The 72089-nt window shown below is 43.9% G+C and overlaps 1 protein-coding gene across 3 annotated transcripts; it reads right to left on the bottom strand.

Moving 5' to 3' along the window:
• Positions 1-29407: 29407 nt before the first annotated feature.
• On the bottom strand, positions 29408-71628 carry HNRNPLL (heterogeneous nuclear ribonucleoprotein L like). 3 transcript variants are annotated; one of them, XM_004582739.3, is made up of 13 exons: positions 70924-71628; positions 63869-63987; positions 59684-59921; positions 54381-54461; positions 52958-53059; positions 52798-52870; positions 48170-48241; positions 43710-43927; positions 37906-38027; positions 36342-36543; positions 35284-35341; positions 34861-34959; positions 29408-31024 (listed from the first exon to the last, which is right to left on the bottom strand). In XM_004582739.3, the coding sequence occupies exons 1-13, from the start codon at positions 71134-71136 to the stop codon at positions 30969-30971; spliced, it is 1653 nt and encodes a 550-aa protein (XP_004582796.1). In that variant the 5' UTR covers positions 71137-71628; the 3' UTR covers positions 29408-30968. The 3 variants fall into 3 exon arrangements, with proteins under 3 accessions (XP_004582796.1, XP_058524038.1, XP_058524039.1); XM_058668055.1 differs by having other exon boundaries at positions 52958-53054; positions 54376-54461; positions 70924-71627; XM_058668056.1 differs by lacking the exon at positions 48170-48241 and having other exon boundaries at positions 52958-53054; positions 54376-54461.
• Between the last annotated feature and the right edge of the window lie 461 nt (positions 71629-72089).

Below are 72089 nucleotides of genomic sequence, written 5' to 3'. Positions count from 1 at the left end.
CTGGTCCAAATGCTTGGGCCCCTGTCACCCACATGAGAGACCCAGGTGGAGTTCTGGGCTCCTGGTTTCACCCCACTGCAGACCTAGTCATTGTGGGGAGTGACTTAGAAGAAAGAAGATCTCTCTCTCTCTCTTTCTCTCTCTCACTCTACCTTTCAAATAAATAGCATAGATCTTTAAAGGCTCGGTGCAGTAGTAAAGTCCTTGCCTTGCATGTGCCAAGATTCCATCTAGGTGCCGGTTCTAATCCCAGCAGCCCTGCTTCCCATCCAGCTCCCTGTTTGTGGCGTTTTAAAGCAGTCGAGGACAGCCCAAAGCCTTGGGACCCTGCACCTGTATGGGAGACCTGGGGGAAGCTCCTGGCTTCGGATCAGTCAACTTCAGCTGTTGCATTTGAGGAATGAACCAGTGGACGAAAGATCTTTCTGTATCTCCTTCTCACTATAAAATCTGCCATTCCAATAAAAATAAACACATCTTAATAAATAAATAAATAATTTAAAAATAAAAGGTAAAAAACATAACCAAATTTCCCTTTCTTTTAAAGCATAGAGGAACGAAACTTAGTGACTGTTCTCTTCGGTCATGAATATTTCAACAGCGAATGATCTCCACCCGGCTTTCATCTCATCCCTCTCATTCTCCTCTCCACCCTCTGTCCACCAAATTGGTCCCCAACCTGAGGGGAGGGGGCTGAGAGAGAGGTTGCATTTGAGTGACAGATGGGAGGCTATTGACCAGAAAGTGAGGATCCAATCCCAGAGGAGTGAGAAGCAGCCTGACTTACACCACCATGTGATCTAAGTAGGCCAAGGCAATGCCAAGGGGGAGGGGCGTGGAGTGGTTCCTCTAGAGGGGTCAAACCTGATGCTGTAATCTCAGTGTGAGGAAGGGATGGCAGGGGTGAACTCAGGGGGTCTCCAAGGCTACTAGAGCCGATGAGAGAGTTAAGTCAGAGTAAAACTAAAGGGTGTGTGCAAAGGCCCTGACAAAAAGCGCCTGCTCCTATCAGAAACGAACAGCGAAACAGTAATTCCATTTCTGTGAGGAAATGTATGCATTATTGGGGAAGAGGAAGAAAATGATTCAAGAAGAAACACTAACCTTTTTTTTTTTTCTTGAGAAAGCAGAGAGACAGAGAAACAGAGAGAGCGCCTATCTCTGGGCTCCCCCAGCATCAATGTCAGGGCTGGAAGCTGGGGACCAGAGACTCAACCCAGGTCTCCCACGTGACTGCCAGGAACCCACCTGCCTGTGAGAGACTACATTAGCAGGAAGCTTGAATCAGGAGTCTGAAGGAAGTATTGAACCCAGGCACCCCAATATGGGATGTGAGTATCTTAACTCTAGGCCAAAAGATTGCAACACTGATTTTTTTTTTTCAAGATATATTTTTGGGGGAAGGGCAGCATGGTAGCCTAGCAGCTAAAGTCCTTGCCTTGAACACGCCTGGATCCTTTATGAGCTCTGGTTCTAATCCCGGCAGCCTGCTTCCCATCCAGCTCTCTGTTTGAGGCCTGGGAAAGCAGTCGAGGACGGACCAAAACCTTGGAACCCTGCACCCATGTGGAAGACCCAGAAGAAGCTCCTGGCTCCTGGCTTCAGACTGGCTCAGCTCTGGCCATTGCAGCCATTTAGGGAGTGAACTGGTGATGAAAGTTCTCTCTGTCTCTTAATCTGTCTATCTCTTCTTGCCTTCTCTCTCTCTCCTGTTATAACTTCATCTTTCAAGTAAAAAAAATAAGTTTTGTTTTAAAATTATTAAAAAGTCAGGTATATATACATAGAGAGAAGGAGAAACAGAGAGGAAGATCTTCTATTCAGTGATTCACTCCCCAAGCAGCTGCAATAGCTAGAGCTGAGCCAATTCGAAGCCAGGAGTCAGGAGCTTCTTCTGGGTCTCCCACATGAGTGAATGGTCCCAAGGACTTGGGCCACTTTCCCAGGCCACAAGCAGAGAGCCAGCTGGGAAGCGGAGCAGCTAGAACTTGAACTGACACCTATATGGGACGCTGGTACGCAGATAGAAGATTAGCTTGGGCCTGGCAGCGTGGCCTAGCGGCTAAAGTCCTCGCCTTGAACGCCCCAGAATCCCATATGGGCGCCGGTTCTAGTCCCGGCTGCTCCACTTCCCATCCAGCTCCCTGCTTGTGGCCTGGGAAAGCAGTCGAGGACGGCCCAATGCATTGGGACACTGCACCCGCATGGGAGACCTGGAAGAGGTTCCTGGTTCCCGGCATTGGACTGGCGCGCATCGGCCATTGCGGCTCACCTGGGGAGTGAATCATTGGACGGAAGACCTTCCTCTCTGTCTCTCCTCCTCTGTGTATATCTGACTTTGTAATAAAAATAAATCTTTAAAAAAAAAAAGATTAGCTTGCTATGGCAGTTTTGGCCCCACAACATTTACTTCTAAAGTTAGCTTTATCAGACATTAGACTCAGAGTCGGGAGTGGGAGTGTAGGAAGGAACGGGAAACTAGAAATACTTGGAAGTGTGACACAAGAAGAGCCTCTGAAACATTATCCCACATTCTTAAGTGGTCTGTACTCTAAGGTCATGTGATAGGGTTGCAGGGAATTAGACATGAAAGAAAAATTTTCATGTGGACAATTTCAATGTGCAAAGCAAGACTTATTTAAGAGGAGAGAGGGGTCTCCTGCCATAGTGACAGGAGATACTGTGAGTTGACCAGATCTATCCCTGAAATGAGTCGGAGGCAGACTCTTAGAAGCTCAGGAGTCTATTCGCCGGCAGACACCAGCCAGTGGACTGTCCCATTCCACCATATGTGCAAGAGGGATGCAGTCCCAACCAGCTGCGTTCAGGGGTTCTTAAACAATGATCATCCAGTCAACGAAGAGACTACTGACACATGATGCAAATCATTCAATAAACCAAGCTTACATCAGTGAACAATACAAGCAATCCAACCAACTGTCATGGTGTGGAACACAGACACCCAGTTTAATCATCACGCACTTTCAACTATCTATCAGTAAGAGCTGCATCCCGCCGGCTAGTGAACAACATAACCAGGCAAACAGGTCCTCCCAAATCCATTTACAGGAACCAATTTGGGGCAATCAGCTTACTGGCTGAGCTGTAAAGGAAAACTCTCATCCTGGAATGAGATACCATCTGATGATAAGCAATCTCACTCCTCTTTCCGGAACTTTCCAAGAACCCAAGGTTATGGCAAGGTCAGGTTATAGAATGTCCTAGAAATGTTTCAGAAGACCTAGCCTCACTGTCACCATTTTCTATTGTCTGGACTCTTACATTCCCCACTGCTTTTTAGTTACCCAGGAGAAGCAGGGCAAATGGTCTGGCCAGGACAGTAAGCAACAACATTAACCACAGAGACCAGAAGAATAGATTTTTCTTAACCAGGTCCTGGTCTGGCATCAGTTTCTGGATGGCTCTTTGTCCACTTGGTTTCTAGGTGAATTTCTTCTTCAGTTGGCTGCTGTGGATCCAAGGTCACTTCCAATGCCACTTCTTGGATACCTGGACAGCTGTGGGTATCTTCATGGTGATGGTGAAGGATAACTCTCACCAGGTCTCCAGGCTGGGTTGCTGATGTCACAGGAGCCAAACCAAATCTCCTAGCTCAAACAGCAACTGTCCATTGTTTCCAGGTTGTTCATTGTTCCCTCACACCCAGGGGTGGGTGTGATTAAGAACCTGTTGGAGGGCCTGGAGAGACTGAAGATTCCACCTAGCAGCCCATTGTTATTCTCATGGTAAAGCCAGAAGCCTAGAGAAACTCCTATTTCCAAAGGAGGCAAAAATAGAGGAAGAACAAGATTTTCTATTCTAAACAGCAACTTGAGCAGCAGGGACCAGAGACCTTAACTGCCTACCAGCACATCTGACTCCTCACGATAGAGGAGAAAGTCAAGGATCGGAAGATGAGCCAGAGGAAATATGTTGACCCTCCCAATTGGATTCCCTCCAACATTCCCTCCACTGCCAGCAATTCAAAATCACTCCTGTGGAAAAGCCATGGCCAGAACCAGCACACTGACAGTGACCAACACACTGACTGACAGTGACCAGCACACTGATTGACAGTAACCAGCACACTGACAGTAACCAGCACACTGCCTGACAGTAACCAGCACGCTGACAGTAACCAGCACACACTGACAGTAACCAGCACACTGCCTGACAGTAACCAGCACGCTGACTGACAGTAACCAGCACACTGACAGTAACCAGCATAGTTGTTGGCTGCATCCTGCAATGACCTTTAACCATTATAACTAAGCAAAATGACAAAATAGTTCATAAATAAATACATTTCTGCTTGGCAAATGTATCACTAAAGCCACTCCCAATCCCATGATCCACATGACACCACGACACTTCCAAGACTTGGTAAAGAGGCCATGAAATGGGTGATTGTGCCCGGTGTGATGACTCAGTGACCAAAATCCTCACCTTGCAAGTGCTGGGATCCCATGTGGATGCCAGTTCATGTCCAGGCTGCTCTATTTCCCATCCAGCTCTCTGCTTGTAACCTGGGAAAGCAGTCAAGGATGGCCCAAATCTTTGAGACCTGGAGAAAGCTCCTGGCTCCCGGCTCCTGGCTCCTGGCTCCTGGCTCCAGATCAGCTCAGCTCTAGCCATTACCACAATTTCAGGAATGAACCAGCGAATGCAATATCTTTCTGTATCTCCTGATCTACCTTTCCAATAAAAACAAATAAGTCTTGAAATGAACAGTCACCAAATTCCTGGGAACCCTTTTCCTTTCCTGGAAAACTGCACCCTCTATGCCTTCAGACGACCTGGAGATTGTGTGCACTCCCTCTTAAGTAGGTACTTCTGCTTTTCTGATAAATCTAATTTGCTGGTTAATCCTTATCTGTATCTTGTCCTCACATCAGAGATGAGAACTGGGACCCTTGGTCCCCTAACAACTGTTCTTCCTATAGCTGCACTGTCAGAGTGGCTTCATGGGAACTCACGTGGGGACAAGCTGAGACCCCCAGGGCAGAGCCATCCCTCCCTGACCACAGCTGGCTTCGCATGAGGGTCACCTAAAAGAGAATGGGCAAAAGAGAGTGTCTACAGACCCCAATACCAGGGTGTGTGGCTGCCCTGAGACTAGTGTTCAGTGTCTTGTGCATTTGCTTCTTTCTGTCTAAATCCCCATCTTTGTCCAAATGAAGAGGTTCTCAAAGCTGGGTCCTTCAGCCAGCAGCAGCAGCAGCATCACCTGGGTCACGGAATCAGTCATGTTTGTACTAGGGATAGACACAGCAGGGCCAGAGCAGAGCTGGATCCACTCAGTGTGTCTTCTTTTTCAGGGAACTGTGTGCAGGTAAACAAAGTGGTGGGCCATGAGGCCACCACCTCCTGTGGCTTCCACCAGCTCAGGCAATGTGACCAGGAGGTGTCCTCAGGCTGTGGACCAGCTGCTCCTTGCCTTTAGAAGCAAGAGTTCCAGGCCTCAGGATCCCATATGGGCGCTGGTAAGTGTCCCATCCAGCTCTCTGCTTGTGGCCTGGGAAAGCAGTCGAAGGTGGCCCAATGCCTTGGCACCCGGCACCCATGTGGGAGACCCAGAAGAAGCTCCTGACTCCTGACTTCAGATCAGCTCAGCTCCAGTCATCGTGGCCACATGGAGAGTGAACCAGCAGACAGAAGATCTTTCCCTCTCCTTCTCTCTATAAAATCTGACTTCATAATAAATCTTAAAATGATGATAAAATAAAATTTTAAAAAGAAGAAGAAGGAAAGAAAGAAAAGAAACAGGAGTTCACAGGGCTGCCTGGCCAAGCTAGCACAGGGAAATAGGTTCATATGCTTCCTCTCATTTTCAGAAATTCTGCTCCCCGCCCCCTCCCCCTTTTCCCCCCACATTTATCCACACTTTGGTTTCAACCCCTCTCAGAATTTCCCAGCCTTGGAATCCCAATTGTACCATTTCTGCCCATTCCTTGCTTCCCTCGCATTCTGATCGCCTCTCTCTTATCTGGGTTCCCTGCCTGTCAAGACATTCCAGGATGGAGGATTAGGCTATTCCTTCCTGCAGGTAGCCTGGCTGAGCTTGTCAAGCAAGGCAGGTATCCACCATGGAGGCCACATGATCCTGCAGGGCAGGAGAGGGGTGAGGATCTGTCTGGCACTTTGGTGTGAAGCCCGGAGGCAGCCAAGCATGCCCGAGAAGGGTGCATTACGTAAGCAGAGCACGTGGGTGCACTCGCTACCATTCACCTGTTGCTAGTTAGTAATCCCTGGCAAGAGCTGAGTGAGCCAGGAGACAATCCACCTCTTAGCTAAGCGCCCCCCTAGCTGCTGTCAGAGTGCATACAAACCACTGGGGTCCAGAAGGGTTTGAGCCAATAGTAAACATCCCCTAAGCTACCAGGAGGGGAGGTGCTGGGGGTACTGAATGATCAAGGATATCTCACCCTGAAATGGTAAAATTATGCTCAGCTTCCAACAACAGGAGCAGAGTCAGGAGCACCGTCTCCTCCCAGCAGGGACAACAACACTCAGAATCTGAGTAGGAGAGTCACAGGAGAGGGCAGGTAGGACCAGGTCAGCACCAGTGGACAGAGGAGGACAAGGGGTCTTGTCCCCAGGCTTGCTCTTGAGACCTGAGGGGTGCTGGCCATGGCTGCGGCAGGTGCATGCAGCCCAGCTGTCTGCAGGAAAAGTAGGGCTCTTGTACAGGGAGGAAGAGCTGTCGCTGTAGCCTGGGAACTTTTTCAAGCCTCCTTCCACAGTCCTCTGTGTCTGAGAGGGTACTACTAAGGGAGAGGGAGAATCCAGGAGTGGAGCAGAGCTGAAATCTGCTCATTTGTCCCCCAGAGGAAGCTTTTCTTATTTTTTATTTCACCTTGTTTTTTTTTTTTTTTTTTTTTTTTTTTTACTTTCATCTCATTTGAAAGGAAGAGAGAGTGAGACAAAGAGAGGAAGAAAGATCTTTCATCAGCTGGCTTAATCCCCAAGTATTCACATATAATAGCCCGGGGTTGGGTCAGGCTGAGGCCAGGAGTCCAGAGTTTCCCATCCAGGTCTTCCACGTGGGTGGTAGGGACCCAAGTCCCTAAACCATCACCTGCTATCTCCTAGGGTGTGCTTCAGCAGGCAACTGACATCAGAAGCAAGAGTGCCCAGGATTTCAGCCAGGGACCCTGATAACAGGACACAGGCAACCAGGTAGCTGCTTCACCATTATACCAAACTCCCAAACCAAGGAGAAAATTTTGTAAGAGCCCTGGAGGGGCAAAGAGAATGCCAAAGGGGAAAAGTTGACAGAACGGGGCAGAACACGCTCCAGGGCCACATTCTGCAGCTCCACCTCCAGTGAGATCTTCCCCAGCATAGCAGGAACGAGGTCAGCTCTCTTTTCTTCTGAGCAGTGCCATCCAGGGCCCTACATCTGAACTGTGATTTCAATGACTGTGTATAACCTCAGGCCCAAACACCTAGTGGCCTCTTCAGAAGACAAGTGCTTACTGGACACTCCATCTTGCAGCCCACGGACCCATGAAACCATGTGTGTCTTAATCAGAAACTCTCACTCTCACCCATCCTCCCCATGTCCTCTCCAATGGGCCCTAAATTAGAGAATTATTAGATTATTTCCCAAACCATTCTTACAACTATTACTATTAGTTTGTATTAGTTTGATGTTGTTGTAGCAGGTCAACACAAACTTAGTGGCTTAAAACAACACAAGTCAAAGCCAGCATTCGGCACAGTTGTTAAGACACCACTTTGGGGCTGGTGTCATGACGCAGTGGGCTGTGGCTACTTACAGTGCTGGCATCCCTTCTGGCACCAGTTTGAATTCTGGCTGCTCCACTTCCAATCCAGCTTCCTGTAAATGCATCTAGGAAAACAACAGAAGATGGCCCTAGTCCTTGAACCCTGATGCCCTCATGCAAGACCCAGAGGAAACCCAGCCATGGGGTCATTTGGGAAGGGAACCAGCAATACAACGATATCTCTCGTCTCTCTCCCTGCATCCCTCTCTTTCCTTTCTTTCTATATCTGTGCCTTTCAAATTAAAAAAAAAAAAAAAGACATCACCTTGCCTGCCCATATGGGAATGCCTGATTTAAGTCATGGCTCCTTTGCTCACATCTAGCTTCTTGCTAATGTGCACCCTGGGAATCAACGTGCAGTCACTCAAGGCCTTAGGTCCCTGTCACCCACATGGAAGACCAAGATTGGGTTCAAGGATCCCACTTTTTGACTGGCTGCATCTTAATTGCTGCAGGCATTTGGAAAGTGAATTATCAGATGAAAAAAAAACTCTCTTTCTCTGTCTCAAATAAAAATAAATCTTAAAAACACAGCAAGTGTATTATCTTTCAATTATAAAGGTCAGAGGTCTAAAGCCAAGGTGTCCCTGGGTTGTGCAGCTTCTGACGGCTCTGGGGGGAATCCATTTCCTAGCCTCGTTGCTCCTCCAGAGGTCACCTACTCTCCGCAGCCTGGGGATGCTTCCTCCACCTTGGAGACCAGCAACATTTTCAACCCTGTTTAGGATCCTGCCATTCCCCTTGCATGTGTTAAGATTACTTTGACTAGCTCGAGCCAACTTAGAAAAGCTGGGATAAAGTTACGCACATCTGCAAAGTCCCAGGAGGGGGTAGGAAATGAGCCCTTTATTCTTTACATTATACCCCTTTCCCAACCCAACACCAGGCTGCCATCATTTCTCGTGTGCATTGCCAGTTGTTTGGAGAAATCACAAAGCATTTGATGAAGGGGAAGAAGAGAAAAGAGGATGCAGAGGAGGAATCAAACAGAAAGAGAGGGAGCCTCGTCTCACCGGCCCATGGGAGGAGAGAATGCCTTCCCAGTCCCTTCCTTCCTCATCCTGACCCCAGTCTTTCCTCCTGCAGGGCAGTCTTGGTCTTGCTCTTGTCTTTTGTCCTTGCTCTTGGCCTCCAAGCCTGTGTCCTTGGAGTTCTCTATTTCCTTATAGGGAGGGCACACACACACACTCACACACAAACACACACACACACACCACCCATCCTAAGCCCTCCACAGAGTACCTGGCTAAATCCTGCGACTCCAGCTGTCAGCTGAAATGCCACCAGGGAGTCCAGGGTTGGGGCTGCAGAGGTCTCTGGTGGGCACCCTGGCACCCTGCTCTGACCCGTCTCAGTCTTTGTGTAGCTGCCGGTTCTATCAGCTGACTTCTCTAAGCTTTGAGCATCTTAGGAATAAGACACAAATCTTCCATTATGTGCCCCAAGTGCATTGTAAGGCTCAAGAAATACTTTACGAATAGGATTTTAAAGAAAAATAGCTATCCTTTGTACTGAAAATCTGACCAGGTTTGCTTTTTGTTCAGCCATAGCTCCCAGCTTGCTTGCTGTTTTTCCTGCTTTCCTTCCTCCCTCCCTTTGTCCCTTCCTTCCTTCTTGCATGGCTGCCTGCCTTTCTCTATATATTTCCTTATTGTCACTGCTAGCTAGACTGCAGGCTGTGGTGATGAAGTTAGTGGACACCTTCCCATGGAAGAGAAAGGAAGGAAACAGTCCAGCACTTGTCGGTTGTTCCCAGGTCAAGAAGGCAACTGGGGACAAGACCCTGGCGGGGAGCCTGACAGAGAAGACATTTCACAAAGCCAGCATCCAGAAAAGATATTTCCTCTCTCAGGTCGCACAAGGAGGCTGCACCCTGCTGTCTGCAATGTCATCACTGGCCATAGCCACATTCCTGAGATGCAGGAAGAATTCCAGGAAAACACACACGCCCATAAGAACATCAATCATCCTAACACTAGTGGGAGGAGGTAGAGCCAGAGTAGCAGGTGCCCAGACCCAGGGCACACTGCAAAGGCCTTCATCCTTTGCATTCAATCTCCTGCCTGCCTCCAACCCCTTCCAAGTCCACTTTGAAATGCCAGTCCTGCTCAAAGCAGACGCTTCACCTTCAACAGTCGTCGGCGCCAGTGATACAAGATTGTTAACAAAGCAATCTTTTTCTTCTGTTTGTACTAGATGAAAGGTGTATAAAATGATAATGTGTCTCCTCCAAGAGTTAACACGACCAAAACACATTATGTACAAGGCACTCACCAACCTAGTTCTTCTATCTTTAACTTTTAACTAGTTCTTTCTTCTTTAACTTTTAGAAAATAAATATTATAGGACTTCTCATAGCTAAAAGTAAGTCTTTAGGTTCCTTTTCATGAGGAAATTTTTGCTTTGGTTTATTTATTTTCATGCCTATACCCTATCCTATGTCTATTTCACAATTTATTCATTCGTTGTTCTCTTGGCACACTTGTAAGCTGCTTTGTTTGTTTTGTTTTTTTCTTCCAAACAATTCTGTGATATGTAGTCTTGTGTATACCCTCTTGCACACCCTGGAGAATCTGTCACATGGAGTTGGCAGGCATGTACTTTCACATCTAGCCTAGATGTCCAATTACGGAGCCGCTCTCTAAAAACAGCTGCCTTGATGACAACTCCCACCAACAGCAGCATCTCTTCCCCAATGCCTTGCCAGTGTTTCTACCTATCTTTTTTTAGGTAAAACAGGTATCTCGTGATGGTTTTATTTACATTTTTTAACTGGTAGTAAGACTGTACTCTTTTTGTTATCTTTTGCATAACTTAGTTGGTTTTCTGTGGTTGGTCTTCATGTGTTTATTAAATACCAGTTCTTTGTTATTGAGAGGCTGTGTTCATTCAGCACCTCCAAGAAACAGACTCTGGAAACAGAATGCAAGACAATTGTTGGGGGCGAAGGGAACGCTGGTGAAGGATGGTGGGGAAGGGAGCAGGAGCCTTCAGCCCCCAGTGCAGGTCTGATGCCCATAAAAAGGGCAAGAGAGGAGATGGGGATTGCAAAGGAAGAGCCTGTTTCTGCAAAGCAGCTCACCAGGAGCCCTAGGAGAAAGGAAATGCATATTGCACAGCTGTGCCCAGCTCTGGGACTCCCTCGGGAGGGCCAATCATCAGCTGGCGTCTGACCAGGATGTGTGGCCTCAGCATGAGCAGTGCGTCCCAAAGACGGGGACAGCTGCAGAGTATCTGCCAATCACACCCCTCGCAGGTGCCTCAGCGTCCAGAGGAAACAGCAGGCGCCCTCCATGGTGGCCACACTGCGGAGAGCTTTTCCTGGTTCTGGTTTCTCCTTTCCAACATCCAATGAACCAAAGCTCTGTTCTTTTTTTTAATTTGAAATATTATTGCCTATACTGTGATCTTAGAAGTTTTCTTTGCTTTTTCCTTACAGGCTTGAAAGATCCACTTTTCCAGTTCTTCACCAAGAATTAAATATTGTTGCCCTATATGAGTTACCAAATATTCAGTGCCATTAATCAGATGATTCATTCTCTAGTAATTGCCCTGTGACCTTTGTTATGTGTAGCCTGATAAGATAGAGGCTCTGTTCCACAGGTCCAGCTGTCACTCTCTGGGCCAATACCACTCTGGCTTAACTTAATAGGTCTTACACACCAAGTTGCTCATCTTGTATTCTTCAGAATGTGTTCAGTGTTTTTAGCCTTTTTTCACAACAATGTTAGGATCATGTTGTCTGACACCATCAAAAAAAAGGAAAGAACTCAAGATTTCATTCGAACCACATTGTATAGTAGGGTACAGCCAGGTGAGAGCACCCCCCAGCAGTGGACAGTTTGACTCCATTCTGGGTCCTAGACTAAGTTTCAAGCACGGTTAACTGCAGCTATCGGCTTCTGTAAACATATTTGCTAGCTCACTGGCTTAAAGTGCGGTCTAAGTTCTGAGTTAAAGTTGATTGGATACGCAAGACATGCCACTTAAGTTGATAGGATGATTTATATTGCAAGCCAACCAGAATGTGCTCTGCTGATTGGATAGTTTGAAGAAAAAAAAAAAATCCCTGGCTATTGCACACCAATGGGAGCTTAAAAACCCTTGACTTCAACCATACAGTGTGGTGGTTCCTGGTGTGAAACGGAAGCCATCACTGCCAAGCTTGGCTCATGAAGGCTCCTCCACATACCCTATTACATTTGTGTCGGGCATGATCTCTCTTGCTGTCTGTATCAACTGAATTTATAGGTTTATCTGGAAAGAATGAAAATTCTCATATCATGAACATTTTATGTATTAAAAATTAGCTGAATAAGTAAATTGTTATTTTCTTCATGAAGTTCATATGTACATTTCATTGGAGTTATTTCTGGTTCCTTAGAGCCTTTGTTTCTCTCATAAATGCTAACTTTAATTTTTTTGTTTGTTTTCTAGGGCTGACACCATAGTGTAGTGGGTTAAGCCTCCACCTGCAGCACCAGTATCCCATACGGGCACTGGTTGGAGTCCCAGATACTCTACTTCCAATCCAGCTCCCTGCTAATGTGCCTTTAAAAAGCAGCACAGGATGGTCAAGTGCTTGGGCCCCTGCACCCACATGGGAGACCTGGAATAAACTTCTGGCTCCTGGCGCCTGGTGTCTGGTGTCTGGCACCTGGCTTTGGACTGGTCCAACTCCACACATTGCAGCCATTTGGTGAGTGAACCAGCAAATGGAAGATCTCTCTGTGCGTCTCCTGCTCTCTCTGTGTAACTGCCTTCTGAATATAAATAAATGAATCTTTTTTTTTTTAAATGTTGTCCTCTAAGTGTTATTGGTACCGAAAAATGCAATTCATTTGCATAATGGTCTATCTAGTAATTCATTGCACTCTCCTGTGAGTCTGAGCTTCCTACATTGTTAGGAAATCATCCTATTTCTATACCCAAGGACAATCCACCCTCAAACGCTTGTCCTTGGCTACCCAAGCAATCCAAGCAGGGGGATATGTTGAACTTTCCTGGTTAAACTGCTGGCAGCAGTTCCTAAACCTCCTGCTATCCAAGGGACATATACGACAGCAACGCCCTCTTCTGGAGGCCTGGAGCAAGACAGACCTCTCCTGGGAGGAATGGGGAAGATAGCGCCTGTGCTTGCTTAGACGGGGGCTGAGTGGCCTTGCTTGAGGTCAGCTTTACTGTTACCACACAGAAGGGTCCTGAGGGAAACTGCTCAGAACCAGCTGGGTTAGACAGGGGCCGACCTGCTTAGAGCACGGCATCGCTTCATTGGCCACATCCTCCCTGTCCTTCCACTCCCATTTGGAAAGGCCTTGGGGATCTCAGAAAGCAGGCCAGCGGGAGGAGGCAGCACAGTATCAAGAAAGGGAAGTAGGATGCATTTCCTTGGGGTCATGGCCCACTCATCAGAATTCAATTGCAGGTTACGGCTCTGGGATCCCTTAGACCACTGGTTTACTTATGACATCCACGTTTGTCCAGCAGCATCAGTAACAAGGAGGGTCCTACCGCTGGTCATTCACTTACTAATACATATTACTCAAGACCTAGTGCTTTTTAAGTCTGAGAGAACACGAAATGTTTTTGTGAATATTTTTTTAGGGTCAATTATGAATGAACCAGGCAAAAAAGCAACCCATGGAAACCTCTGGAAACAAACAAACAAACAAAAAAAGTCCATGAAGATGGAGGAAAGATTGCCAAGGAACAGGGACAAAGCAGGAGATGAAGATGAGATTGCACAGCCAATGAAGAACGAATGACGCTGCCTCTTCGGGCCATGGGAGGGAGCCCGGTGTGGTGGGTAAACGTGCAGGCCCTTGAGGCTGCTCAGTCTAAGCACCAGTTCTGTCCCTTCCAAGCAGGCAGTTGATTTATCCCTTCTGAACCTCCCTGTCCCTGTGGTATGGCCAGGCTACCAATGGCAGACCCTCCCTGAAGAGCTGTGGTGAGGCTGAAGGGGCTGACCCAGGCTTCACCAGCTAGTGCGGCACAGAGAGCAAGATGCACTCAGTAACACCACTGTGAGTCTCCACACTTGGCTTTGGACAGACATCACACCGGTGTTTTACCACTTCTCAGGACCCTTGCAGACCCATCCGAGGATGCCTAGTCCTGGTTCTGCCCTACTTTAAAACCACGGGCCAGGTATCCATAGGATACGTTTCTGCAATGTTTCTCATCTCACTAATGAACGAGGAGAGGAAGATGAGGCCATGAACCAGTCCCTGAGACAGGGGCCCAAGCTTCATGGGCACAGTGGACGACTGTGTCCCCTGACACAGTGAGACTCAGTCCCAGGGGCACCTTCCACTTGCAGTGGAGTCAGGAGGCCCCCGCCCAGGATTCCCTCCACATCTCCTGATTTTCCACCTCAACTCACTACTTCAGCAAAACCAGGCAAGTTGGTTGTCAAGGAGATAAGCTTGATCAGAAGTTCATTTTCTCTTGGAGACCTCTTACAAAAAAGAGGGCCAGCACTCATAGCTGGCCAATCGACAGGAATCCAGCTCTACACCAGTGGCTGGCTGGCTCACTCTCGTTCTCTCTCTCTTTCTCTCTCTCTTTCTCTCTCAAGCAAATGAAAAGTAAACTATGACTTATCAGAAGTCGTACATTATCATAGAAACATCCGATTGCAGAGCCAGTACCATGGCATAGTAGGTTAGGCCTCCAAAAGCAGCACAGGCATCCAGTTGGAGTCCAAGCTGCTCATCTTTCAGTTCAGCTTCCTGCTTAATGCACCTGGGAAAGCAGCAGAAGACGGCCCGGGTCCTGCACTCACATGGGAGACACACAAGAAGCTCTCAGCTTCCAGTTTCAGACCAGTCCAGCTCTGGCCACTGTGGCCATTGGCAGAATGAACCAGCAGGTGGACGATTGTTCTCTCTGGAATTCTGTCTTTCAAATAAAAATAAACAAATATGTTAAGAAAGAAAGAAAAATCAGATTGAAAGATACTTTTCCTCCGTGACTCTTAACAAGAATTAAAAGAAAGTATTATATATGACTAAGCAGACCTCAGATGATCTTTGTTTTGTCATTCTTGATTATGGTTACTGGTCCCAATCCCTGGTACACAGAGGTTTATTGTTTTTAAGCATGAAGATCACCTTCTACATTTTTTAAAGATTCATTTATTTTTATTGGAAAGTTAGATATACAGAGAGGAGAGACAGAGAGGAAGATCTTCTGTCTGTTGATTTACTTCCCAAGTGGCGATTATGGCCAGAGCTGAGCCGACCCGAAGCCAGGAGCCTAGAGCCTCCTCTGGGTCTCCCACAATGGTGCAGAGTCCCAAGGCTTTGGGCCGTCCTCAACTGTCTTCCCAGGCCACAAGCAGGGAGCTGGATGAGAAGCGGGGCCACTGGGGTTAGAACCAGCTCCCATATGGGATCCTGGCACAAGCAAGGCAAGGACTTTAGCTGCTAGGATATCATGCCAGGCCCAACAATCTCCTTTTTTATGAACCATTTGCAACATCAAAATCACTAAGTGTGGCACAGTGTGATGTCAGCTGCATCCCATGTGACTGTTAGTTCAAGTCCCACCTGACCACTTCCAATCCTACTCCCTGCTAATGCACCTGGGAAAGTAGTGAAGCCTCCACAAGCACACAGGCTCCTGCCATCCACGTGGGACACCCACATGAAGCCCCTGATTCCTGGCACCAGCCTGGCCCAGCCCTGGCCAGTGCAGTCATTCGGGGAATTGAACTTACGGCTGCAAAACCTCTCTCTCTCTCTCTCTCTCTCTCTCTCTCTCTCTCTGTAACTTTGCCTTTCAAATAAATCAAAATAAATATTTATGAAGGGGGTCAGAATCAGCTCTGGTCAGTGTGTCCAGAGCTCTATGGGAACCCAGCAGAGAGAAGCTGAAGTACCTTCTAGTTTTCTCTCACTCAGTTTGAAAACATCATGAAATGCACTTGTTCTCACCCAGCTACAGAGACAGAGAAACACAAATAACTCGAGGTAAGACCTCAGCTTTCTAGAGGGTGACTGTCCAAGGACAAAAATGCGAGGGAAATCTGAAAGAAGGCTATGCGGAGTGCCAGCACCTGCTTTTGTGTGCCACCATCTTGGTTATCAGACCGATGACAGGACGCAAGCGAGAGGAGGACGGGTGAGGGGAGAACAGCTCCTGACGCCTCCACAGGGGACGCAACAGACGCCAATGACTCGGCATCTGACCAACCCTGGCGCCCCACTGCTCCCAGGAGCCTCATCTCTCCCTCAAGCACTGTCCCAGTTGCCGGGTTGCATCACTAATTTGGGGCAGACACGGTGCAGGTCCGCAGAGGGAGAAGGTAGCTCAGCCCGAGACAGAAATGCACTGTCTCACTAGGTGGAGGAAGAGGAAGGTTTGTGCCCAGGAGATCTATCGAGCGGACGCCCCTCCCTGGCAGGTGTGTGTCCTCGGCCCAACCTGTCGGTCAGGAAGCTCGCTACAATTGTGTTCTGCGGACCGGCTGTGGTCTGGGAGCAGGTCTTCGGCATCAGCCGAGAATGGAATCCAGAACAAAGTCAAACGCAATCCTTGACAGTCTTTGCCCGTGAACTTGAAGCCCTGGAGGTGGGCTCCCAGGGGCCTGGCTCTGTGTGACTGGATCCTCAGAGAATCTCCCTGGCCCTTGCAACTGACGAGGGTGTCACCTCCTACCAGGAGCTCAGGGCTGAGCTCCCCATCACAGCCAGCCTTGTCAGCAGCTCGGGCACATGCCCTTTGACCTGCCTTGCCTATCTTGTCCTTCAGGCACACTCAGGGCCTGGCATTGGCCTCTAACTCACAACACTGTCCATGGCTGGATACACCTCAGCCTTTTCCACGTCGGTCTAAAGCCAATTTGTTCTTCAAGAATTAACTGGAAGGGTCTGGCACGGTAGTATAGCAACTAAAGTCCTTGCCTTGCAATCACCAGGATCCCATATGGGCTCCGGTTCTAATCCTGACGACCCCACTTCTCATCCAGCTCCCTGCTTGTGGCCTGGGAAGGCAGTCAAGGACGGCCCAAAGCCTTGGGACTCTGCACCATCGTGGGAGACCCAGAAGAGGCTCTAGGCTCCTGGCTTTGGATCGGCTCTTGGGGAGTAAATCAGCAGACAGATGATCTTCTGTCTCTCCTCCTCTCTGTATATCTGACTTTCCAACAAAATTTTTTAAAAATAAATCTTAAGAAAAAGAATTAACTAGAAAGCACTTCCTCCCTGCTGCCATGTGGGTTGCCAGATCTGGAGAGAACCCCTCCCCGTGACGTCATTGCCCTCGTCTGGTCCATCCACTAAGCTCCTCTAAGCTCTCTCCGTGACCTCCGTGCCCCTCAATTCATGTTTTGTGAGATAGGCAGACACTGGTTCACTGTCCAAATGTCCACATTGCCCAGGCCTAAGCCAGGCCAATGCTGGAAGCCAGTGACTTAATCCAAGTCTCCCACTTAGGTGTCGGGAACTCAATTCCTTGAGCCATCACTGTTGCTTTCTGGAGATTAGCAGGAAGGTGGAGTCAGGAATCGAACCCAAGTTCCCTGACGTGGGACCCAGGAGTTGTTACTGGTGTCATAACCACTGAGCCAAATGCCTGCTCCTTGATTTGACCTTGCAGTTATATCTGTCCGGGTGCTTAAGCTGCTTTAGAGTTGTTGTATTGTTGTTGATGTTTTCTCTAGCACACAGCACACCTTGGCAGGCATAGCCAATACCTGCGTGTTGATGGATGACTCCCTGTGTGTGAATTACGGAGACACTCCTTCATGGTAATGTCTCTTCAGAAACAAATGCCCCAACCTCCTCAGGGCCTACACGCCCACACAGAAAGGAAGGGACAGAAAATACTACAAAACATGGCCTAGCCCCACCATCCACAATCAATGTCAAAGTTAGACTTTCATAACAACTTCATTGAGATGTACTACAGTCAGCTATATGGAAAAGGAAAAAAAGCCATCAGTTCTCATTCCAAACACTAGAAAAATTCAAGTGGATCAAATATCTAAATGTAAAAATCAAATCATATAAATCACATGGAAAAAAATGAGTCAAATGCATAATAACCCACGAAAGGCAAAAATCTTTCCTAAGTATAACTCATCAAACCCACAACTCGTCAAAGATGAATAGATTTGGCTCCACTGCAAAATAAAAGCACTTAAGCAATCTCGAAAGGCAAGCCAGCCACTCACTCAGAAGTGAGAACAGAAGGCAGGATGGTGGGCAACCGAGTCGGCAAGTGCTGGGCAGCTGGAACCAGTGTCCGTGGAGACTACCTTAGATCACGGATTCCTTGTGGGGACTAGTGGAGTGTGGAGGTTTTCTGTTACAAAACTCTGCATCCACAAGATAGGGGAAGAAGGAGAGGCTAAGGAAACTCAGCTGACTGCAGATACGGGGATGGAAGAACGGGTGGACGAGTTTGACCTTGTTCCCGCTTCTATGGCAGGTGCATGAGGAAGGTCAAGGTAGGCAGCGATGGTGTGGGCACATCCATAGCAGAAGTAGACCATCCAGAAGCAGAGGGTTGCCCTGGCTGCACCTGCAAACAGATGTATGCATCTACATAAGGTTGTCCTGCATCCTCATAGACAGGGATCAAGCCTGGCAGGCAATTCTATCAATGCATGTTGGTGGGGCTGGCCCCAAAATGTAGTAGACTAGGCTTCGGCCTGCAGTGCCAGCCTCCCATATGGATCAATAACCTGACAGATATTTATGAACAGACACTTCCTGGGAAAAGAGAAGAAAATGAAAATGTTTTCACCATTACAGTAAGAGAACTGCACATTTAAAAACACACTGCCAAGATGCCACTTCCTATCTTTAGGGCAAAAGCTCAAAAGATTGACAATAGCTATGTTGGTGAGGATCTTGGAAAGCAGTCAGTCCCCTTCGTTGCTGACAGGAATGCAAAGGGACCCAATCTCTAGGAAGGAGGCCTTTGTCATGTCTAACAAACCATATGTGCCTGTTTCCTTTGACCCAGAAACCACACTTCTGGGCAGCCATCCCAAGGAAAACCCAAATTGTGAAACTGACTTATGCTCAAAGTTATTCCTTGCATCACCAGCTATAACAAGGACTGGAAACAACTCCAATATGCATCAGTAGGGGCCCGGGGGAGGACATGATGGAGAACTCACATGGGGAACTGTCACACATCTGTAAGAAGAAAGCAGGGTCCATCGTTGATGTGCAGTGGAGTAAGCCACCAACAACAGTGCTGGTACCTCATACTGGAACATTTGGTTCAAGTCCTGGCCGCTCTGTTGGTTCAAGTCCTGGCTGCTCTGCCCCCACACAGCTTCCCACACAGCTCCCTAATGCACCAGTGAAAGCAGCAGAAGATGGCTTAGGTGTTTGGGCCCCTGCCACCACGTGGGAGACCTGTAGAGATTTCCTGGCTCCTGGCTTCAATGGGGCCCAGGCCTGACTGTGTTACAACCATCTGGAGAATGAACCAGCATATGGAAGATCTATTTCTCTCACTTTCTCTCTCCGACTCTGCCTTTCAAATAAGCAAAATGAATCACTAAACATAAATAAGAAAAAGAAATAAAAGGGGAGAGTTGGCATTGGTGTCCTGGTTGACACACCTGCAGCCTAGAATACCAGAGTGCCTGGGTTTGAGCTGAGGCTCTGTTCTCAGGCCCAGCCTCCTGCTGATACACACACTGGGAGTCGGGGGGTGGGGGGGTGACTCAAGGTGTTGGAGTGCTGTCAGGCATGTGGGAGACCTGGGTTTAAGTTCTGCTTCCTGGCTTCCACCTAAGACTAGCCATGGCCACAGTGGGCATTTGGGGGGTGAGCTGGAGAGTAACAGCTCTCTCTCTCTCAAAGAAATGAAGTACACATTAAAAAAAATAAAAGAATGACTACCTAGTGAGAAACACAAGGCAAGAAGAGTTAGTATGGTACACTACCTTGTTTTATTACAAAGGGAAGAGGAACATGACCCTATACTCATGTAAACAATGGAAAGCTGAAACAAAGACTAGTAAACAAAATTATTCCCAAGGGAAAGAAGAGGATGATCACGGAATGGGGATGGGAATAGACAAGGAAGTGAAAGTTCTCTGCTTTTTTCTGTGACTTTCACCCATGTACATGTTTTAGGATTGGAAAAAACGGAGCCATTTTTAGAAAAGGCAACCCTCTTTGATCAAAAACAGACTGAGGCAAATGAAGCTGACAGCACATCAAGGTAATCTCATCACCAGAAAGAAGAATCATTTCGAGTGACTTTCGAATCTAATATTTTGACGGCACATCCCAGAGGGGGGCAGAGCCTGGGGATCAAGAGAAGCACAAAGAAACCTTAAACCGTATTTGTCACTTCTCACAGTGACTCTATAGGACACATGACCCAGTTTCTTCAACAGATAAAATGTACAAAAGGAAATGGAAGCCAGCCTTTCCTGGAAAGGAACCAACAGAAGCAATGTACAGCCAAATACAACTGTGGCAAGAGGGCTGTGAGGCCATCAGAGAAACTCCAGTTCCAGATGAAACTAGGCAGCTGTTAGGAATGTAGGGATGGTCCGAATGGTTCATTTATGGTCATGGCTCACATGCATTGTGATTACATTTGATTGACCAGCATGGTCATATGTTGTTTGTATCATTCTCCTTCAGTTGCAGGTGAGTCTTGCTCCTACCATGTGGGCAATGACGTAGTTTAAAATTTATTGAGTTTTCAAATGTGCTCTTAAGAGAAGTTCTTGCGCATCTGGCAACAGAAGCTCAACGGTGATTAGGAGAACCCTAGGAGACTTTTCCAAGGCCCCGGGACACTAAGTGTACAGGAAACGCCTAAGCCCACAGCGAGTTTTTCAGAAGGTACAAGAGAGGAACTGGAGCCTTAAGGGGAATGACCTTCCGACAACCGCTCTGTTGATCCTGTCGCTGATGCGAGCGACCTTCTGGGCAGGTTCAGTCCAGCCACCGGGGAGGGGGGAAGGCTGTAGAGCAAGGCCCTGAGCTTGAGTTCCAGCTCTCCTACTTCTTTTCTATTATTTTATTATTATTCTCTCAAAGATTTATTTTATTTACTTGGAAGAGTTACAGAGAGAGCAGGGGAGACAGAGGGGGATCTTCCTTTCACTGGTGCACTTCCCAGATGGCCACGATAGCTGGGCTGGGTCAAGACAAAACCAGAAGCCAGGAACTTCATCCACATCTCCCACATGGGTGCAGGACCCCAAGTGCTTGGGCCCTCCTCTGCTGCTTTCCCAGGCCTATCAGCAGGGAGCTGGAAGAGAAATTGGTCAGCCAGGACTTCAACCAGAACTGACATTGCAAGCTGATAGCTTTACCCACTGCACCACAAGGCCGGCCCCAGATCTCCCACTTTCTACTTGGTCTCCCCATGACTCATTTCCAGATCTTCACAGGGAAGGCTGGTGGCTGGACGGAGCGATTATGTTAAAGACAAGGCGTGCCTAGCACGGGGGAAGCCAGGCTATTAAAAACACTCAAACTTTTTAGCTTTAACTGTTAGAATCAATGCATCTCCCATATGCATTGCTTCTTTCATTTCTGCAGAATGAAGTCTAGACACATCCTCCAACAGACCTTCTAGCACTACTTTAAGGAGTGAACATGTTAGAAGCAAATGGATGGTAGCCTCCCCCTCGGTCACGAGGCGCCCTCTTCTGGTAGACTCCGGAGGTGACTCCAGATCTGATAAAGCAGAAAATGAGCGACCTCATGACACTTCCTCCAGGAAGATTTCCGTCTTCCTTTGGTCCAGGTTAGGTGCCCTTCAGTGCTTTTTTTTCCCCTACTGGGGGTAACCACCACCCGAGGACGCCTCCTCCTTCATACTAACCCGGAATTGGCACTGGCTAAGGGTGGGGCTTTGCCTCACTCTCCTCTGTAACCACAGCCCAGTTTGTCACCCTACAGTATCTGATAACAGACCTGGGTTGCCCAGTAGACAAGTACTGCACCTTGGGGACCTTGTGCCCGAGTAGGAAGGGGCAGATCGAGAACGGGGACAGAGGGGTGAAGGGAGCCACAGTCAGTTATCCAGTTTGCATTTCCACTTGGGGTCTTCCCTGCTCTGCCCCTCACCTTGTCACACACAACTTGCCTCATGCTGAGGCCAAGATACGAGGCGGGATGGCCACATCCCGTATGGGAGTTCCTGGGTTCAAGTCCCATATCCACTCCTTTTTAAAAAGTGACACAATCAAGAATGAAAAGGTGACATATGAAATTGGAGATACTGATAAATCATACACACAATAAAGGGTTATTATCCAACCATAAGCGGCTTCTATAGGTTACCAACAGCAACAAGAGAACTCAATGAAAAACAGCCAAGATTTCAACAGTTTCTCCAAGGAGGCCATATAACAGGCCTGGCAGCCCATGAATGGGCAGTCAGGGTCACTAAACAGGAAAGACACGCAAAGCAAATACCCCAGACACACACACACACACACACACACCCCTCCCTGGGGAGACACCACATATGTTCACTGGGGTTGGCTGCTGGTGGAAAAGGAGGGAAGAAGAAAGGCAGGCAGACAAAATGAAACAGAGAGGGCACAGCACGGTAGCCTCGTGGCTAAATTCTCCCCTTGCATGCACCCAGCATTCCATACGGGCGCCAGTTCGTATCCTGGCTGCTCCATTTCCCTTCCAGCTTCCTGCTTGTGGCCTTGGGAAGCAGCAGAGGACAGCCCAAGGCCTTGGTACCCTGCACCCACGTGTGGGAGACTCAAAAGAAGCTCCTGGCTCCTGGCTTTGGATCATCTCAGCTCCGGCCATTGCAGCCACTTGGGGAATGAACCAGCAGATGGAAGATCTTCCTCTCTGTCCCTCCTTCTCTCTGTAAATCTAACTTTCTAATATGAATAGATAAATAATAAATCTAAACAAAAAGAATCAGAAAATAGGTTTTAGTATGAACGTGGAGAAATAAGAAAATCCTGGGCTTTCTTGGTAGGAATGTGAAGTGGTACTAAAGAAAACAGTAGAGAGAACCCTTGAACAAATTAGGAATTCTACCGACAGGTACACAACCAGGAGCGTGGAAGGCGGGAACACAAGGGACACTTTGAGCACTCACACTCCTTGCAATTCACTGCAGCCCGGGATAGCATTTCCAGAGCCCATCAGCAAGGCAGCAGGCTGGCAGGCCGTGGCATGCATCTGCCAGGGTACACCAAGCAGTCTTGAAGAAGGAAGTGCTTTGGCAAGAACTGCCATAGCACGGATGAACCCTGAAGACTTCATGTTGAGTGACATAAACCAGGCATTAAAAGATAAATGCTGTGGACTTCTGCTGACACACAGTATTTTCATCTACTCAAATTTTCGAGACAGGAAGTTCCATGCTGGCTGCTGAGGGAGGGGACCCAGGAGAGAGCAGTGGTTAGAAATTACTCAGCAAATTTTTAAGCTGGAAAATTTTGAGTCTTAGTTGCCAGTAGTATATACTGCTGAACTGTATACTTAGATGGGATAGGCACAGTCACATAGCAAGCTAAGCCTCCACCTGTGACCAAGACATCCCATATGGGCACCAATTCAAGTCCCAGCTAAGGGCCTGAGAAAGCAGCAGAAGATGGTTCAAGTCCTTGGGCCCCTACACTCACATGGGAGACCCAGAAGAAACTCCTGGCTCTTGGCTTTGGATCAGCTCAGATCTAGCCAGCCATCTGGGGAATAAAACAGCAGATGAAAGATCTCTTTCACTTTACCCTTCTGTACCTCTTTCAAATAATAAGTAAATAAATTTGTTTCTTTTTCTTAATATTGATTTTTATTGGAAAGGCCCTATTTTGGGGGTCCACTTGCAATATCGCCACCCAAACAGCCTTATGGTTGTGGACCTAATTAACAATGCCAAAAATTGTTGATCTCGCTGTACACAGCTGTGATTGGCAACCGGAAATATTCCCCCAGCTAAAGACACTGCAATGGAAAGCACTGATCTAGAATAATTACTGTGCGCGCATCTGATCCTCAGGCCACATCCTGTGCTTCATTTCCGTGAGTTCATTCATTCTTGAAGAGCACTTGGTTTACGCTAGAACCAACCCTGTATCCTCCTAGACAAGGGCTTTCATTAAGTGGCAAGCACAGCTGTCACAGTTTATGGAGTGCCAACACAGAGGATTACTGTCTCGAGCTGTGGGACAAGCGATCTTTGTGTTGTGAGTTTGATGTGTGGTTTGGGTTTTTTATGAAAGTATTTCCAAGGACACAGACATCAGGCACTATGGTATGTTTCACTAGCTTCAGATGATTGCAACCCCGCCCCCATCTCACGTGCTCTCCTTGTAACGTGATTTTGATATTCCTTAGGAGGAGATGGGGTGCCCTTCAAGAGGGGATGGTTACAACATGGAGGAAATGATTTTACAAATGAGCTTACCATCGTTTGCTCATTTATTCCCTTGCTGATGGACGTTTTGTTGTCTCCAGCTTTGGACTGCTATGAATAAAGTTGCTGTGAATGTTGGCATTTGGCTCATTGTGTAGACATGCCTTGTCTTTTCTCTAAGACTGAGTGATTTGACCAGATAGTCTGCATATGGTTTAATTTTTAGGAAATTGTCAAATTGGCTGTGCCAAGTGGTTGTACCATTCTATTTTCCAACCAAAAGTAAAAGGGCACTTTACACACTTGGTAATACAGAAGCGCCATGGTATACAGGTAAAGCACCCCATATGGGTGCCAGTTCAGGTCCCAGCTGCTCCACTTTCTTTTTTTTTTTTTTTTTTTTTTTAATTTATTTTATTTTAATTACAAAGTCAGATATACTGAGAGGAAGAGAGATAGAGAGGAAGTGGAGCTGCCGGGATTAGAACCAGCGGCCATATGGGATCAAGGCGAGGACCTTAGCCACTAGGCCACGCTGCCAAGCCCACTTTCAATCCGGCTCCTTGCTAGAGGCCTGGGAAAGCAACAGAAGATGATTCAAGTGCTTCAGCCCTTGCACCTACATGGGAAACCTGGGAGACGATTCTGGCTCCTGGTTTGGGACTGACCCAGCTCCAAGCATTGCAGCCATTTAGGGAGTGAACCACCAGATGCAAGATCTCTCTCTCTCTCTCTCTCTCCCCCCCTTTCTTTCTAATTCTGCCTTTCAAATAAATAAATGAACTTAAAAAAACCTGCATAAAATGGAATTAAAAGTTAAAATTTTTTTCCAGATCCAGAGCAGTATTCTAGTGGCTAAAGTCCTCGCCTTGCATCTGCCAGGATCCCAAATGGTTGCTGGTTCATATCCTGGCTGCCCCACTTCCAGTTTCCTGCCAGTGGCCTGGGAAATCAGTCAAGGACAGCCCAAGGTCTTGGGACCCTGCACCCATATGGAAGACTCAGAAGCTCCTGGCTCCTGGCTGTGGATCAGCTCAGTTTGGGCCATTGTGGCCACTTGGTGATTTGAACCAGTGAATGGAAGATCTGTCTCTCCTTTCTGTAATTCTGATTTCCAACAAAAATAGATCTTTTTTTAAAAAAATAATTTTTCCTGCGAAGATTTTTGAGCACCTGCATAGTTTTGAGTAATACTCATTTTCTGCGAATTTCTTGAGACCCTGAGATGTGTGAACTTTTTCAGACATTGCAAAACCTATGCCAAGGCGTAACAAGCTAATCCTATGTCTGTGATTCTGGTAACTCACATGACTGCAGGTTCAAGTCCCAGCTGCCCCACTTCTCCTATTCCCTAGCAACTGCCTAGCAAAGCAACAAAAGATGGCCGAAGTTCTTGGGTCCCTGCATTCGTGTGGATCCAGTTGCCTAGCCTGTATTATTCTTCCTTTTCTAAAGATGTGGAGGAGGGGGTGCCAGACCCTTGAGCCCCAGGGGTGGGGGTCCAGCAGGATCATCTGGCCTGGGTCATTAGACCTACCTGTGTGGTGGGTGCTGGGTCCATGAGCCCTGGGGATTGGCAGTCCAGAGGTACCCAGGTCTAGTGTCCCGAGGTGCCAATGACACCAAGTGAAGCCCACTGGCTGCCAAGCAGCACATTTGTGGGGGCTTAGTGTGTAGGCTTGCAGGTGGTCTGGGGCATGGTACAGGTGCAGGTGTGTGGTGACCTGACCGTAGAGTGCATGTGTCAGAACTGGGCCTCCTCAGTGGAAAAGAAAGAGCAGTGGATGGCATGCCCTGAGGCACATGGAGAATATGAGACAGCCCACTGAGACCTGCAGAGGACACACCGTACCATAAAGAGGAAAGAGGGCAGAAGAGATTTGAATGACTACCCCAACCAAACAATGACAGCAAATATCTGGGTAAATGGAGCTCTAAGGTCAACTATGTCAGCCAACGTACATTGGAAGGATTTCCTCATCCTTGGATCACCAAGAATGACAGCATTTCAGAACTACCGAAGCCACTTAAGCAGAACCCTCGGAGCATGTGCCACGTTAGGCACCCTAGGCTGATATCAGGTGGCCCATCGCTGGTTACTGGGATGGTTGGAAGGCTGGGTGTGGCTTCTCCCCTTACCTTCCCCATTCCCCCACATACAGGAAGAAGAAAAAGAACATTAGGAAACAATGATCTCACCCACTTTCTCCTAACCCTCAATCCTTCCAACCCTGATCAACTATGTAAACATCATCAAAGATAAAAATTTAAAGAAAAAAAAATAGAGCCATCAAGAAACAAACCAGTGCACATAAGGGCCAGGCTTGCGGCGTTACGTTGGGCTAGGCTGCAGCACCCATCAATTTGCATGTGAGATGGGGCTGGGGGCAGAACTGACCAGCCAACTGCATTCACCAGTGTACACATAGGCTGATACAGGGGTGAAGGACTAAGCCCATCTCCCACTAGCTGGCACACAGTCAAGTTTGGGGTTACCCAGGTGAGGTTTCTTGGGGAACAGTATACCCAGATTCACACAGCTGGCTGACAGGATAGCCAGATCATCTAGGTCAGCAAAGGTCAAGTGCCACATCAGAGGATGAAAAGCAGAACATGTTGGATAACCCTCCTGGCCAAGCTTTGGCAGCAAATATTCAGGTGTGTGAATGCAGCTAAAGCGGACTTCATTAAATAAAAGACCTTGGGAAGTTTCTCAACCTTGGAGCAATGAAACAGACAATGGCTTAGAACCGTCAAAATCACTAGTCACATCCTTGGAACAACATTCTTCCCCGTATCAGGATCTCATGACATCATATGACTGTCCCCCATCCTGGATGCTAATGTTTAGCAGCAAGGAGCACCCTCCTCCCCTCCTCCCCCACTCCACAGATACAGGAAAAAAAATCGGAAACATTTAATCCACCCACCTTCCTCCGGACCTCAACTCTTCCCCACCATAATCAGTGGCCCACATAGGCATATATTACTCTCAACTTTGTAAAATAGAATATAGAAAACGCTGCTAAAGGAGATCTAAATAGCTAAATCTCATTTAGGCTCCCTTTAGTTCCAGCCTGTATACAATTTTCTATCTTGCCAGTCTTCAAGTTAATAAAAGAGCCACAGCAGTCTTAGGGCTAACCTTACATGAGACCATACCCCTCAGGGAAAACATCTTTTCGTCCACTCTTCACCAAGTCCTGGGTCTGTCTCACTCCCTGTAATCAACCCAAGTCATCCGTTCAACACCATCCCATATTAACTTGTTAAAAGCAATATTTAAACCCAATCATTTATTATACTTAAGTGAAACTCCAGCAGTATCTACCCACACACAGCACTGAGACAAAACACAATCAAGTAACATAAAGGAGAAATGAAGTTTATAACAAAATGTTGAGACAAGTGAATGGCTAAGAATGCCTAACAACAAGAATCAGAGATGAATGTGATAGCTACTAATGACAACTGATCCTCATGTGCTGTAATGCTAAAACCACTGCAATGACAGACATTTTCAAAACAGTTAACAAGACTTACACACATTCTAACCAATCTTCTTTATCAGGTAGTTGCACTGTTAGAAAATTCAGTGTATTGTATGTTAGTATGATACAAAACATCTTGTGTAAATAATTAGCTTCTAGGATCAGATTACTATAACAGGTTCTTTGTATGAATATCTGATCGGTTAATGGGAAATCATGTAAGACATGCCAAGGAATGATTTTTCCTGGTCCCTGTTCATTAATGTTTTGCAGTGTTCTCTCAATACGGAGGGAAAAAAAAACAACACAATACAACATCCCCACAAATGATCAAAATGCTTCCCACCTTACTAGTGTCCCACCTTACTAGTGTCTTCATTTGTAAGTTAAAATTAAGGCCCATTACAATTTTTAAAGTTCAAAGCATGTTAAGACTATAATTTCAAGAGATAATTTATAAAATATATTAGATTTCAATCAATACTTGAGTCCATGTGGTAGAAATGCTAGGTTTCAGTGGGAAAAACAATGACATCATGCATTAAAAATCCACTAGAGTTAAAATCCCAAAGAACTTCTTTGGCTTAAATAGGATTCATCATTTATATTTTAATTATCATCAGAAATCAGGTTTTTTTAAAAAAAAATCCTGAATAAAACAAGATAAGGGATAGAACCTATGAGTTCTCCATTTTTGTCTCATCTAGCATCACATTTGTTTTTAAAAGTAACTGCATAAACAAAATAGCAAGAGCAGCACTGTGAATAAAACAGCTCATTACTCTTCACACGGACTCTCGCTGGACCAAATCTCTTGAGCCAAATGGCTGTGGCAAGTTAGGAAGGTTACTGCAGTTAACCTTCGAAAACTAGGACCTTTGTCATTTGAGCCTAGTTCCAGGCGTTTTAGGTATGTCATTATGAATGAATGTTCTATATTCAAAATGTATGTAGTCAGAGAAGCGTCCCTGATAGCTACTAAAAAGCAGTTACCTAGCAACCTATCAGTCCCTGCAGACAGCACTGAAAGAAAACACGTGACATAAATGACCCCAGTGAGTCATTTTTTCCACCTCTTCTCTCAGTTTTGTTCTGGAAAATCGACTACTACAATCATCAAATCAATAGGATCTTGCAGTCTCATTGTCAGCTGCAGCTGCAAATATTTTTTCTTTGATGGGGTAGGACCCCCGGCAGGAGAGTGGAATTTTAAAAGGCAGCTTGTATTTCTAAATCCATTTGGCAGGTTTATTATCAAGTATTTATTGGCATTTGGAAGCAGAGATGGGATTTCAAGATTAAACAGCTATATTCAAACCTAGTACTGTTTTCTCCTTCAGTGCTCTAAATTCTGTTCTTTTGTGTTTTCCTAAAGGCAGAAAGAATGGACGAGTGGATGCCACATTGCTAGAGAAAGGAGAGTTGAGTAGACTCCTTTAACAGAAGTGAGGCCCAAGATAACCATCAAAAATATTGGCGACAAAAGTAGTAGATGGTTTAGATATCAGTGCATCTATCAGCAAGGCCCAACTTAGTTCATAGCTTGCTCCTGAAGAATTCACTTGTTATTCTGAAGTCAATACCACTTAATACAAACCTATGTAGGTTCTGCCAATATTCACTGCCTTATTTCCTAAACTCTTACCCCTCCACTCTTCCCCCAAAAAATCTATAAAACTGGCCACCTGTATTCATTTTCAGCGCAGGGAAAGGAGAGGAGACAGCTTTTACATAAATCACAAGGTACCTTTTACAATTAAGACATTTCATTTTGCAACAAAAGCAGAAAAGTATGTCTAGAGGAAAAACAGCTTTGTTTATTTAAAGTTAGGTAAACGTAGGTATTAAATTGGCAATGAATGAGGAACATACATAGCCCGGTATCATACATTTACAGTTTACACACAAATTACCCTTGGTATAACCTATTGGGTTCCATGATAAGGATCTATAATATTTCCAGAATGTATTTAAAATTTTCTAGATCTTTTTAGGGCTAAAGGGACACTGATCCACTGCCAACAAAATTCAAGGGGAAATAAATGCTAATGAATGTTTAGCTTCCATCTAAATTTTCTATTCAACGACTCTTAAATTACTCGTAACTCTGGCCTAATTTTAAAAAGCATTAAGGATTTATTTGGAATCGCTGTTTGTTCAAAAGTCCCAAAATCACAAAACTGCTATGGCCAATTGCAGAACTTCAGTTGTTCTAGATAAATGACACATATTCTCCCTTATTAAAGAAGAAAACAAAGTATACATGTCATAATTATTTTTTTTAAACCTGCAATCTTGATAACAACTGTGCCAATTTTTTCAGACTACATTTACTCCTTAAATCATATTTCCTTATATATGGGATATATTAAAAAAAAAAGTGGGAAAACAAATGTTTAATAATTGGTATTGAGACAAATAGTTATCTGCTTAGATTAAAAACAAAATTAGATCCTTAAATCTTATACCATATAGAAAAATACATATATTACTCATGGATCCAAGAGTAAAAAATAAAAATGCAAATACCCAAAATTCTACACACAATTTTAGGGGGTCCATAGACTCTAAAGCCCATCCATGGACCCCTGATTGTTATATAGAAGAGAAATTATTCATTGTAACCTCTATTAAAATCTCAATGTCAAATACTAGATGTTTTTGAGATTAAATCACATGCAACAAATGAAGATGAACGCATTAACTCATTGTTGTAACTTTATAAAATCTTCAAACTGGAACTAGGAACAGAAGCATATCAATACAAATGGACAATGACTTGAAAAAATACACCAATTTAAATAAGTCTGAGTGCATACTGTACAAGTGTATCCACATGTCTGTTAGCCTTTCAGAAATATAAAATCAGCTAAATCTGTAGTACTTAAAGTTCAACATGTGCAATGTTATTCTCAAACTTGATTAAAATAATAAATACAACTTAGGTTTAATATGAGTAACTGCAAGATACTTAAACATCTAAACATATAATAGGAATTCTATAATATTAAAATGCAATACTTTCACCTGCATTAGTTTCATACACAATGGAAAAATACTTGCAGATACTTAGCATTAAGAATGCAAATATATTTTTACTGTGAAAAATTATAGTAATAAGGTTAGAAATCATATATTTGCATAATCTACAGTGAGGCTGTAGTCTACATTATATTATATCTTAAAATGAAAACAATATTTAAGTTTACAACAAATTTACTCAAGGCAAAATATGTTTATTACAGAACAGGATCTTAAAGTAAGCAAGGCAACATGAGATCAACCATTTTAGATTACTTTAATGAAATGTAGTTTTAAAAGTGTAATAAAGTTGAACCTAAATTCTAACATGCTCTTCTTATAAATGGGATGATGTAGAAAAGCAAAGCTTCAATGTGTAGGGATTGGAACCATCTGAAAAAAAAAAAAATTTGGGGGGGAAGTTAATAGCTCAGCAAATTTTTTAAAAATAAGATTTATTTTATTTAGCTGAAAGAGTTACAGGGGGTGGGAGGGCACCAAGAAGGAAAATCTTGTATCTGCTGGTTCACTCCACAAATAGCTGGACAGACAGGGCTGAGCCAGGTTGAAGCCTGGAGCTTCACTGGGTCTCCTATGTGGGTACAAGGGTGCAAGCACTCGGGCCATCCTCTGCTGCTTTCCCATAGGGCGCTTGTCTGAGCACCAGCTGCTCCAGTTCCAATCCAACTCACTTCTAAAGTACCTGGGAAAGCACTGTAGGTTGGTGATTAACCTGCTGTGCACACTACAGTGCTTGCCCCGGCAAATGTTCAATATCACCCTTCATTAGAGGAATAAATTATCTCTCCTTTTGAAAGTATTAGAAGCACACATACAAGTTTAAGTTGAAGATCAGGGCACCTATGTGGCAGCATAGCAAGACAAAGCCTCTGCCTTCGGTGCCAGCATCCCATACAGGCAACAGTTCACGTCCTGGCTGCTCCACTTCTGATCCAGCCTGGGAAAGCAGCAGAGGATGGCTCAAGTCCTTGGAACCCTGCACCCATGTGGGAGACCTGGAGGAGGCTCCTGGTTTCTGGCTTCTGATCAGCTCAGCTCTGGCCACTGCAGCCATTTAGCGAGTAAACCAACCGATAGAAGTTCTCTCCTTCCTCTGTAGTTCTGCATTTCCAATAAAAATAAATAAAAACCCTTTTTAAAAAATTAAAAACCACAATTCAGATGTAAAATTTTACTTATTTTTCATTCATTATATTAGGAAGGCAGACAGTAGGTAATCTGCCACCTGCTAGCTTATACCCCAAAGGCCTACAACAGCTGGGCTGAAGCCCAGGGTCTATAACTCAGGGTCTCCCATGTGGATGTCAGAAGCCCAACTACTCAAGCCATCATCTGCTGCCCTTCACGGCGCCCATTAGCAGGAAGCTGAGGAAGCAGCACTCCAACGTAGAACAGGGTCACACAGGCCTCTGGTTCACTCCTAAGAGACATCCTCAGTGCTGCACGGAAGGCCAGCTGTAGAGAGCATGACTTCTGTCCATGTCTACTAGAAGGTAAGCTCCATAGGGTAGGCCCTTTTGTGTCCACTGCTCCATTCCTACTGTTTTAGATAGTCCTACCTGGTAAATAGCATTTTTGGTGAATTAATCATTACAGATCAACTACACTAGGATTAAGTTTATGTCCAGCAGCAAGGCTCACTGTGCAGAAAATACTGCCAATACTTACTCTCCCCAGAAGCAAAATCAATAAAAGGGACAAAACCAGGATGTACATGATCCCCATAGTGTTGTGGAGATCTGGTGTTAAATTTCTGACCATCAACAGAGCACTATGTGCTGCCATTACTAACAACTGGATGGCAGGTTTCCTATAATCCACAAATGTTTCTGCTTTTTTTTTAGATCAAGCAGAAATAACTACTCTGCAATTGCTTATAAAATAAACATTGATATCTTAATGTACCAAAATTTTAGTATTAAAAGGCTATGGCTCAGGTGAGTATCTGGCAAAGGACATCATTTGCTGCCTGGAATGTCTGCATCAAATTAACAGAAGATCTGGAGTCAAATGCTAGCTGCACTTCTGATTCCAACTTGCTCCTAACATACTCTCTGGGACACAGCAGGTGATGGCTCCAGAAGTGGTCCCCTACCACCCCTGCGGGAGACATGGACTGAGTTACCCAGACTGACCTGCCTCAGGCTGACCCATCTCAAGCTGTTGCAATGAATCAGAACACAGAAGATCTTTCTTTCACATAAAATTAAACTTATCTTTGAATTAGAAAAAAAAAAAGCTATAGCTCCTTAAGGGAACAAAAGAAAAATTCAAAGAGGACAAAACACATACATTACCAAGTATCTGCAGAAGATAAAAAGGGAATTGTCTCTGTCTCCAAGGAGTTTATAATCAACATAGTACCTTGAATACAACTTCACATACTTTAAAATCTAGAATCTTTTAAAAATTCTACCAAAAATAATGCCTGGGGGCTTGCACTGTGGCGTAGTGAATAAGTACAGTGCTGGCATCCCATGTTAAGTGCCACTTTGTGTGACTTTTTTAAATTAAATATTTATTTATTTTTATGGGAAAGGAAGATTTACAGAGGGGAGACACAAAGATATTCACTCTCCAAGTGGCCACAATGGCCAGAACTGAGTCAATCTGAAACCAGGAACTTCTTCCAGATCTCTCACACAAAATCAAGGTCCCAAGGCTTTAGGCCATCCTCCACTGCCTTCCTAGGGCAAAAGCAGGAAGCTAGATGGGAAGTGGGGCAGCTGGGACATGAACCAGTGCCTATATGGGATTCTGGTGCATACAAGGGATTTAACCACTAGGCCATTGCACAGGCCCCCCCTTTTTTTTTTTTAATATTTACTTTTATTGGAAAGGAAGATCAGATTTACAGAGAGAAAGAGAAACAGAAAGATCTTCTATCCTCTGGTTTACTCCCCAATGGTCACAATGGCCCGACCTGAGCCAATCTGAAGCCAGCAACTTCTTCCAGATCTCTCACACAACTGCAAGGTCCCAAGACTGGTCCATCCTGTACTGCTTTCTCAGGCCACAAGCAGAGAGCTGGATGGGAAGTGGAGCAGTCAGGCCCCAACTGGCATCCATATGGGATCCCAGCAGGTGCAAGGTGAGGATTTAGCCACTGAGCATTGCCCCAGGTCTAGCTGCTTCATTTCTGATCAAGTTTCCTGCTGATAACCTGGGAAAACAGCAGAATATGGCCCAAGTGCCTGGACACCTGTGCTTATGTGTGGGACTCAGAGAAAGCCTCTGGCTCCTGGCTTCAAAACTGGCCCACCTCCAGCCATTATAGCCATTTAGGACAGTAAACCGTCAGATGAAAGATCTCTCTATCTGTATAACTAAACCTTTCAAATAAGTAAAATAAAACCTTAAAAAAAAATAATAAAGTCTAGGGGTGGGCATTGTGGTACAATGGGTTAAGCTGCTGCTTGCAGCATCAGCATTCCACATGGGCGCTGGTTCAAGTCTCAGCTGCTCCATTTCCAATCCAACCCCTTCTAATTAATCTGGGAAAACCAGTGCAAGACGGCTCAAGTGTCTGGGCTTCTGCACCTAGCTGGGAGACTCTGAGGAAACGCTTGACTTCAGTCTGGCTCAGCCCCGCCGCTGCAGGGGTAGCCATTTGCAGTTAGTGGATGGAAAACCTTTGCCTGATTAGCTTTTTATACTTAACTCTTTCAACTAAATAAATAATCTTTAAAAATAAATAAACCCTGGCCCACCATTTAAAATTTGCTTTTATGACTAAATATAAAATGCAGAAATACATTTTTTTTAATTTGTGAAGGAAATTTCACACACAAAAATATGCCTTAGTTTAATAAAGAACCCAGCTTCAGTAACTATCAACATACGACATCACCATCCCTCTGCCTACCCTCCAAGTACATTTGGGTGCAGGAGAAGGTGCTGTTAATATTTTAAAACCAATCCCAGAAATACTATTCTACCCAAGAATCCTTCAAAGTATATTTTTTTGTTTTCTTAATCATCATATCAAACAAATTTTACTGTTTTAGGTGGCTTAATTTTACACTGACTTGTTACACAGCAACAGGTAATTTATGCAGATTCTGTGGGTTGAAGGTTATATGCCTTTTTCTTTGTCCTGCTCAGCATTTAAAGAGAAAACACTAATCAGGATTATTTTTAAATTATTATCAATATTTCTTGAGATACTCCCCACTGAATTATTGACACAAATAGAGTACTTTTCTTACTTGGGACTCTGATCTGGTAGTGGTTAAGTGCTGTAAGAGCTTCTACTGCATCGGTTTTGCATTCCCATTCTAATAGTCCAGAAAGTGTCTTGGCAGAAGCTAAAAAAAAAAAAAAGAAAAATTCATACAGAGATACTACAAGCTTATAATCAATATAATCACTTGACTGGACTATAAGATGCTGGACTCTATGCTTGGCATATGCTTGCTAAGAGGGAATCTCAACTGAACTTGAACTATGGTTACGCAACCAGGTGGAGGAACCCACCATGGGGGGAGGGTGTGGGGAAGTGGGGGGAGAATCCCAGTATCTATGAAATTACAACACAATGTAATTAATGAATAAATTTAATAAAAAATAAAAAATAAATAATCAATATAATCAGAAAGTTTCAAAGCGAGGAAGAAATGATGTTCACTTACGTTTTGCATCAAATACTTTATATTTGATAAATGTAAGAACTTCATGGTCATTACACAACTGTCAAGAAAAAGTAAAACTTCATTAAATATATAACCAAAATAATACCCCTTTCCTGTACAAAGCAAGTTTTACCACCATACTTATGCTCTTATAAAGTATGCCTTCAGATTATTATCAAGCTGTATGACAAAAAAAACAACAAAACAGTGAAATTCTATAAGCTATGTAAATAACTGCAAATAGGGAACAGAGTCCCAAAGCAACAACTCTTTTCTGAAGCATATTACAGTTAGAAAAAAGGCAACAACACTCTGACTTAAGACTGAAGGTCAGGGTAAAATAACTTCTTTATTTGCTTTTATTGGAAAGGTGATTTGCAGAAAGAGAGACAGAGAGAAAAATCTTCCATCCGCTGGTTCACTCCCCAAGTGGCCTGGAGCCTCTTCCAGGTCTCCCACACAGGTGCAGGGTCCCAAGGCTTTGGGCCGTCCTCCACTGCTTTCCCAGGCCACAACCAGGGAGCAGGATGAGAACTGGAGCAGCTGGGACATGAACCAGCGCCCACATGGGACTCTGGTGCATGCAATGTGAGGATTTATCCACTAAGCCAACACACTGGGCCCAGTAAAATCACTTTTTTAAAATTTTACTTATCTATCTATCTATCTGCCAGAGTTATGAGAGAAGAAACCAAGAGAGAGATCTTTTATGTGTGGTTCACTCTCAAACAGCTGCAATGGCCGAGGCTGGGCTCTGTCCTCCAGATCGCCCACATGGGTTTAGCCATCTATCGCTGCTTTCCCAGGCACATTAGCGGGGAAATAGATCAGAGGTGTGCCTGGCATCCATATGGGACATCAGCATCACATCAGCATCAGCTTTACCTGTTACACTACAACACTGGCCCTTAAAATAATTTTATTAAAGACCAGGCCAAAATACCTTCCCACAAGTAAAATAACTCATTCAATGTAGTAGTAGGAATAGCTCATTCTAATTCTAACTCTTAAAAGGATTAAGCGCAAACCAACAACAAAATTTGTATTTGAGTACCTACCTTTGTGAAGGTCTCTTCTGTGACACACAATGGAACATTATAATAATGCAACACACATGAGGGTGGCTGAATTATATTCTTAGATGCTTGGCCAGCACTCGTAAAGCGATTATTTTTGCTCATTGCAAAATCTTTGTAGCTACTTGTACCATCCTCCAGCTCAAATATTTGACTTGGAACAACTGAATGTTGTTTAGACACACTGAAGATTGGAAAGAAGAAACAAACAACATACATTAGACAAAATGCAGCAGGATAGTTAATCTCAAAGTGCTAACATTTTTTCTTGCATGAAACTTAAAAGAAGGCATGCCTAACTATTCAAGTATAGGATGGTAAACTGGGCAGGACCACAGCTCCAAAAATCTGAGGATGCTATTCACTTATGTGAAATGGCACAAAATTGCATATAAACAATACATATCCTCCCATCTCTAGATTACTCACACTATCTAATACAGGGCAAATGCTATGTAAGTAGTTGTTACACTGTATTGTTTAAGTGAAAAAGGTCCGTACATGTTCAGTCAAAATACAATATTTTTCCCATGTATTTTTGAACCAAAAGATGAATCCAAAGATGTAGAATCTGCAGATACAGTAATCCAACAATATTTAGTTGAAGTTGCAACCATTCAGAGTTAAGGATCAGTTAGAAGAAAAATCCATTTAATATATTCGCATATTGGAAAACATAAAAACATGCCCATTTTGCCATGATGTTTTATGATTACTAAATTAAAACTAGGCATAGAACGAAGTTAATTGTTGCTGATGGTAGGTTGGAGCTTTTAATTGATCGGGATGATACTCTGCTGGTTCTGCCCTCAGACCAGACAGGGTCTCCCTAAGAAGCCAAGGAACTTGACTGGACTATAAGATGCTGGACTCTATGTTTAGTATATGCTTGCAAAGAGGGAATCTCAACTAAACTTGAACTGTGGTTATGCAACAAGGTGGAGGAATCCACCATGGGGGGAGGGCGTGGGGAGGGGTGGGGAGAATCCCAGTACCTATGAAACTGTGTCAAGTAATACAATGTAATTAATGAATAAATTAAAAAAAAAGCTAGGCATAGGTAAGCAAAATGTGATTTATATAACCCTATAAATCACAATTGTCTAAAAATCACAATATTTTAGTAGCTAGTAGTTTTAGATGGGTCCTTAAAGTTAAAATTAGTATCTGTAACAAAAGGGACAAAGATGTTATATTTCAAAATATCAGAAGCCAGCGCTAGAACTGCACAGAATGCTCATCTTCTACCCTCTGGCGCCAGCATCACATATGGGAACTAGTTTGTGTCTCAGCTTCTCCACTTCCAATTCAGCTCTCTGCTTATAGCCTGGGAAAGAGTGGAGGATGGCCCAAGTCCTCGGGACCCTGCACCCACATTGGAGACCCTGAAAAGGCTCCTGGTTCCCCACACTTCAGATCAGCCTTAGCTGTTGAGCCCATTTGGGGAGTGAAGCAGTGGATGAAGACCTCCCCTCTATAAAATCTGCCTTTCAAACAAACCAAAAAAAAAAAAAAAAAATCTAAAACGTTTCAGATAAATAATTACCAAACATTAAGCCTCTTTCCAAATAATTTCACATTATTAAGATGAGTGACGGCTCTTTCCACAGCATATTCATCACCCATTTCTACCAGTGCTGTACCAGGAATGGTCTTCATAAATTTTACCTATAAACAAACACAAAGTCCCAAAAAGATGAGCATTCAATTACCTTTCAAAATAACAGAATTTTTAAAAGACATTATGATTCATTCTGCCAAAATACAAAAAATATAAACAGGAAGACTATCACCCTATTGTGTATACCCAAGGGAAACACGGGCTTATCCTGCCGTTGCTACTGGCTGCATAATTGGGGACATTTAGTTAACTTCTCAATGACAACACCTGGCATGATTCATCAATTCAAAATATTCGGCAAATGTTACTGACTTTTCAATACGTTTTGTAAGCACAATGTGTGTAGTGGGGATTTTATGTTGAGCTTAACTGATGTATCTTCTTGACCCTGGAACGGTTGGGTTGGATTCCCAGCTCTTCAGCTCTAATTCCTGACTTCCTGTTAACGTAGATCCCAGGAGGCAGCAGCAACGGCTCAAGAGATTGGATTCATGCTGTTATGTTGAAGACGTGGCTCCAGCTCTGTCCAGTCACAGCTCTGGGTGTTTGAACAGCAGACCAGTGGATGCGAACTCTTTCTGCCTCTCTCTCCATATAATATTTTTTTTAAAAGAAATTCAAAGTGGTCTTAAATAGCATGACCAGTAGAAAGCAACTGTGTAACAAAGGAGCAGTTTGAAAAATAAGCAACTTGGACTTGGTGAAATGGCTTAGTGGCTAAATCCTCACTTTACATGTACTGATATCCCATAATGGGCACTGGTTCGTGTCCCAGCTGCTCCACTTCCCATCCAGCTCCCTCCCTGTAGCCTGGGAAAGCAGTGGAGGATGGCCCAAAGCTTTGGGACCCTGCACCTGAGCCGGAGACACAGAATAGGCTCCTGGCTCTTAGCTTTGGATCAACTCATCTCTGGTCATTGGGGTTACTTGGGGAGTGAACCAGTGGATGGAAGATCTTTCTCTGTCTCTCCTTCTCTGTGAATCTTCCTTTCCAATAAAAATCAATAAATCTTCGGGGGAAAAAAAGCAACTCAAGAGGGGGTTGGTTTGTGGTGCAGCACCCCAATCCTCTGCTTGCAGTGCCAGCACCATAAGGGCACCAGTTCTTGTTCCAGCTGCTCCACTTCCAATCCAGTTTTCTGCTTATGATCTGGGAAAGCAATGGAGAATGGCCCAAAACCTTGGATTCCTACACCTACATGGGAGGCTTGAAGAAGTTCCTGGTGCTCAGCTCCAGCCATTGTGGCCATTTGAGCATTGAACCAGTGGATGAAAAATCTCTCTCTTTCTTTCTCTCTATAACTGCCTTTCAAACAAAACTAAATCTCAAAAAAAAAAAAAAAAAAAAAAGCAACTCCCTATGAGCTCTTCAGCAGAGGCCACACTCACCCTCTCATAAGAATTCAAGCAGACGTAAGTCATTCATAAGTATAAGTCATTGAGCACAGTGCCTACCCCAGGAAAGTCCCTAAGGATGAAAACCCACTATCCATGGCCCCATGAACACACTCCTTCTTATTGGTCAACCTCATACTGAGAATTGCTTCATACAGCATGGTCAACACAGATTCACTTCTATCACTTTGACTAACAATTTCATTTCTGTTCTCAATTTATTTGAGAAGAGAGGAGAGGGAGACAGATACAGGACACAAAGACAGACACACAAACAGAAAATTAGGCGGAGAAACTCCCATCCCCCATCCCCCACCTACATGCCCTCAGGACTACACCAGGCCCAAGGCAGGAACTGGGAGATCAATCCAGGTTTTCCACAAACGCAGGCAGGGACCCACCGACTCGGGTAAACCCATGCCACCCTCTAGGGTCTGCACTGCAGGAAGTGGTAGTGGAAGCTGCAGCCAGGAACTGAACCCAGGTACTCCAGCAGAAGACTTGGAGAATCATATAACCGGTGTTTTAACAGCTACGCCAAATGCCTCTTCTCAAATACTAGCTTTTAAAAAGATTTATCATTTATTTTTATTTGAAAAGCAGATTTACAGGGAAGGAGTGAAGGAGAGCGAGATCTGCCATTCACTGGTTCACTCCCCAAATGTTCTCAACAGCCAGAGCTATGCTATGCCAAAGCCAGGAGCCTGGATCTTATTCCCATGCGGGTACCAGGGCTCAAGGACCTGAACCATCCTCCACTGCCCTCCCAGGCAGATTAGCAAGGAGCTGGATCAGAAGTGAGGCAACCAGGACTTGAACTGGCACCCATATGAGATGCCAACACTGCAGACTGAGGCTTAATCTACCACACCAAGGCACCAATCCCTCAAATATTCATTTTAATGGGCTATTCTAGCTGCTTTACACTACATCTGTACTCAAACAAAACCCAGCCAAAGCAGGATTTTTCTGCCTTATTTGAAATCAACTGTCTTCTTGTGAACCATATTCTTCTCTGTTTAATCCAGTATCATTCTACATATCTAACACTGACTACATATGTGTTAAATATTTGTTCTTATACTAGTAATTCTCCTCCAAAAAGTTAGACAAAATGTATACATACATTTTTAAAGATGATTATGATGGTATGAGTTTACATATCATAGCTTCAAGACTTCTGGTGCTTGTGTTTGGCAGAAGTTAGCATGCTGCCTGAGACGCCCATGTCCCATGTTCTGTATCAGAATGCCTGAATTCAGTCCTAGCTCTCTTTTTAATTCCAGCTTCCTATTAATGCACACTCTGGGAGACAGTGATGGATAGGTACTTGGTGCCTTTCACTCACTTGAATCCCTGACTCCTGGCTTTGCCCTGCCCGGGCTGCCATAGGCTTCTGGGGAGTGAACAAGCTGATGGAAGAGCCTCCTGTGTTTTCTCTGTCTGCCTTTCTAAAAGTTAAGTTCAGATTAAGCCTCCTCCTGCGATGCTGTCATCCCATCTGAGCAGTTTGAATCTTGGCTACTCCACTTTTAATCTAGCTCACTGATAATATGCCTGGGAAAGCAGTAGAAGGTGGTTCAAGTACTTGGGCCCCTGCCACCCATATGTGAGGCACAGATGGTGTTCTAGGCTCCTAGCTTCCGCCTGGCCCAAACCTAATTATTGTATTTATCTGAAGAGTCAACCAATAGATAGAAGACCTCTGTCTCTCACTATTTGTGGCTCTGCCTTTTACATAAGTAAATAAATCTTTAAAAATAAGCATAAATGTTTAAAAACTTTGGTTATGAAAGAGACCAGAATTAGAGTATACAGGAAATAAAAGTTTACTAGAAAAAGTTATTGGTTTTATCATTTGAGATAATTAGCTAATAAAACGAAAAACCAACATCCACTAAAGAAGTTGACTAAACTACCTGAGTTTGATGGTCTACATGTGAAAAGCGAATAGAAAAGTAAAACTATCATGAAAGTTCAAACATTCACTAAGGCCCACACAGTCATCAGACACAGAGCTGCTACTCTTAGACCAGCGTTTAACACCAACGGCTGTGTGAAAAGTTACTTTTCCCAATGCTGCTAAATCCCACCTTTCCCATTATAGAGGAAGCCATCCACATATTCATGGCCAGTTTTGTAAACAGAAATCATCTTATCCCCCAGACCAAACGTGGAGCTTGCCTGTCTGCTTGCCTGCTTTCTGTCTTTTGTGGGGAGGGGCAGGGTGGAGATGGGGATGGTATATGACTAAATAATTGAAGAAGATCTTGTTTCAGAATTTGAAAGAGTTGTTCCTTCAGATCAAGATGATTTAAGAATTCACAAACTAAGATTATCAACTCCTCATGCCACACCAGCTTCCCACACCTTGTGACTCAAATTAGTACTTTCTTATCCTTGCGAAAAGAACACTAAAAATCACTTAAAAAAGAAAAGATAACATTACTAACTAGCTAGTGTATCAAACAGTTAGTAATTTAAGATTACCATTCATTTGCCTTGTTAAATTGTTCATGATTGTTTAGCACCAGCTTTGTGTCAGGCACTATTCTAAGTATATATGAAATACCAATGAACAAAAGTCACACGTTTTGGGGAAGCCAGAGTTATCTGATGAAAATAAAGTTAAAATTTTTATAGACTTTCAAACTACATAATTCTTTTAATAGATTTATTTATTTTTATCGCAAAGTCAGATATACAGAGAGGAGGAAAGACAGAGAGGAAGATCTTCCATCCGATGGTTTACTCCCCAAGCCAGGAGCGCAACAGCCAGTGCTGTGCCGATCCCAAGCCAGGAGCCGGTAACCTCCTTCAGGTCTCCTGCACAGGTGCAGGGTCCCAAGGCTTTGGGCCATCCTCGACTGCTTTCCCAGGCCACAAGCAGGGAGCTGGATGGGAAGTGGAGCTGCCAGGATTAGAACCGGTGCCCATATGGGATCCTGGCGCATTCAAGGAGAGGACTTCAGCCAGTAGGCCACTGCACCAGGCCCCAAAATACATAGATTTTAAATGTTTTACTACTTTTTGAGTTTAAAAAGAGGAGTGGGTGTTTAGATTCCAGTTAAGGGTCCCATCTCCCACATCAGAGGGCCTGAGTTTAATTCCGTGCTCCAGTTACCAATTCCAGTTTTCTGCCAATGTAGGCTTAAACACAGCAGGTGATATCAAGGATCTGGGTCCTGCCACCCAGGAAATTCTGTATCGAGTCCCTGGCTTTGGCTTGACCCAGTCCAAGTCACTGTAAGCACATTTGGGGAGAAAATCTGCAATCTGGAGCTCTGATTCTCTCCCAAATAACTTTAAGAAAAATAGGGCTGAGCATTAAGCCAGGCCAAGTTGCCACCTGCATCACTATCTCCTAATGAATGCAGGATCAAGTCCCTGCTGCCCCACTTCCAACCCAATTCCCTTGCTAATACAGCTGGGAAAACAGAATTGGTTGGGTCAAGGGCTCCTACCATTCACATGCGAGACTTGGGTCTTCTGGCATGCGTCAACCTAAGCTATTGTGGTTACTGGGAAGTGAACCAGTAAATGAAAGATCTCTTTCACCTTGCCTTTCAAATAAATACATACATCTTTAAAATAAATTAAAATACTACTAGAAACATGTTAAAAATAAAGAAACAAATCATAAATTGAATCACCATCAGTCAAGGACCATCTGGTAACACTACTGATCATGAGTTCAGGGCCCAGCACAGTAGCCTAGCAGCTAAAGTCCTCACCTTGCACACGCCAGGATTCCATATGGGCACAGGTTCTGGTCCCAGCGGCCCTGCTTCCATTCCAGCTCCCTGCCTGTGGCCTGGGAAAGCAATCGAGACGGCCCAGATCCTTGGGACCCTGCACCTGCGTGGAGACCCGAAGGAGGCTCGAGGCTCCTGGCTCCTGGCTTTGGACTGGCTCAGCTCCGCCCGTTGAGGTCACTTGGGGAGTGAACCAGCAGATGGAAGATCTTCCTCTCTGTCTCTCCTTCTCTTTGTATATCTGACTTTCCAATGAAAAAAATAACTCTTAAAAAAAAAAGGAAATTAAGAGTTCAAATTTTTTTAAAAAACGCTTAAGATTAGATTTTATGTTCATAATATTCTACACAGTGAGCTACATACTAAATTACTATTTTGGATTTCTTTATATAAAAAGTATTTTTAGTACCAATGACTAATAAATAATTTCTGGAGCTTGCATATCTGATGGTTTTTAAACTTAAGTGGTCACTACTGAAAACTTGGATGTCCGTGATATAAAAAGACAAATATCTGCAATCTGTTCAAAACCACTACTCGATACCCCAACAGAAGGAATGAGTATAAAATGAAACTTACCTTTTCAATATTTCCATATAGGCAGAAAAGGTTGAAGACTCTTGAACAATTCATTTTCAGTTGATGTAAACCACTAACCATTACAACTGAACCAGAGGGATTTCCTCCATGCATGTAAGAGGAAGAAGCCTGCGGTAACGGATAGGCAACAAGCTCAGGTGTGTCTCGAGAGCCCATTCTGTAACGACTTGGTAAAGGCAATAATGGACCATGGGACCCTACAAAAATGATCAAAACAAACTAATAAATACAGTGCCTTCTGTAAATCCTTCAGTAGACATAGTTCACTACACAGAAATTAACCAATATTGGCAAGTTTGACATACTTTTAAAAAAAACCCTCAAAGTGCATGAATATAAATTTATTTGTATGAAAAATAATAAAAAGAAAACGTAATTGACCAGTACTTGCATAAACCAGGTTGTAAATTCATATTTTAAAAGACTATATTAACCAAAAAAATTAGATTAGGCTATGCAGGGAATTCAAGGTAATCGCCGTATATAGACCTCAACTTTTTAGAAAAGAGAAAAAAACCCTGCTGTGAATATCTTTTAGACGAGTAGTATACTCCTCTAAAAGGAAATCTAGGAAGTCATCTCTGCATAGCTGTAGCAAGAACTCCTGCACTTTCAGGTTGCTATTTCTTCCTTCAATTCTACTAATTTTATCTACACACACATATCTTACTATTCTGCAATTCACACTCGCTAAAACATCATCAACAATCCAGAAGGAAAGAATGCTCCTAACACCATTCGCTCTCTCTCTCTCCCTCTCTTTCTTTCTCTCTCTCCGCCTCTCTCATACACACACACACACACACACACACACACACACACACACACACAGAGCTACACATCTCTTATACTGAAAATCCTCACTGGAGCCAGCACAATGGCATAACAGGTTAATCCTCTGCCTGCTGGCATCTGACATGAGCACCAGTTCATGTCTGGGCTGCTTGACTTCCCATTCCAGCTCTCTGCTTATGGCCTGTGAAGACAGCAGAGGATAGGGCAAGTCTCTGGGCCTCTGCAGTAAAACATGGAAAACCTGGAAGGAGCTTCTAGCTCCCATCTTCAGAACAGCCCAGCTGTGGCCATTGAAGGCATCTGGGGAGTGAACCAGCAGATGGAAGATCTCTCTGTCTCTACTTCTCTAACTCTGACTTTCAAGTAAATTAAATCAATCTTAAAAAAAAAAAAAAAAAGAAAAAGGACACCCTCACTAAGAATCAACTTGCTAACTTGTAAGCCATTTCAAAAAACTTTATCTAGTTTTCCCATCCACAACAGATTATAAGTGATGTGAAAAATAAACCTGGAGTACGCAATGTGAATCAGAGCATGTGGGCCTGGTGCAATGGCTCAGTGACTAAATCCTCGCCTTGCAAGTGTTGGGATTCCATATGGGCACCAGTTTCAGCCGTTCCACTTTCCTTCCAGCTCCCTGCTTGTGGCCTAGGAAAGCTATGGAGGATGGCCCAAAGCCTTGGGACCCTGCAGCCACATGGGAGACCCAAAACAAGCTCCTGATTCCTAGCTTCAGATCAGTTCAGCTCCAGCCATTGCAGCTACTTGGGGAGTGAGCCAGCAGATGAAGATCTTTCTCTCTGCTTATCTTTCTCTCTATAAATCTGCCTTTCCAATAAAAATAAGTTAGTCTAAAAAAAATAAGAGCTTGTGTATAAAGTGTGATACTAAAAGTGGGCATAAAGCATATTCACAGCAGTAAGAGAGGCAGAACTCAGGAGCAGCACTGAGACAGGGACGTGTGGCTTAGAAAACATAATCCCTTCAAACCTTAGGTGCTCCTGCACTACTGAATGCAGAGGCCAAGTCTGAGGCACAAACAAATTTCCTTTAGATGTGCAAAATAGCAATTCAAAAGCCCAGGTTCTTTCCTCATATCTCAAGAAGAGCAGTATAAGTAACACCACTAACTTCATTTTTAGGTAGGACTAAGGGATATCTGTCATCATCTGAGCTACTAAAAACTACAAAATTTTAGTATTTAGGCTATTAGAGCTTATGAAAGACGCCAATTTTCAGTATTACCAATATAGCTGTAATTCTTAAAAACACCAACTTTAACACGGAGCATACCCTTAGCAACATACCATACTCAAATGATGCCTTAAGTTGGCCATGGTTTTCAATTTTGTTACTGACAAGTGACAGTTCATCAAAACAAGCAATGTAGCTCATGTTTAATGAGCTGTTATTCTGTTCTCTAATTTAGTTACATATACTTCAAGATTCAATTATTAGTCATTCTTATCCTATTGCAAAAGTTTATATGAGGAGGGTTTGAAAAAAGTTATGAAAAAATAATTATGGGAAAAAGGTGATAGAAAAAGATTTCCATTTTTCCTACATTTTCCAAGCCCATCATACTTATGACACTGCATCCCCCACCGCTGTTTGCTTATACAGTAATGATACTTCTTTACCATCACTAGATTATATTCTCACCACAGGAAGTAGAAGGACATGCAGTAGAAAGACACCCATCTGTTTTTATTCACTCGTTCTCCCTTTTCTCCTACACCCCCTCTGCCTGCTTCCTAGGCAGACCATACAAAACCACCACCACCACCTCAGAGTGAAATGTCTTAATGGACACACCTCAGGATGGATGCCTCAACACAACCCCACCACACCAATCCCCCTCAACAGAACTCTCCAGAATCTCCGGATCTCTAATTACAATTGTTACTCCAAAGAATTTTGCACTTTTCTTTATGTAAGCTTACATTTAAAATTCATGTACATGTATAATCAGGGCAGAAAACTGTCAAGGAATTTAATAATATATTTTTATAAAATAAAAAGCTCAAATAGGGCATGAAATGTATGTCTGTGTAATTTGAGTAAAATATATTTTATATAAAAGAAAGAAAACTTAAAAACCTAAACTAGCATAAGTTCCTTATCCTTCAACAATTTCCATTTTTTTTCTAGCGCTTTTGGCAAAAACATTTAACCACTTTTCAGTCCTCAGTTAATTGCCATGACATACTTAACTATATTACCAACTTAGTAAACTTTTTGTCACTCTCCATTATGCTAAGCAAACAGGCTTCCAATGTTTCTTTATACAGGATCAGAATTACCTACAGTTAGTGTTAATATTTATTCTATTACAAGAAAAATGACCAAGGCTCACACTCAGTAAAAATGAGTGTAGTAAAATTTCCCTCTCCTCTACAATACAGTACCTTGAATATATATAATCATGTACACACACACAAATTCTAGAATTAAAAAAAATGGGCCCTGACACTGGTATAGAATGAAAAGCTGCTGCCTGAAGTACCAACATCCTACAAAGGAACTGGTGTGAATCCCAGCTGCTCCACTTCCCACCTAGCTCCCTGGAAAAGCAGCTGCAAAAGCAGCAGATAGTCCAAGTTCTTGGGCCTCTGTATGCATGTGGGAAACCTAGACGAAGCTCCTGGCTCCTCACCTTGACCTGGTCCAATCTGACATTTTAGTCATTTGGGGAGTGAGCCAGAGAATGGATATCTCTCTCACTCTCTCTGCCTCGGTAACTCTACATTTCAAATAAATAAATCTAAAAAGAAAAGGCAATAGGGAATAAGCTAAAAAAGCTAAGAATGATCATTAAATTAAACCAGGAAATTTTAAAATGTTTAAGAAAACAGGCAACACTAGGGGCTTTCAATAATAAATCCCAAGAGTAAACTATAGCAGTTTCTATTTTATACTGCTTCTGATAATCCTACACTTCAACCTTAAACCACAGAATAGACAGAGATCAATACCAAAAACAAACAACCACAACAACCAAAAAAACCTAAAAAACTACATAACAACAATGTATAGCCAGCCAGTTCACAAACATCTACCTATAAGAAAAACAGTTTGATGCCTATATTCATTCTGCGGAAGATTATTATTCTAGATCTCATAATCTGAATTTCTCAGCACAGAAAACAGAAGTCTTTCGAATACAAACAAATTTAGCAAAAATCAAAATGCCAACTCCAGCACTAAAAACAAATCTAACCAGATGCATTTTCCTTTTTGGCAGTTTCCCAATGTTTCTGCCTTCCTTACTGAAAATTCCTCTTTGCTTCTAATTACTGGAAATAATACACATTTACCTAACAAAAACATGTATACGATTCTCTTCAAAACCAGGGCCCATTACAAATCAAAACCAAACCAAAACAAAATATAACGGGAAAAAAATTTTCAATCCCCAACCAAGATTCAATTTATCTCAAATGATAAATCTTGATATATCAATACCCTAAGAAATCAAGGGATAGTGCAGAACTCCCAAGGGGTACATTATAAAAAACTGATCCCATGTAAACCAAGTCAGGTAAGCAGAAAAATACAGACACAAGAAATGTGCCATTCATCATCAGAATTGCAACTTCAAGTAATTTGTCTATTCTACTTTCCTTCTGCCTTGACAAACTTACCATAGCCATCATGTCTAAACGAAGAAGGGTGTTCTCCCAAAATGGCTTGTCTCTGGCGACCCTTTCCTCTATCTGACACAAAAGTAGAAACATGATTTTAACAATTTTGACTCAAGTACTTAGTAGAGTTCTCTCATGGGAAACACCCATTCAAATACAATTCATAAAAGAAGTACGATTCCTGTTAACTTTAGACATCCATTCATATCCAATTTAAATACAAACACCGAAGTTTAAGAAAAAAATTCTACCTAACAAATTCCATTTTTCTTGAAAATTATCTTTTTGGCAAATGCCAAACACAATCACACTTTCAAATTTAAGGGGAGAATGGATACTTTTCAGAAAATCAATGTACACAATGCTAGAGTTTGACACTGTACAGAAGTTTTTACCCATACATGTCTTTAAAACGAGCTTTAAGTACAGTACTTTTGAAAGACAGTACCTGAATCATACTATTAGCTTCAACAGCAACACATTTTCAAAGTGGGCTTCTTTCAAGAAGTTTCAGCATAAGCCAACAACAACCTGTATTACATGGTTTCACAATCAGTAAACACAGAGTATTTTATAGGTATACACACATATTTACAAACACCTACTGACTTGAAAGCTGAAATGTTGCACATCACTGGCTCATATTGTATCATGGATGGTCATTGTCTATAGACCTTAACAGCAGGCACAACTATGAGCAACCCCCCAAAGTTTAAATATGCCAAAACAAAGCTAACCAAGGGGGCTACATTATTGGATGAGAATACTACAACACTCTAAAGGATAATTGTTATCCAAGCTACATTTTCAGCGAAGGCATGCCAATTTGCTCAAATCTAATTTGAGGAATCAATACAAAAATTATTTGTAGCTTCTAAGATAATACTTCCTATGTTTGATTAGTAACTTTTAAAAACTCATTGAACAAACTTTTAGAAAGTCTGTGCCCAATAAGATCTTTTTATACATATCTTGAGACTCTGGTCATTCTAATCTTTCCAAAATTCAGAAGCAGGCTTTCCATCCTACACTTAAACAAGTGAGATTTATGGGAGATGAGAAATACTCCAATTTCACTTCACTCTAAAGAAGCCCAGTCCAAGTTATCACAGCATTGAAAGGGATTGGGGAAGTCACAAGGTAAGAAAATCATCATCATCATCATCTCTTTACATCATCCCCACTAAGTAGAACCATCTAGCTTCTGCTTTCCCATATCAGCAACAACAAGGTACTTATTACTGCCTCATGAATTTTTAAATGTTCTAAGCCACAAGAAAGCCAATTTTTATATTATATAAAAACTGATCCTATATCCACATTCTACCTTACTTGGGGGCCTTGCAGATTTAGTTTTTGTCTGAAAACTCTTCAAAAGGCTTAAAATATTGCTATGACCATCCCTCCATGTCATCAGTCACTTCAACCTAAACATTCACAAGTGCTTCTTTTAACTGCATGGCTTCCTGCATTTCTTATCATCAAAAATCTCATTCCTCATAAATCAATCTAGTCCGCTAACCCATTCTATTTTCTTCCTCTCCTTAAGCATGTGTCAGACACTAAATACAGGCTTTATTCCATGGACGAGTCTTAATCCAAATCACCATAATGCCTTCACGGCTGTTATACTAATACAGTGACGGTGTACTATAAGAAAACACAACTGGGCTGGGAATCAGAAGATTACAACTTAAATAATTTGCTATAATGTCACAGAAACTTAAAATTCTCACTCAGAAAAGGGAGGAGTTACAAAAGATGATTCACAAAGTATCTTTCAGCCAAACACCCTTGCTATTGATTCCCAATATATGAAATACTATCTAATTAATATAAGGTCACACAAAACAGAAGTGAGTAGAAGTCAAACACTGAATATATTGGCCTCTAAATACTAACTGGCAAGTTTTCACGGAGTCAACTGAAATCTAATGGAAGCTGTGTACCTTCTCCCCTAAAATATCCTCATATATAAAAGTTTTGCTTAATACTGGTGGGTAAGGGCAGGAGTTTCTAGAGTCCAGTCAAAGGATTCTTTACACTAAAATACAATTAGAACTGGGGGGAGAGAGAGAGGGAACTTAAAAGCTAGTTACATCTTTAAGAGAGTTTTTTGGGAGGACGGTAGAAAAAGTTGGTATAAAAGTCTTTACTTGGGGACAGTAGCATAATAGTTTCAATGATCTATCAACTTGCGTGCAAGCTAAAAAAAAAGTTCGTAGATTGCTGTAGTCTCAACAAAAACATAAATTGCTATGATCTCCCCAACCACCTACCTACAAAGAAGTAGAAAATCAGAATTCTTTTTCCTTTAACAGCCTAGACAATTAAAATTCTGACTTCCTTTACCTGTATTTCACTATGCAAATATTTTCCTTACACATTTATAAACTTTTCTGACTAGAATTATACGGAAAGCCTCTGCTGATTACATAAACACCATCCTTTTAAAGGAATAATAAATACACTATTGAAATAGAAAGCAAATATGCCTATGTGTTAAGGGACATTAAGGGACTAGCATTGTGGAGTTATCAGGTAAAGCCACTGCCTGCAATGCCAGCATCCCCTGTGGATGGAAGTACCACTACTGATCCAGCTCCCAACTAACGGCCTGGGAGAAGTAGTAGAAGATGTCCCAAGTATCTGGGTCCTTGCCACCCACATGGGAGACCAAGAAGAAGCTCCTGGCTTCAGCTTCGTTCAGTGGCCACCTAGGGAGTGAACCAGCAAATGGAACATACTTCTCTCTTTCTCCCCTATCTGTGAACCAGCAGATGGAAGATACTTCTTTCTCCTCTATCTGTAACTTTTCAAAATAAAATATATCTTGAAATTTAAGAAAAGCGCAACCCAAACACCCTATTTAAAATGAGTGAAAACCATCACAACAAACCCATAAAACAATTCAATGTTCAGTCACTGACCAGAAACTGACCGAAGTGAGAGATTTCTCATCAACCACTTGTCCTGTTGTTTGAGTGCTAAGGCTTTGTTTTCCAGTACCGAATTCAACTGCACCAAGCTAGGCCAAGCATACTTCTGCTAAGCAGTGAAAAAGGTAGGGGTCCAGCCAAAGCTGCATTACAACTACCTGCAATCTCATGCACAAGGGAAGATGTCTCCCTGGGAATCAAGCGGTAAAGGAGCCAATCATCCCAAAACACTCCGCATCTCAACATGCAAAGGAGCATCCTAGTGTCTTTTCTGTTTTCTTTTGTTAGGGTACATGCACTTTAGGGTTCACATTGCCCAAGATACTCTGGATGGCATGAAAATTTCTTCTAGTTGGCTTTTACACATACTCATCTTGAGTTTTACCAACCCTTGGTTCATATACTGATATTGTAGTTGAGATGTAGCCAATACTGCAGCCCCCTTGTTTTTACAAGACCACATTTGAATTTGTGTATTCCAGAATTGCCACAGTTACTTGCACAAATTTATCAAATCTATGCTCATGAAATCTAGCACTTAGAGACTAAGTGAAAATGCATCCCAAAGGAAATGCTCTTATCTTCAGATTTATCAAGTTTAAATATTTGTTACCTTAAACAGACATGGTAGTTTCACCCACATTTGAAATGTCAAAATTTCTATTTACACAAATTGACATAAATGATCATCTTAAGTTGGTACAAAAGTGACAACTTATCCCAGCCACTTTACAAAAATCAAACCACACAGAAAAACACCTTTTACATATAGATCACCTTTTCGTTATGCTGAAATTTCTATTCAAGATCCACAATTGAGCAAAAACAAAAAAGTATACTTGAGTGCAAGCCAAGTATGCACCTTTCTAATCCTTTTATCTTTAATATCTGTGTGGATTGGTTGAGCGTGATCAATTCCCCAAAACTATATAGATAAATTGGTCCTGGTTATTTGCCAACTAACAGTTTAAATCTAAGCTGTAAACAGTTACAGTAATGGGTATTAAAATTCACAACATTGTAGTCTAGTTTCCCTTAGTTTAGTCTTAAATTCTACAACTGAACCCTTGAGGGAAATTAAATCAATATATACATACAACTTGAGTAAATGGGCACAGTCTATCATGGTTTTCATCCCATGGAAGTCTGAAGTACTGTTAAGTGTCCTTCTTTAGAACTTGGGGTGATGGTGCATGCAGTATGCAGTCAAGGTGAATTGCAAGTCTGAGTTTTTCAGAGGGCTTTTGCTGCTGCCGATGTTGTGCATGATGAAGTGTAGAGTCAGCCTGCTGGAGTCCTCTATCCTTCTTAATGCCTTGTCCAGCTTGGGGGAAAAGTCCTTCCATAGAGAAGCAGTGTGCAAGTTTGCAGTTTGTAAGGTATATTCTGAACCAGTTTCCTCTCCTCCAAAGAGAGAGAGCTGCTTGGAGAAATGCAAGTCCTTGAACTGCGGGCGTGCCTGTATGTGTGGGCTCCTGGTTGAACTAAATATAAATAGCTCAGTACATACCAGTAGGGGGCACTATATCAAGGTTATTTTCCAGCATAACAACCTTTCACAACAAAAAACATTCACCAACAAGGTTTTCATTTGAGTTAACTAGCTCATCTCAGGAAAAAAGGAATCTAACCACAAATAAAAATTTGTCAGCAGACATAAGAATATTCTAGAAAGCATTAAATACCTACCTCGTCTTCCCAAATATGGTTTAGTGTAGTCCCAACTGTCATTGTCATTTCTAATAACATTTAGACGAGTTGGCTGTTAAGATTGAAAATAAAAGTGAGTTCAAATCGCATATGCAAAACATAAATTTTTTTCTTTAGTAAATGTTGAAAAAATATTTACCCTTGCATATTCAATTTTTAGTGTGCAACATCCAGCATATATATCTGCCCCATTGAGTGCTGCTTTAGCTTTCTGGGCACAAAGCACTGATTCAAACATAAGCTCTATTAAGGAAATTTGGTGTAAGATAGCTGACAATCACTATACCAAAGAACAGCATTGAAAATAATCAAAAACTTTTCAGGAAATGTTTTATCAGATAAAATTTCCAAGTGAATTTCAGTAACATTTATTGTCACAATCAAGGTAGCAAAGAAAATAATACAACTGAAATACTGGAAGAAGGGTACACAGTCCCACTTCCTGAGCCATGGACAACTACCAAACTTGAAACAGGAAATGTTTCATCTGAAAGTAGGAAAAACACAACAAACTAAGATAATATAGATGATGTGAGTTTAATACATTGCTGAAAACGCAGGGTTCTTAAATTACTCAACTATTTTGCTGATTCCTTAAAAGTTATTTAATTCCATATATATCTTTTTAAGTGTCAAGTCCCAAGAGCATACAAAGTGAAACGAACCCACTCTTGGGGTCAGTGCCATGGCATAGTGCTAATATTCTGCCTGTAGCACCAACATCCCATAGAGGTGTTGGTTCAAGTCCCAGCAGATCCACTTTCCATCAACCTCTCTGCTAATGGCCCAGGAAAGCAGCAGAGAACGGCTCAAACCCTTGGGTCCTTACACCCACATGGGAGACCCCAAGGAAGCTCTCAGCTCCTGACTTCAAATCAGCTCAGCTCCAGCCATCGTGGCCATTTAGGGAGTGAGCCAGCAGTTGAAAAGATCTTGCTCTCTGACAACGCTTTTCAAATAAAAATAAATCTTCAAGGAAAAAAAAAAAAAACGTGTCACAAGTGAGAAAAATTTGCTGTATATCCCCTTCTCTGTGCACACCCTTGCACACACAGGCTACAGCTTTTTCTTTATTATTTTTTAAATGAGTTTGGACATTACGTATTATATATCCTGTTTTTCAACTTCTTTCATGGTATAACAGATTCAACATACAGTAGTTCTTACATAAGAAACTATATTAGGTTCAATAAAGGTTAAGATAAAAAGGATTTAAACCAAATTTTTGGTATTTCCAAATTATTTCTAACAGTACTCAGAAAAGTTCATTTAGGATAAAAGTCAAACAGTTTGCATATTTTTTACATATTATCAAACTGTTGTTTTATACACTAAGAAGCACTAGATTGATTTACTATACTAAGTTAGTCTTAGCCAAATACTAAAATGCTATGAGTACTTTTATTTTTTTAAATCCTAACTAAATAGATATTTGTGGGAAAAAACTATGAACGCTACTTGCCTAAAAACGTTTAAGCATAAAAAAAAAAAAACAAGACTTATATAAATTACCCAGCATTCATATACATCAATAGAATATTTTAAAATGAAGGATATTCAACCATTGCTTGTATCCCATTTCTCTTGAATATAACAATGCGTTGCACTTTTCCAACAGGGTTGCAAACAGTGTACAACACATCCTAGGAAAGAAAAAAGCAAGATTTCTTCACAATTTTCATTTAGAAAAACATTAAACCTACGCTGCATTTTGATTTACCTAAAACCAGCAACTGTCACATTATCCTTTGTAATAATTACTAATTTTTAATGTTATGCTAAATTTAATTAATCTATTTCTTCATGGACACAATATAGCCACACTAGAGAACTTGCAGTGAAACATTTCAAACGCACTGCTACCTATTTACCTCCAACTCCGTCTTAACAGGTGACTAAAATCTCTGACCCACAGTCATCTGAAGTATAGTAGCAAGTATTAAAGGGGAATATTAGAACAATCCTAGTATTCCTTTTCCAAGAGACAATAGCAAGGGGGACCAGGGCAGTGGCGTAACAAGCTAAGCCTCCATCTACGGCACCAGCATCCCATGTGGGCACCGATTTGAATCCCAGTTGCTCCACTTCCAATCCACTCCACCCACTTGGGAGACTCAGAAGCTCCTAGCTTCGGACTGACCCAACTCCTGCCATCACGGCCATTTGGTAAATGAACCAGTAGATGGAAGATCTTTCTGTCTCTCCTCTATAATCCTGTCTTTCTAATAAAAATAAATCTAACAAAAAGAGAGAGAGAGAAACAACACTTAATGATCAGCATTCAACCTATTAGACGTCACCAAACTAGAAGGCTGAGTGAACAAAAAACTATTTTTTGTTTTTTAAGGTATGTGGGTCAAATGCCAGCAAACCAGTAGAAGGGGTCTAAGGACCCGCACCCAAGCATGTGAGATACCCGGGCAGGTGGGCAAGGCTGCAGGGTGGCACAACACACCGCCAGAGGACTGGGCTTGGGGATCTGCATGCTTGTGGGAATGCAGGGCTGTGGATTGCTCACTGAAGGGGATCTGAGGATGTGTGGGAGGGAGGACGGCTAAGGGAGAATGTGACAGGTGAGAAAGGACTTCCTGGGAACTTTCAATGACCAGGCTACTGCACTTGCAGGTAAATGATTGGGCTGAGACTGGGTGGTTTAGAGGACAGAAAACGGAGGACTTTTCAGGGTAAAACCAATACACCCACCCACATAAGATTCTTGAGCTGGGCTTGTTGGAATCAACCAACATCTACCAATATACACAAAAGCTAAGGCTGGAGCAACCTGCCTCGCAGGGCTTGACCACAGAACCCAGCAGTGAGTATGGACCACAACAAGTCGGGAGCAGATTCTGTGGGGAGTTTGTGGGCTCATCCCTGTGGGACTGCCACACCAGCTGGTTTGCTCAAGGGCTGAGAGTGGTGACAGACTAAGCTAGGCATGACCACAGAAATCACCATTTATTGTTATAAAAGTTGAAAAAGGCTAGACTGGTCCAGGGTACATCACCCACAGGAGCACCCAAGAATTGGGTGTGAGGCTGGCCAGGCTGCAACATTCATCACCACACACAAAGGCCAACACTGCGGGGGGGGGGGGGGAGCAGACTGTGCTGGGTAAGGGTCTAACACCCACTGACACATCTGAGATCTGGGTCTGGCAATAGGCCTGGTAGGCCATAGCTCCTGCTGGTAAGCATCTGAATGGGTGGTCAGGCTGCTGCTTCACTAGTCAGTGGGTATGTGGATTGGCTCTAGGGTAAGGAGGGCTAAGCAAGGCTGGGCCAAACCACAGCACACTGGCATGCACAGGAGCCAAGATGGGGTGTGGACTATGCTGGACTAGGCTAGGCTATCACACCTACTGGTTTCCATGAAAGTCAGGGATGGCAGCAAGCTGTGCAGGGCTAAGCTACAGCACACACCAGTGGAAGTTGGGATTGGGGGCGGGCCAGGCCAGGTCAGGCTACAGCATCTGATAGCAAAGGCCAAGATGGGGGATGGGCTATGCCCGGCTGGGTTGGAGCAACCACCTGTACTTGCAATCTGTGGCTGGGGGCAGGCCTGGTAGGAGAGCTAAGAGGACACCCTGACTGGGCTTTAGTTCCCACTAGTGAGTACAACAGCCGGAATGGGGACAGTGGACTGGGCTGGACATGGCTGCAACATCCCTCAGCATGGATGTGGATTATCTGTGATGTGCCAGACTGGCCTAGGCTCCAGCACCCACTGGTGCTCACAAGAGCTAGAGTGGGTATAGAACAGGCCAGGCTAAGTCTTGGCACCCACAGAACCATGCAAGAGCTGGGTCTGGGGGTGAACTAGAATGGGTATGGGCTGGTCAGGAAAAGTCACTGTTCCTGCCAGGACAAGAGGTGGACCAAGTCAGGCTAGGCCAAGAACCCACCAGTGTGCACGAGATCTGTTACTTAGAGGAGATTTGATAAAGGAACTTGGGGAACTCCTCTGTCAGGATGAAGTTCCTGCAGGTGAGCAGAACCAAGGCTGAAAGCAGCCCAGACCAAGCCAGGTTACAGCACCTGCTAGCATACATATGAGTCAGGTCTGGGAGCCGGCCAGGCTGGGTCAATTAATAGCATCCACTGGCAGTTATGAGAACCAGAAGAAGGTACAGGACATGGCAGGCTGGGCCACAACACCAGCCAGCTCACATGAGGGCTGGGACTTAGGGCTCAGTGGGCTGGACTAGGCTGCAGCACCCACCAGCATGAGCTGGGATTGGAAGGCAGACTGTGCCAAGCCAAGCTACCCACTGGCAAATGCCAAGGTGAGGCAAGACATGCCAGACAGGACCACAGCATCCACCAGCACACATAAGACTCAGGTGAGTAGCAAGCCAGGTAGGGGAGCAGTGAGGACTCCCTTATTGTGCCCTTGCTCCCGCTGGTGAGCAGAAGAGCTGGAACTTGAGGCAGTCTAGGCTGGGCAGGACAACAAATCCCTTTGGTCTATTGTTAGCTGGGTTGCAGAGAGAACCAGGCTGGGCTAAGCATCCACATCCACTTGTACATGCATGAGCCAGAGTAAGTGCAGGTTGGCCAGGCTTTGCCGCAACATTGGCTAGCAGATACTGGGACTGGGAACAATTTCTGTCAAGTCAGACTGCAGAACCACCTGTAAAGTACAAGATCTGGGGCTGGGAGCCTAGTATTATGAACATCCCTCTGATGAGCTGCAGCTACCACCAATGAGCATGAGAACCAGGACTAGGGGACAGGACAGACCTAAGTGTGAGCTGGATACTGGAGTTGGTCAGGTTGGGCTAGGCTCTAAAACCTATTTATGTGTATGAGAAGTATGAGAGCTGAATGGGATGCAGGACAGACTGGACCACTCTCGTACATACCAGCAAGCACAGGAACCGGGGCCGGGTATTATTAGCGGTTGCTCCAACTAGGCTGCAGTTGTCACTGGTGTGTTTGAGGGCCGAGTGTGTGGTAGACAGGGAGGGGCTGAACCACGGCATCCATTAGTTTGTATATGAGATGGAGCTGGGGACAGAACTGACTGGGTGACTACAAGCACCAGAGTGTCTGTAGCCTGATATGGGTGACGGACTCAGCCGGAACTTGCACTGGCTCGCCCACACAGGAGTCACACTGAGGTCACCTCTGCTGCGGTTTCTTTGGGCACTCCCCCAACTGGATTACTGCACTCAAAACTCCAACCATGTAGAAAATTACAGATCTGTAGTCTGACCATGGAGTGCATGTGTCAGAACTGGGTCTCATTGGCTGTTGAAGCCTGTGCAGTGGACAGCATGTCCAGATGCACATGGGGGACATGACAATTTATTGAGGCCAGCAGAGGATGTCTAGTGCCCTGGGGGGGCAGAACAAATTGGACAGCTCTCCCCACCAAGTTTGACAGCGAGTAGAGACTTTCCTAAGGTGGACTATGTCATCCAATGGACCTTGGAAGGATTTCCTCAACCTTGGAGCAATGAAATCAACAGCATTTCAGAAATAGCAAAACCACTTAAGCAGTGCCCTCGGAACATCAGGGACCTGGGGGTGACATCGGTAGCCATCCCCTATTCCTGGGTACTGATGCAACTCGGCTGTTGGGAACATCCCTCGCCCCTTCTCTTCTCACTTTCTCCAGATACAGAAAGAAAAATGAGATTGGAAACAGTTATCTTATCCACTTCCCCCATTCCTTGATCCTTCCCATCCTAATTGTTGGCCCACATGGGTATGCATCCTTCTTAACCATGTAAACATCATCAAAAATAAAAAAAGAAATGCCTTCAACACCTTCAAATACATAGCTGTACTGTTAGTTATTAAAGAGACGCTAAAATAACAAATCAGAGTACGTGTACTATTCCTCCTCCCAAAACATCAAACATTATCAATATATTAAAACCGGGGCTAGAGCGGTGGCATATCCAAGCAGAATATAGAGTTTTCAAACTCTATATTAATTTTGAGACCAGTGCAGTGGAATGCAAGCTAATTCTCTCTGTGGTGCCAGCATCCCTCCCATAAGAGTGCCAGCTCTAGTCCTGGCTGCCTGATTTCCCATCCAGCTCCCTACTTACAGCCTGGGGAAGTTAACAGAGGATGGCCCAAGTCTTTGGGCCTCTGCATCCACATGAGAGACCCAGAAGAGGCTCCTGACTCCCCACTTAGGACCAGCCCAGCTCTGACTATTGTGGCATTTTAGGGAGTGAACCAGTGGGTAAAAAAATCACAATCTCTCACTCTTTCCCTCTCTTAACTCTTTCAAATTAAAAATAAATAAAAGCTTTTAAAAAATTCTCAATATCATATTGATACTGGAAATCATTCCAATTAAAGCTTCTTCCCATGTGGTAATATTCTATTCATTATAAAACTCAGCCGTGTTTCTAACTACCCTTCGTATAGTCAGCACTGAATAATAAGTAGGAAACTCAACTGGTTCAGATCATAAACCCTTTTTAATATTGAGTATCACTTTTTAAAAAGGTGAAAAGCAAATCATAGGCTTTAAGCTGTCTCAAAATAGCTTATAAATGATGGGTAAATCCTCCTGGACTATGAGATTCTGTCACAACCTAGTTAACACTCCTGTGCATAAGCTGGTTTGTGAGCAAATGAGACTAGACTCAAGCCTGTATCTCTTCCATCAGGAACAGAACTAACGATAAATAATTTAAAAAATTTAATGGACCTAGCTAATTATGACAACTGAGCTTCTGATCCTTTTAGTTTCAGTGGTATTATTCTTTGTTCACTAAACTTGACAGTCATAATAAAGATACTTAATAATTTTTTAAAACTACCTTTGAATACATAGAGGACAGTAAAGAAAACTATAAATTAGTCATTCTAGAGGCAGTTTATCACACAGAAATACATACCACTGTAATTGGGTAGAGAGGATTCTGAATGGACAGCAAAAGGACTTTGTTGCCTCCTGAGGGATCATCAGTATTTCCTGGTCGAGTGATTCTTTTGCTTGTAGAATAGTTGAAAAAAGCCTGTTGCCCAGCAATGTACACAGGTTCGTCCGCAGCAAATGTCACACATTCTTTGGCACTATCTATGTTTTCAAATTCCACTAGAGCCTGCCGTTTAAATGGCATCATCATCACATAGCTGAAAAGGGAAACAGAGAAGTCACACCCCAGTCCACCAAGTCCAATATTCTCCATCAACTGAAAGCACACTTACATGTGTCAACTGATACATCTTACTGTTCTTTATTACCAATGTCCATTGTAAGTGAATTCTTCGATTACCCAAATAAATTGCAGTATGTCTGTTTATCTATTTATCTATCTTATATCAACCTCTAGCACAATTCCCTGTTTTTAGTAAATAATGACATCACTTCTTCAGGCTGCTACTCCCAGGCAGTATTAGAAAACATCAAACATAGAGAGGCTGGTATTGTGGTATAGTGGTTAAGTCACTGTCTGCAATGCCAGCATTCCATGTGGCACCAGTGCAAGCATGCGCTGAGCCGCTTGCAATTCAGCTCCCTGCTAGTGTGCCTAGAAATCACTGGAAGATGACCCAAGGACCCCTGTTCCCAAGTAGGAGACCCATTGAAGCACCCAGCTCCAGTGTGGCTCATCTCCAAACATTACAGCCACTCAGGTAGTAAACAGTAGGTGGAAGACACCTCTCTCCTTCTCTCTCTTACTCTCTTCTGTTTTTCTGTAACTCTGTCTTTAAAATAATTTTTTTTTAACAAAAAGATCAAAATATAGGAAACAAAGAGCTGGTTTGTGCCATCAGCATCCCATATTAGAGCACAAGCTTGAGGCTCAGCTGCTCTGCCTCCAATCCAGCCGTCTATGAATGCACCCGGGAAGCAGAAGGTGGTCCAAGCACTGTGGCCTAGGCCACTCAGACAGAGTGCCTGGATCCTGGATTCAGCCGGTCCCAGCTCTGGCTGTTGTCACCATTTAGAGAATGACCCAATGAATGGAAGATCTCTCTGTTACACTCTTTCAAATAATACATAAACCTTCATGAAAAGAAAAACAAACCAACAGAGAGGAAACACAACAGCAGGGTAGAGGGGCAGGTGTTTGGCACAACAGCTAGGTGGTCACTTGGGACATCCACACCCCACAGAGCGGGACTGGAGCTCTAACTCCACTCTCCATTACACTTTCCTGCTGACGCTCACCCACGGAGACAGCAGGTGAAGGCTTGAGTACTGGAGCCCCCCTGCCCTGGTTACCCAGCTCCTAGCTTGACCTGGCCTAGCTCCGCTGTTGCAGGCACTGCAGAAGTAAACCAGTTGAGGAAATACACCTCTGCCCCTTATTTCTCTACCTTTCAAATAAAATTTTCTTATTAAAACATTTAGAACAGAATGATAGAATCCCTCCTTAAACAGCTGAAACTACTATTTTCTTCTAGAATTTCTCCAGTATGTACTTTAATAGCTGACTATACTTTCACTTATGAAAACAGAAAAAAGTCAAAAGATAAATAACAGTATGCATACACCAACAAGTTTAAACTTCTCCAAAATACTTTTAAATATTAAAAAATCTATAAAAAGATAGTCACTAGAATATGGTAATAATTTGCCCATGGATAAAAGGATAAGGTATTTCTTTCTCATACTCTTAGAAGAATATATATTTTCATGCAAAATATAAAGAAATGAAGGAAGGGAACAGATGGATCACAATAGCAGAAATATGTTTTCTTCACATGAATTTTAAACTATTTTTATTTCATTTGAGGGGCAGAGTGACAATGAACCTGCTGGTTCACTTGCCAAATGCCCGCAACAGCTGGGGCAAGGACCATACCAGACCCAGGAGCCCAGACCTTGATCCAGGACTCCCATGTAGCCGACGAGGACCCAATGGCTGAGCCATCAGCACTGCCTCCCAGGATCCCCATGAGCAGGACGCAGGAACCAGGAGCTGAGGCACGACTGAGACACGTGCACACATCCCAAGCAGCATCCTCACTGGTTTTACAACAGAAGTCACATCAGGTCAGGTACTCCTTCTCAACCAGGCATTTGGGACCTATAACCCTTTAGAAACTGACACAAAGAGTATTCTAATAGAATCAGACTCCCTTACAGCCTGGTAAATTACTATTCTTTTCAATTTCCACATTCATAAAACTTGGGAGAATTGCTGTCAAAAATAGAGAAATTACGCACAAACTGTCCAAGACACGCTGGAAACACTCCAAAAATCTAACTTACTAAGGCTGGCATGGTGGCTCAACAGGTTAATTTTCTTTTCTTAAGATTTTCTTTTCTTTCGTATTGGAAAGGCGGATATACAGAGAGGAGAGACAGAGAGCAAGATCTTCCGTCCGATGCTTCATTCCCCAAGCAGCCGCAACGGCTGGAGCTGAGCCAATCCAAACCCAGGAGCCTCCTCCAGGTCTCCCACACGGGTGCAGGGTCCCAAGGCTTTGGGCCGTCCTCGGCTGCTTTCCCAGGCCACAAGCAGGGAGCTGGATGGGAAGCGGGGCCACCAGGATTAGAACCGGTGCCCATATGGGATTCCGGAGTGTGCAAGGCGAGGATTTTAGCCATTAGGCTACTGTACCAGGCCTTCTGTTGCTCCTATTTCAAGTAAGATCTTTTTAAAAGAAAATCATGTCAGGATGAGAAAAGTGCTATATTTTCACCTTTTTTTTTCATTCTGCAGTGTGTTTATATATACTACAATCAAAAGAATAAACACACATACCCTTTTTCCTCTCCTTAAAGGAGAACATGTAATAGTTTTGAAAGGTAGAGAAGACAGAGCATTCATCTATACAATCTAAGGAATCTGCTTCAACATACAAATCTCCAAACAGATTTGAGTTCCAATACACATTCCAATAACTGAACAAACACAATCACTTAGTGGTATGTCAATACATGGGCTTCATATGACCATGTGAATGCTCAATTTGTACTTCTAAAGATAAACAATCTCAAACAGTGGTTTCTTTCTTTTTTAAAGATATATTTTTATTGGAAATGCAGATTGACAGAGATAAATATCTTCCACCTGCTGGTTCACTCCCCAAATGCCTGCTATGGCTGGAGATGAGCAATTCCGAAGCTAGGAGCTGGGAGCCTCTTCCAGGTCTCCCATGTGGGTGCAAAGACCCAAGGACTTTGGTCATCCTCCATTACTTTCCCAGGTCACAAACAGGGAACTGTATTGGAAATGGAGCAGCCTGCACTCGAACCAAAGCCCATGTGGGGTTCTGACACTTGCAGAGGAGCATTAGCCAACTGAGCCATCACACTGGGCACTCAAACAGTGGTTACCAAAGAACAAAGCTGACCATACAAGGATTGCCAAGTCATCTATCTCTTGAGGTCACCAAAGAAATTAATAAAACAATGCCATAGTAGAAGGTGTCATCTAACAATATTCTACGCTTTGAAGAAATCATCTATTTCTGCTAGATATCTCAGGTCACTCCATGATCTGTTCATGTTTCACCTCTTCAATATTAAGAATTTTTCTAAAGATATTTATTCAAATTTTACAAAACTGAAGCAACCAGGTTATCTTAGCAAATCACTGAAATTTCCTGAATATATACTTTATCTTAGTCTTTGTCTTGGATGTCTTCAACAAAAACCCTAAACATTAAAAAAAAAAAAAAAAAAAGACAATATCTCTACATTATCTACACTTAGAAATACATTGGATACACTCCAAAAAAGAATTCAATATTTTTGCCTATTTTTGTTTGCAGATTTGCTTTCTAATTATGTTTTCACAGTATTCTTAAGTAAGCACAAGCTGTAAAAAAAAAAAACAAAAACAAAAAAAAAAGATAAAGGAGACGCATGAAAGAAGCAAAATGCAAAAGGAGGACGATTTAGAATATTTATACTTACTACGCAGGACGTGCATTACACACTCCTAACAAGAGCCCTAAGCAAATACTAGCACCCATGTTTACCTGCCAACTCCTAAATATTCCCAAATAAACAAAAAATAAAACAAACACACCAAAAAAAAAAAATCACTGCTCAAGTACCACTACTTGAAACTCCAAAAATGAAAGGTGGTGCTTTCCGTCTAAATCACTCCTGTCCTTACCATATTGTCCCAAATTTGTCCAGAGCCTCCACGAGGTCGGCTTCCACCACAGATTCACAGAGTCCTCGAACGTGGACAACAGGTGACACAGAGACCTTATGATGACTTCCACCTGCATCCTAGCAAGAGAAAATAATTTCTAGTTTAGAAAGGTTAAGCCATACTTTTAGTAAAGTCAGCAGGATATTAAAAAATAAAACAAACCAAAAAATCCCAAACCAGATTGCAATTCAGTTTGACAGAAGACCCTGGGAAGAACATAAATCATCTTGCTTGAAAACTTAAATTTTGAAAAAAGAGAGCAGTCTATCTCAAAGTGCAAAACAATTGCTTAATAATAACCTAATTCAATCTGAAGGAAATTTCAGAAAAAAACAACAGATGTAAAAGACATGTCAGAGGGCCCGGCGGCGTGGCCTAGCGGCTCAAGTCCTCGCCTTGAACGCCCCGGGATCCCATATGGACGCCGGTTCTAATCCCAGCTGCACTTGCCATCCAGCTCCCTGCTTGTGGCCTGGGAAAGCAGTCGAGGACGGCCCAATGCATTGGGACCCTGCACCCGCGTGGGAGACCCGGAAGAGGTTTCTGGTTCCCAGCTTCGGATCGGCACAGCTCCAACCATTGCGGCTGCTTGGGGAATGAAGCATCGGACGGAAGATCTTGCTCTCTGTCTCTCCTCTCTGTATATCTGGCTTTGAAATAAAAAAGAAATAAATCTTAAATAAATAAATAAATAAATCTTTTTTTAAAAAAGACATGTCAGAGTTGAAAATATATTTAATACTCATAACATCTTCGTAGTTTTACTTTCATAAAACCAAAATCTAAAGTAGATCAAAAGAACAAAAATGCTGAATTTTTTCCTTAATATAAAGATTCTATACTTTTTCCTATAACATAAATTTTTATTTTTTGTCCTTGCTCAGTTAATTATCTAGTCTCACTATAAGTAACCTAAAGCTACTCTTAGCAGTACATGGAACACCTTAAATTTATGCAAAGTACTTTCATCTTTGCTGTCTCAAAAACATAAGCCCTCCTAAGCTTCTATGGAGAACTGCATACCCAAATGTACAGTAAGCTGTTTCAGAGGGTAAGTATGGGATCTTCAATGTATTAAGAATTACTCTGGGGCCTGGCTCGATAGTGTAGTGGCCTTGCATGCGCCAGGATCCCATATGGTCGCTGGTTCTAATCCCAGTGGCCCTGCTTCCCATCCAGCTCCCTGCCTGTGGCCTAAGAAGGCAGTCGAGGACGGCCCAAGACTTTGAGACCCTGCACCCGTGTGGGCTCCTGGCTCCTGGCTTTGGATTGGCTCAGTTCCAGCCGTTGCAGCCGCTTGGGGAGTGAACCATCAGATGGAAGATCTTCCTCTCTGTCTCTCCTCCTCCTCTCTGTATATCTGCCTTTCCAATAAAAATAAAATAAATCTTAAAAAAAAAAAGAATTACTTTGGAGGCATTTGTGCAATGGTTCACCTAGCTAATGGCCATACCTTGCATGTGCCAGGATTTTGTATGAGCACTGGTTCATACCCCAGCTGCCCCACTTCCCCTCAAGCTCCCTGTTTGTGGCCTGGGAAAACAGCAGAGGATGGCCCAAAGCCTTGGGACCCTGTACCCATGTGGGAGCCCCATAAGAAACCTTACTCCTGGCTTCAGATCTGCTCAGCTCCTGTCCTGAGGCCAGTTGGGGAGTGAACCAGCAGATGGAAAATCTCTTCCTTTGTTTTTCCTCTCTGTAAACCTGCCTTTCCAAAAAACCTAAATAAGTCTTTTTTTTAAAAATTAAAAAATATATATATGTATGTATGTATGTATGTCAGAGTTCAAAGAAAGGAACTGGTTTAAATGTACAAGACAGCCCCGGGACTAACTCTTAATATTATTATCAAATCCAAGAAATACATTCAATCTTTCGCAAATACTAATTTAATCTTTAAAATTTCATTTGAATTGCTTACACTCTTTCAGTCATTAAATGCTATCAAATATAAAATGAATCATTCTGACAGTATCCTATGTAAACCACCACTCTTCTTAAGCTACAATTAAGGAGACTTCTTACATGAAATTCAGTTTACTGTGCAACATAACTATTTCATTCTTAAATGTAAAAGAACAATGAAGCAGAAAAAGTTTCAAATAACTGATTTAAATATGACATAGGGCCCGGCGACGTGGCCTAGCGGCTAAAGTCCTCGCCTTGAACGCACTGGGATCCCATATGGGTGCCAGTTCTAATGCCAGCAGCTCCTCCTCCCATCCAACTCCCTGCTTGTGGCCTGGAAAAGCAGTCAAGGATGGCCCAATGCTTTGGGATCCTGCACCCGTGTGGGAGACCTGGAGGAGGTTCCTGGCTCCTGGCTCCAGATTGGCACAGCACCGGCCATGGCGCTCACTTGGGGAGTGAATCATTGGACGGAAGATCTTCCTCTCTATCTCTCCAGCTCTCTGTATATCTGACTTTGTAATAAAAAATAAATAAATAAAAAAAGTTTACAGGACAAATTCCCCAAAGAAATCAATAGCTTACAAATGGATAACTCACTTTAAGTGACCCACGTGGAAGATTGTGAAGTTCACAATGGCAAATCATTCACTCATTTTTGAGGAAAAAAAAAATGTTATCTATGCCCTATGTGAAAAAGACTAACAAACCATAGAAACAACTTCTAATCCCCCACCATCCCCACTGGTTAAGCATTCACGATTGTGACTGAGTGACCTTGAAGACAAAGTACAGTTAAAGCAACACTACCAAGGAACAGAGTAGCTCAAAGGAAAAAAAAAGTCAAAAGTGTTCAGGTTTTTACTTTCAGACCAGGGATGGTTTCCCAATGAAACTGTTGAATTTATCTGGACAATAAAATGCTGGACTCTCCATATGCTCCATGCCCGCAATGAAGGAATCATGACAGGTTATGATCTGTACTAGTGTAACAGTGTGGAGGTATTCAGTGTGGGGGGAGGGTTTGGGGGAATCCCAGAGCCTATGAAACTGTGTCATAAAATGAAATAAATGTAGTTTTAAAAAAAAAAAGTGTTCTGGTTTTTTAAGATTTCTTTCATTTTTATTTGAAAGACAGAAAAGGCAGATTCCACACAGAGAGGAGACAGAGATAGTCTTCTATCAGCTGGTTCACTCCCCTAACGGTCACAGCAGGCAGAGCTGAACCAATACCGACCCCCACAACCCCCGCAACACTGAAAGCCAGGAGCCAGGTCTCCCAGGTGAGTGCAGGAACTCAAGGACGTGGCCAGTTCTCTGCTTTCCCAGACCACAAGCAGGAAGCTGGATGAGAAGTGGAGCAGCCGAAACATGAACCGGTCCCCACACAGGCCTGCTACATCACTGCGCCAATCCCTCAGCAAGTTTTTTTGAGGTGCTCAACACACACGTGTTGTTGAGTTTCTGAGGGCCAACAACCTCAGCCTCCTACTTAGTATGGCAGTTTTGAGAAATCTCTCCAAAGCTCTGGCAGGAAATACATTAAGGGAAGTTTCCCCAGGGTCCTTCTTCCCAACAATGTACATTTATCTAATCAAATAAGGGCAACGTGGAGGCAAACATATAGCCTGAAGATGGTTGACACACTGGGTTAGCAGCCCTGTATCACTCTAGCAGCCCTGTATCGCTCATAGCCCACTCGACTCTCCTCCCTTCACTGGGTTCCCCTGCCATCCATATGGGAGGTGACATGGATGCAGTGTTGGGTACCCAGCTTTTACCTCCAAAGGCACTGAGCCACACCACAGACACCTGTGAAGTAAACCAGCAGACAGGAGCTCGCTTCTTCTCTACACACAAGTTAAAAGCCAAAAACGAAATTATTTCTGCGAGAGTTTCAGTTCTGATTTGGCTCCTTCACACTTTTGTTTATCCTTTCCTCTTCATATCCAGTTAACCTTTTATAAAGGAACTCAGAAAAACTTACCACAAGGGGCCAGCATTGTGACTTTTGGGTGAGGCAATGGCTTGCAACACAGGCTCCCTGTATCTGCATACTCCACAGTTCAGCTCCCTGCTAACACAGCCAGGAAGCAGCAGAAGATAGTTCAAGCGCTTGGGCCCCTAAGTCTGTCCTGGCCCAGCCTGGCCTGTTTCAATAGAGTGAACCAAAGGATAAAATATCTCTCTCCTTCTTTATCACTCTGCTCCTCAAATACATTGTTATTTTTTTAAAAGAACGTTTATTTGGGTCCCAGCGCAATGCCTCCATTGGCTAATCCTCCCCCTGCAAGTACCAGGATCCATATGGGAGCCAGTTCATTATCCTGGCTACTCACTTCCTGCCCAGCTCCACCGTTTCTGACCTGGGAAAGCAGCAGAGAATGGCGCAAGTCCTTGACCCCTGCACCCACACAGGAGACCTGGAGGAGGCTCCTAGCTTTGGGTCAGCTCAGCTCCGGCCACTGCGGCCATTGGGAGTAAACCAGAGAATGGAAGGAAGATCTCTGTCTCTCCTCTCTGTTTATCTGACTTTCCAATAAAAATAAATAAATCTTAAAAAAAAAAAAAAAGCTTATTCACGGAAAGTCAAAGGTGAATATGTCTGAATTCTTACTTTACAAACTCCCAACTAGAATAGAAAAGACGTCCATCCAGCATTTCAGAACTATCCAGATCACAGGGACAGAACTCTCGGATTACGTACACATTGAGACTCTGGGTTGATATGACGTGGCGGTTCCTCATCCCTTGGTACTGGGACGTGTGGAAAGGCATGCGTGTCCCCTCCCTTTGTTTCTCTCCTTCCCCTCAGGAATAACAAGGAGAAATAGCAAATTTGGAAGCAATGAGTTCACCCAATTTTCCCTAAACCTCAATCCTGCCCACCCTGATCAACCATGTAATCATGATTTAAAAATAAAATTAAAAAACAAAAAATTCCCAGGCTCTGATATGAGGGGAAAAGATGCCCATCACTGTACCTAGCATACACTGTAACAGTTTGAGCACAAAGGTATTTCTTGAGCTGAAGGACTACCACAGCTGAAACAACCTCTCTTAATTTAGGTGAATTACCATATTCCTGCATAATGAAGCACCAACATGCTTCTGCAAGACATCTATCCTAACAGCAGATTTTTATTGTACACAGGTTTCCACGGTTGCTATGATTTCAAAATAGTACCTAAAGGTACATGAAATGACTTCGAATACAAAAATACCCATTCATTAATGTATAGTACAACTTCAGTTCTACTGTAAAATAAAAGCAATTCACGCCCTTTCCTTTGACACACAACAGCAGTAAGATAAACAAACTATAATTTACAAATCCATTTGTACAAATTAATTCCTGCCTAGGCAACTTAAAAGCTGTATTATGTTAATCATTAAAGCTTTAGGTAAGGAAAGTTTACAGTTCACCCTTCATATTTACAGGCTGAGAGAATTCAAGAATAAACTTTCTCAAGGTCACTAAAATGGCACACTAGCTTCAACTTCTGACCCTCCTCGAGCCGGGCTCAGTGTTGGTTCACCGCTCCATACATTCACATTCAAAGTATTCTCCTCTATATATCCGAACCTGGCTCAATGTCTTATCAGTTTTCCAAAAAAGAAAAAAGGTTTTAAGTATCTTTTCAAGACCCTTGTAGCCAATTGATGCCACTAAGGAAAACTCACACGAGCCTTTCAGCAAGAAAAATGCTGATCAAATACATGTAAATACCAGTTACATGACGTTTCCATTTTCCACTGAAGAAATGACCTCGAACTGAAACTTCCTAAGAATAAATGTGCTTTACTTGGACTTTCAGATTGATCTTTTGAATATTTCAAATAGCTAGGCACACAAATCAAAACCGCTAGCACATAGTAGGAAACTATTTTATTTAGAAAAAGTTCGAAACTTTGTTGCAACATTCTTCACAGTCTCCTGACAGTACTTGTAAACTCAATGGAGACCACTGACCAAACTGCTTACATAGAAAATCAGGCAGGAGCTATAAAAAACCGCTTCTCATTTGCCTCTTATGCAAGGTGGGAAAAAAAATTGCAAACTACCAGTTGAATACAAGTGTACCAACTTCATCAAGTTTGCTGAGTTAATCACAGTTCGAATGCGTTAAATACTTGAAGAACATCTAAGTCATCAAGACCGTTATCTTGCACCAAAAAAGGGCAAAAGAAAAAAGAAAAAAACCCTTCGCTCATCCTCAAAGTCTCCGTCCAAAGACAGTCGAGCACTTGTCAAGGCTAAAATGATTCTCTCCACCCCTTCGGCCTCCAGCTAACACTTGCGAGGAGAGGACAAGAACCTGGCAAGGGATGTTGAATACAGCTCCTAAGTCAGTTCCTCCTTCCACTGGGGCCAAACGAAAACACAACGCCAATGAAGAACTGAGCAATTTTTTTAAGACATCCTTGCAAGTCGGGCTGTCTTAACACCTGCCGGCACGATTTTGTAATCGAAAAGGGAAAAACACCATTCTCAACAACCGTCACAAAACGAGGTTAGCACCGAAGGCAAGCCATGCCCGAAAAAGAATTCAACTGTCTAGGGCAAGAACCTTCCAGGGCAGCTGAGGGGCGGGGAATCGCCAGGGCGTAAACTGCCCTTAATTAGGGAATCTCTTCAGGACCAGCCTTGGGCGCCAGCGACGCAACCATCCCGTGATGGTGACCAGGCGCGTGGACTGCGTGGGCCAAGGGGCTGAGGGCAGTCGGTGGTCTTGAGGCCGGGCCCCAAGCCCCAGGAGTTCAAACTAACAAAGAGCAAATCGCGCCCGAAGCCCCCGACGCCTCCCTCCGGCGAGCCCGCCCCGCGACCCTCCCCAAGTTCAGGGCCCAGCACGCCGATTCGCGGCGGGGCCTGCAGCCAGGCCGAGGCCGGGGCCGGATTTGCGGTCGGGATGAGGGAGACAGGTAGAGGTAAGAACACAAACAGCCCTCCATCCCACCACCCTTAGAGAAGCGCCGGCGTTTCCAGCCCGGGGTCAGCACAGGCAGGGGAAAAAAAAGGGGAAACAAGGAGGGCCGGAGGTCCCAAGCCGAGAACGCCGCCTCCGGGCCCTGCTTTCCAGGGAACCGCCGCGCTTTGTTACCGTCTGGGAGAAGCTCCGGCCGCCGCTGTTGCTGTTGCTGCCGCCGCCGCCATCGCCCCCGCTCCGGGGCGTCGCTTCCCGGCGGGTCTCGCCCTCCTCGGCCGAGTACTCGATCTCCCCCTCCTCGGTCTTGCGGCGCTTGGCCTGGCTCTCGTACTCTCGATCCTCCTCAAATGTCTCCCTGGGGGAGGAGGAGGAGGAGGAGGAGGACATGGCGGCGGCCGGAGGGACTGACGGGCGGCGGGCGGGCGGCCGGGCGGCCGGGCAGGCAGGCGGTGTGGGACACGGGCCTCGGATGCCGCCGGCCAGTCCCTGCCGTGGGCTGAGCGGCCCGGCCGTCCGCTGGGGCGCGCTCCCAGGAGCCGGGGTGGCTGAGGAGAACCGGCGGACTGAGGGGAGCGCCCCAGGGGGAGGCTCCGGAGCGGCCGCTCCCCTTTATTACCGAGCCAACATTCAAGCCCTCTCCCTCCTTCTCCTCCTCCTCCTCAGTCCCCGCTCCCAGCCCCGGGGAGCGAATCTAAGGATGGGAACGCAACCGTGGTTTCCGGTCGTCCCTCCTCCCCCTGAGCCGCTCTCCGCCGCCCAGGCCGAGTCTCCGCCCCCGCCTTGGCGGCCGCCGCGCCGGATCAAATCCAGCCGCAAGCCCCAGGGAAGTGCCCCCCTCCTCCGCCGACCCGCCAAGCCCGGATCCCCGTTCCCTATTGGCAGCAGGGAAAGCCGACCAGGCTTCTGATTGGCTCAAAGGGCTGTTCATCAAAATCACTCGGGGGTGGGAGGTGGCCTTCAGAACTCGTCCAGGGCTTGCGTGTCTTGGCGGCGCAACGCTCGCCCCGCGCGGCCTGGGGGCCGTTTGGCCACGGTGGCCGTTGGCTCGGTTAGGCTCTCCTGCCGGAGGTGAGGCTCGAAGGGAACTAGAGAGGGGTGATGCGTTGTGCGTCGTGGCCGAGGCTGTGGGTGTTAACCGCCGTCCCGCTAATTTAAATGCCTTTTATTACTTCAAAAGAGGATGGGGAAACCTTCTAAAGTCCGTGGAGACACTGCCGCGTGCGGGCGCGCACACACACGCACACACACTCACTGGAACCGTGACACAAGTCTCTCTTCACCCCACGTTGATTGCAAACTTCTGTGCAACTCGCGGTTGCTCACCTGCTCTTCAACCTTTC

This window comes from Ochotona princeps, chromosome 8, assembly GCF_030435755.1.
Source record: "Ochotona princeps isolate mOchPri1 chromosome 8, mOchPri1.hap1, whole genome shotgun sequence".
Lineage (NCBI taxonomy): Eukaryota > Metazoa > Chordata > Mammalia > Lagomorpha > Ochotonidae > Ochotona > Ochotona princeps.
Note: the sequence above shows the minus strand (reverse complement) of the source record. Positions and strands in the feature narration are given on the sequence as shown.

What these genes read in the sequence shown, in the direction of transcription:
- HNRNPLL (XM_004582739.3), bottom strand. Translation starts at nt 71,136, where the DNA reads ATGTCCTCCTCCTCCTCCTCCTCCTCCCCCAGGGAGACATTTGAGGAG. An exon ending in GAAATGGGATACAAGCAATG is followed by an intron (nt 53,060 to 54,380) that starts GTTGAATATCCT and finishes TCCTTAATAGAG; the next exon opens with CTTATGTTTGAATCAGTGCT. An exon ending in TATATGGAAATATTGAAAAG is followed by an intron (nt 38,028 to 43,709) that starts GTAAGTTTCATT and finishes GTTTGTTTATAG; the next exon opens with GTAAAATTTATGAAGACCAT.